This window comes from Sorghum bicolor, chromosome 7 (genome assembly GCF_000003195.3).
Source record: "Sorghum bicolor cultivar BTx623 chromosome 7, Sorghum_bicolor_NCBIv3, whole genome shotgun sequence".
NCBI lineage: Eukaryota > Viridiplantae > Streptophyta > Magnoliopsida > Poales > Poaceae > Sorghum > Sorghum bicolor.
Window position 1 is genome coordinate 2160943 of NC_012876.2, and position 70261 is coordinate 2231203.

At 41.9% G+C, this 70261-nt stretch overlaps 7 protein-coding genes, 2 long non-coding RNA genes and 1 pseudogene across 18 annotated transcripts; 5 read left to right on the plus strand and 5 right to left on the minus strand.

Moving 5' to 3' along the window:
* On the minus strand, positions 7311-8012 carry LOC110436777. Its single transcript, XR_002454615.1, has 2 exons — positions 7894-8012; positions 7311-7721 (listed from the first exon to the last, which is right to left on the minus strand). It is a non-coding gene; the product is annotated as an uncharacterized LOC110436777 (long non-coding RNA).
* On the plus strand, positions 22645-24597 carry LOC8066124 (30S ribosomal protein S21, chloroplastic). Its single transcript, XM_002443746.2, has 2 exons — positions 22645-23056; positions 23990-24597. The coding sequence occupies exons 1-2, from the start codon at positions 22698-22700 to the stop codon at positions 24105-24107; spliced, it is 477 nt and encodes a 158-aa protein (XP_002443791.1). The 5' UTR covers positions 22645-22697; the 3' UTR covers positions 24108-24597.
* Positions 26278-26934, minus strand: LOC8066125 (BTB/POZ and MATH domain-containing protein 1). The gene has a single exon (XM_021464906.1). The coding sequence runs from the start codon at positions 26932-26934 to the stop codon at positions 26278-26280; it is 657 nt and encodes a 218-aa protein (XP_021320581.1).
* Positions 27225-30794, minus strand: LOC110437366 (BTB/POZ and MATH domain-containing protein 5-like). 2 transcript variants are annotated; one of them, XM_021465818.1, is made up of 2 exons: positions 30698-30794; positions 27225-28058 (listed from the first exon to the last, which is right to left on the minus strand). In XM_021465818.1, exon 2 carries the CDS (start codon positions 27991-27993, stop codon positions 27451-27453), a length of 543 nt encoding a protein of 180 aa, XP_021321493.1. In that variant the 5' UTR covers positions 27994-28058; positions 30698-30794; the 3' UTR covers positions 27225-27450. The 2 variants fall into 2 exon arrangements, with proteins under 2 accessions (XP_021321493.1, XP_021321492.1); XM_021465817.1 differs by having other exon boundaries at positions 27225-28121; positions 30698-30790.
* On the plus strand, positions 32750-38032 carry LOC8074048. Of its 3 annotated transcripts, XM_021464630.1 has the most exons (3): positions 32750-33456; positions 37387-37578; positions 37883-38032. In XM_021464630.1, exons 1-2 carry the CDS (start codon positions 33053-33055, stop codon positions 37511-37513), a joined length of 531 nt encoding a protein of 176 aa, XP_021320305.1. In that variant the 5' UTR covers positions 32750-33052; the 3' UTR covers positions 37514-37578; positions 37883-38032. The 3 variants fall into 3 exon arrangements, with proteins under 3 accessions (XP_021320305.1, XP_021320306.1, XP_002443792.2); XM_021464631.1 differs by lacking the exons at positions 37387-37578; positions 37883-38032 and adding an exon at positions 36151-36810; XM_002443747.2 differs by lacking the exons at positions 37387-37578; positions 37883-38032 and adding an exon at positions 34486-35289.
* On the plus strand, positions 38152-40157 carry LOC110437341. 3 transcript variants are annotated; one of them, XR_002455430.1, is made up of 3 exons: positions 38152-39488; positions 39564-39639; positions 39831-40157. It is a non-coding gene; the product is annotated as an uncharacterized LOC110437341 (long non-coding RNA). The 3 variants fall into 3 exon arrangements; XR_002455429.1 differs by having other exon boundaries at positions 38152-38969; positions 39127-39639; XR_002455428.1 differs by having other exon boundaries at positions 38152-39639.
* On the minus strand, positions 40037-42840 carry LOC8066126 (glycosyltransferase family 92 protein Os08g0121900). The gene is made up of 2 exons (XM_002444926.2): positions 42387-42840; positions 40037-41822 (listed from the first exon to the last, which is right to left on the minus strand). The coding sequence occupies exons 1-2, from the start codon at positions 42592-42594 to the stop codon at positions 40264-40266; spliced, it is 1767 nt and encodes a 588-aa protein (XP_002444971.1). The 5' UTR covers positions 42595-42840; the 3' UTR covers positions 40037-40263.
* On the minus strand, positions 47971-52148 carry LOC8074049 (serine/threonine protein phosphatase 2A 57 kDa regulatory subunit B' theta isoform). 3 transcript variants are annotated; one of them, XM_021465042.1, is made up of 4 exons: positions 51643-52145; positions 50250-51544; positions 49183-49242; positions 47971-49055 (listed from the first exon to the last, which is right to left on the minus strand). In XM_021465042.1, exons 2-4 carry the CDS (start codon positions 51468-51470, stop codon positions 48747-48749), a joined length of 1590 nt encoding a protein of 529 aa, XP_021320717.1. In that variant the 5' UTR covers positions 51471-51544; positions 51643-52145; the 3' UTR covers positions 47971-48746. The 3 variants fall into 3 exon arrangements, with proteins under 3 accessions (XP_021320717.1, XP_002444972.1, XP_021320718.1); XM_002444927.2 differs by lacking the exon at positions 49183-49242 and having other exon boundaries at positions 51643-52136; XM_021465043.1 differs by lacking the exon at positions 47971-49055 and having other exon boundaries at positions 49200-49332; positions 51643-52148.
* On the plus strand, positions 59530-61673 carry LOC8074051. Of its 3 annotated transcripts, XM_021464516.1 has the most exons (4): positions 59530-59722; positions 59844-59968; positions 60740-60764; positions 61375-61673. In XM_021464516.1, exons 1-3 carry the CDS (start codon positions 59601-59603, stop codon positions 60757-60759), a joined length of 267 nt encoding a protein of 88 aa, XP_021320191.1. In that variant the 5' UTR covers positions 59530-59600; the 3' UTR covers positions 60760-60764; positions 61375-61673. The 3 variants fall into 3 exon arrangements, with proteins under 3 accessions (XP_021320191.1, XP_021320190.1, XP_002443793.1); XM_021464515.1 differs by lacking the exon at positions 60740-60764; XM_002443748.2 differs by lacking the exon at positions 61375-61673 and having other exon boundaries at positions 60740-61106.
* On the plus strand, positions 64900-68484 carry LOC8066127 (annotated as a pseudogene).

Below are 70261 nucleotides of genomic sequence, written 5' to 3' on the forward strand. Positions count from 1 at the left end.
GTTTCGGGTTGGATATCCGCGGGCCGAGTTTGAGTTTGGGGATGATTTCTTACCCATAGTTTTCAGGTTCAAAGCCCAAAACCTATCAAGTTTGGTTTTAGGTTTGGGTTTTTCCACCCATGGATATCCAAAAAAATCATTTGAAATTAAAACTCATGTTTTATAAATGCTAATAATAACTATTTTTACTTAGATTATCAAATTTATTTTAAGTTGACTCATAAAAACATTTATTATTTGTTATCTCTTGTTTATACATGTGAATATGTGTATATATATCATGCATATGTTTATAGGAAGTCCTTGTTACTCTTACTATGTTGCCATACAAAGCGAGTTTCGGGTATCCATTCGGGTTTTGGGTATTTGCGGGTTTGGTTTTAGGATGGATTCGGTGCTGTTTTGCGTTTTGGTTTTGGGTTTCAGGTTACATGTTTGGGTGTACAAAGACTCCACCCGATCCAAATCGCAACGGTGCCAATTGCCATCCCTACTCCGGTTTCTCTATCTGCTAGCTAATTGGCTCGACTTGTCATGGCTGAGCATGTGCACACTCGGCTCCAAGCTCTCATGCAAGCTGGGCCTTCATCACGGTTCTTTTGGATTGGAGAGATTTGGGTCACGAACTTCGCCATCACACAACAACTAGGGTATCATGGCGCCGCTGTCACACATCAACGTGGGAGCACGACCGGAGGCGCCTATCACGAAGAGGAGATCGAGAAGCATCATCACACGGCAGCCTGCAGGTAGGTTTCCAACTGTGCGGCCATCAATTGCACTATCAGGCACCATGGAGGGTTAACCCTGCCCTCAATGGTGATGCTATTGTCGATGCTCCAAACAGTGACAACCCCAAAACCGAAGTGAATTCCTCAGACACGCTGCGGCTATGTAGGCCTCGTTTAGTTCCAAAAATTTTTAGGAAATGGTCACTGTAGCACTTTCGTTTGTATGTGATAAATATTGTCTAATTATAGACTAATTAGGCTTAAAAGATTCGTTTCGCAAATTACAAATCAACTGTATAATTAGTTTTTATTTTCATCTATATTTAATGCTTCATACATGTGTCCAAAGATTCGATGTGACAAAGAATCTTGAAAAAATTTGGTTTTCTGAAAGGAACTAAATAAGGCCTAAATCTATAAATCTGTATGCATATGAACAGTCATATTGCTTTGTGTCAGATTTTTTTTTCATTGGTACAGTTGTCAGAACGTGTAACAAGATATTTTTTTTTTGAGGGAAACATCAATGAAATTGCCATACCATGTTGCCGTCCACTGTGATTGAATCGCCATCCACTACATCTGCTCTGGAGTTACCGAAACCAGTGGCCCAACAAGCAGCTGAGGTATGGGATGCGACTTTATTTGATGGGCATTAAAAAAAATTGCATTATGAATTCAGTATTATAGGCATGAAAAGAATCACATTATGAATTCAGTGTTACGTAACTTTAATATATATTGCATTGTACAATAGGTGGTTGATAAAATTGGACAAGCTTTGATCGTTCCTGAAGTTGGTATGGCTTTTGATTCTTATGCCGGTAAGATTGGATTCAGTATTAGGAAGAATCATTCAAACCTCCAAGAAGACAAAACTATTTATCAGAATTTGGAAAAAGTAGAAGGTTATACTTGATTATAATTATTATCTTGCAAGCCCAAATAAAGCTGCACAAGCTGAAGCCACAACGGCGTGTCATCAGTTGATGCTAGTCCAAATAATGCTACAGAGTTTCAAAAAAAATGCTATAGAAAATAAAGATGAAAGTGCCTATCCGAACTAATAATCATAAGTCATCAATTTGACTCATTATTCTTTTTTCCTATTTTATTTATGAAAGCATCTAGGCTCCTAATGAGTTTCGGTGATTAATGATAATGTTGATTACTATGACTAACGTGTGTTTTTGTAGAGGCAAAGTCATTTATGTTAGGTCATGGTAATGGTGATCGATGGACTAGATCACTCATGTCGACTTAATGGTGGAAATCGTTTCGGTTTTCAAAGGATGGTTGGACATCGTTGGGACTAGACTAGGTCTAAGTGCCATATGGTGAAGAAGGGCACTTAGAGTAGTATAGGACTTTGTTTTTCCTTTGACCGTACTATTAAGGGGGGCATTGAGTGGGTAGCTTGACCTAGGTAAGGCTTTAGGTTTAGGTGTGGTGCACACTTGGTAAACCTAGCACTAGTTAGCTCTGAGAAAGTCCTTAAATCGACAGGAACAAACTTCGTTTTAGAAAGATCGCCTTTCGACGAAGTTTGGGTGCCTAAATAGGCACCGGACGCTGCACCGGATGCTCTGTGAGCGCGTCCGGTGGTGCTGACTTGGGTCAGCGTGCCTAGGTGCCTAGGGTTAGGCACCGGACACACGCACTGGACTCGCCGGGGTGCGTCCGGTAACTTACCTAGGGAGGTCTGCAAATTGACTGGGCACCGGATGCACGCACCGGACCCACTAGGGTGCGTCCGGTCCCGTACCCAGAGAGGGTTGCGGTTCACCCTCACACCGGACGCGGTCACCGGACCCACTGTCCGGTGTATTGTCAGAAGAAGTATAGTTAGCCATGAATGGGGCACCGAATGCTCTGTGCAGCACATCCGGTGCAACATCAAGCGCGTTCGATGCTCCCATTTTCTGTGAAATTCGGGTGGCCGGCCCTTGGACTTGATGGGGAGTATTTATACTCCTCCACCTCGTCCATGGGAGGTCTCTTGCCCATTTGATCAGCTGAGAAACACCTTGTGGTGCAAGAGAGAAGCAAGAGCCTAGAGAGGATTGAGAATTGAGTGATTTCTTGAGTGAATCCTTCTCTAGTTGAGTTCCAAGAGTTCAAGTGTGCATTCACTACTCTCTAGAGCTTTGTTTGGGTCAAGTGAGAGTTCTTCGCTTGTTACTCTTGGTGATCGCTATCACCTAGACGGTTCGGTGGTGATTGGAGGCACGAAGACCACCTAGAGTTCTTGTGGGTGGCTTGTGTCAAGCTTGTGAGTGTTTTTGGGCGATTCACCGCGACGGAGTGTCAAAGAATCAGCCCGTAGGGGAGCAAGACCCTTGCATGGGTGCTTCAATGAGGACTAGTGGGGAGTGGCGACTCTCCGATACCTCGGCAAAACATCGCCGCGTTCTTCTTGCTCTCCTCCTTTACTTTCTAGCATTTCCTTTGAGCATTTACATTCCTAGAATTGCCATGATAGAATAGGATTGGAATTAGGTTGCAAAACTTTTATCCGGTAGCTATCTAGAACACACTAGGCACAAGGGGTTGAATTGGAGCTTATAGGTTGCTTAAATTTTTAGAGAAGCCCAATTCACCCCCCCTCTTGTGCATCTTGATCCTTTCAATTTACTTAGAGGAATTTTTATGAAGAAGTATTTATATATGACACAGGTATGTGATGCTAGTGATAGTGGTGGAACTAGTGCTATGTCAAACTTTACAAATGCTTCAACCATGACTTTCGCACTAGATGGATATGCTTCTACCACAATGCCAAACATTACAAATCCTTTGATTCAGCAATCTTTTGTCATATCTGCACCTTATATCCAAGGAGGATTTATAGATCTTTTACTTTGAGTTCAACAAGATGCTACAATGTCGTTGTCTGCTAGAAAGTTTTTTGAAAAAAACGAATTAGGCAGGAGGACTGGAGGAGAGTTATCGATTATATTAAAAAGCATGTGAAGCCCAGACTAGGCAAAACAAACAAGTACCACTCTAGCCAGTTGGATTAGGACATCAACATGCACCAAACTCACACTCAAGAAAAATAAAGAAACAACTCTAGTCGGTCAGAATGGGACATTGACACGAGCCACACTGCCTCCAAATCATCACCAGCCGGTCACCACACTGCCTCGCAAACCCCCTAGACAATAAAGACATCAGGACGAAAGCATCATCGTCGCTGCTGCACTGTCATTGCCGACAATGTCCCACACTGAGCAAGCCTATTGACATGTGGTGCTAGCGCTATACTCCGCTACAAGCCATATAGACCTCCCGCAATTGGATCTGCTTGTGACTCCTCTTAAAGACATTATCCCACACTAGAGTAGCCGCCATAGTTTGCTGCAAGCAGCCAAACCAAAAGCATGAGCAGCCTCTGGTGCTCACCATGTTGAACCCGTCGACTAGGATCCATCCAAGCACACCATAGCTTCCAGCAGCCTAGCCGCCTTGTCAAAGGTAAAAGTGTGTCTAGCGTCCTCTAGGCTAGGAAAAATGCCTCCTAGCATCGGAGCGGTCGCCACTAAGCGAGACCACCTGCCACCAAACCATGTAGGTCCCATCTGCATTGCAAAATTGCCAGCCACCACCTCCCATGTTGGCCAACTTTCCAACTTCATGGGCGCCTCCCATGTCGGGCTCCTCACCAACTTCATGGGCACAACTGGCGCATTGCACCACAAAAACCATCACTCTCATTTCCCAAGCAAATGGAAAGTGCTCCAATTGCTGCACCAACATTGTCTTCATAGCCACCTTCTCACGTTGTTGACACCGTTACCCAACTCCTCGACTAGGTCTCTACCTTCACACTTGTAGGACTATGAGGTTGCTACGCTAGCCAGAAAACAAAATTTTCATCCTCATAAAATAGTATCTACCGCTAGTTATAGATCACGAGATTACCACTAGACTCGTAAGTGTAGCCGGAAGTGACTCAATGTAGTCGTGCACATCGCAGCAGTGTTGTGTAGTTGTGGGGTCGTCCGTCCATACATCCATCTCGTGCGGTTCGTCCTTGTGCTCCAGATGCAGCACCTCTGAGGTATCCACACATACAGAGAGGAAGTGTCATGCCTCTGGACTGCTAGGTCCACGAGGAGCAACAGGCGCGGGCGTGAGTGAGCGGCGGTGGCTGCCAAAAGGCATGGGATTAATTCTAGCCACACCCCAACCTCTCTTTATATAGGCATCCCTATTGTGCTTCCAAGTTGGAGGTCCATTAGTAACCCTAAGCCCTGTCTAATTTGGGTCCAATTCGAATTAGTCTTCTAGCCCCCTTAAGCATGCGACCCTATGGGTTCACGCACATATAGACATGGCCTGAGTACTCCTACTCGACCATTAGTTGATAGCGGCCTCTAGCAAGGCATGTCAACTCCTATGCATATGCAAAGATCATATCAGACGAACCACCACAAACCATATACTCATTATTCGCTTGCCACACAATATTTGGTCCCACTCATAGGTTAACACTTAATCTAAGCACGGTCGTGCATTTCTTGATCTAATCATTAGAGTGATCCAGTGATATCTCTCTCACATAGAGAGGGGCAAGTTCCATCTTGATTGTCTATGTCTCACAGCATATTTCCTGATAAACCTAAAAAGCACCTTTATAACTACCCAATTATGGAGTAGCGTTTGATAGTCCCTGAGTAGGTTGTTTCACATCTTGAATACATACAACAATCTCAGGTCTAAGGATATAACATACACGATATGAATAAAGATAATAATAACATCTCATGTCATGTCAGTCTAGCCCTATGTTATACATGTGCCCACATTATTAGTTCGACATCTCTATGTCTATGACTTGTGAAACATAGTCATCAACTAATACATGTGCTGATCTAATATTCATGTGTTTCCTCACACGAACTCCGAACAAGGACAATTTAAGAATAACCATACAAGTTAAAGAGTTTCACAAATAATTCACATAATTGTCAATCGATACAAGTTTATCTTTAATGGATATTTATGAACATATAATATATGTCATGGATACAATCACAATATCATCATCGCTATGATTACCTCTAGAGCATATTCCCAACAACATCTGCCTCTACAGACTGGTATAGCATGAACTTCCAAAGTGATGCCTCTTAGGAGGGGTGAGATGTCATCAGCACGGCCGCTGCCTAAGAAGAAAGTCACGGTTTTTACACTTAGGAAGGTTGCACCATGCAAGGGAAGGGGGCCGATCGATGGACCTCCACTCATCTCCACTCCATACATTGAGCAAGAGAACACTCCCTCCACTCATACATTGAGCTAGAGAACACTCCCTCCACTCATCTCCTCGCTTGATTGCTAATCCTAGTAAGATTGAGTGAGATTCAAGTGCAATGCTTTGAGAGTTGCATCTAGTGGCACTTGATTCTTAAGTTTGCTGCGGATTTCTTGTTACTCTTGGGTGTTTCTCGACGCCCTAGACGGCTTGGAGCAGCGGTGGTGTTGAGCTCGTGATTGGAGATTGTTTCGAGCCTCACCAAGTGTTTTGTGAGGGGTTCTTGAGCCTTCCCCGCGGGAGATCGCAATTGACTACTCTAGTGGATTGCTCGTGGCTTGGAGGATCCCCATCTTGTGAGTGGATGTGCGGCATCCGCTGAGGGTTTGGCTTTGGATTGCCAATTAGCTCGTGATCCATCAAGTGGGTGTATCGCCACAACGAGGACTAACTTGCCGGGAAGCAAGTGAACCTCGGTAAAAAATCTTGTGTCATCTCTTGCCAAGGATTCTCTTGTGATTGTGAGTGATTGGTTGGATATATCTCTACTCTACAACGTTGGTATAACAATCACTCTCCACTCCTTACTTACTTGTATACCTTGCTAGTTGTTTAGCTTGTTTAGTTTAGTCTTCTTGTTTAGAAGTGTAACTAGCCTTCTCTTGTTGTTGTGCTTTAGTGTTTAGCCTTGTACTAGTTTGTATAGGTGGCTTGCATAGCTTAGTTGAGCTAGTGCTAGAATTGCTTCGCCATTTGTTTTACTAACTCACTTGCTTAGTGAAGTTTGTAGAAATTTTAAATAGGCTATTCACCCCCCTCTAGCCATTCGGACCTTTCAGCTCCACGCAGATCCACCCCCAAGAGTGCAGGATCCGATCGTCGGGACGCCAAAACCGCGCTGAGGCTGCTGCCTTCGACGAGCCTCGTGATGCTCGAGCAGCCACAGCAGACTAGAGCTTGGGAATAAGCCTCACCGCTGCATTGCTTGGCTCCTTGCACCCACACGAGCTTCTTGCGTTGCGCTCTGGCAGCAGCAAGGTAGAGGAAGCCGGGGGGAGGTGGTGGCGGCATGAGGCGGTGGTTCCGCCTGTGCCACCCCGAGAGGGATGACGTGGGGAACGAGGGCTCTATGTCTACTAGAAAGTTATATTTCGATGAAAATATGTAATTATGTTGTTGATTAATATTCCACTGGATACTTGTGGTGACCCGTGGTTGACCTCCTTTTGTGAGCACATTTATAGGATAACATGATTTTTTAGCATTCCGAGATGTCTCAATATGTGTACATGTTATGATTCCATAAATCATCCCATAAAGATAAGAACATGTAGGCAATCTCATATTTATTATCACTAGACAAATGGACATTTACTGGTTACATTCATCCATAATGCTAATTAATTATTGATTGCCCTCTCCGATGTTGAAATGTAACAACTTTTCGTCTGCTTCCTCCTTTTTTTGTTTTTTTGGAGGATGCAGTCGATCATACTTTCCATTAGCTAAAAGGACTTATGAGTTATTGCTGGTGTTGGTGCCGGTATTGGTGCCGGTTGCCGGTGCCGGTGCTGTTGCCGTGCAGCAATTTCTGTTACATTGATAGTCTGAGCTATAGCATTGGCTTGGGGTCGGGGCTTTAAGGCCTACACAGCAGAAGTACTTATTGGTAAAATAGCGGGCGTAGCGCATGCAATAGCACGGAGATTCGTCTTGATTTGTGAGTTGAGCTGCACAGTTTAGTTAATTGTTATAAGATGAATAACACATCAAGCGTAGAGAGGGTTATAAATATTTAGAAGAGCTAGCACAAGGATCTCTTTATATATATACTAGAAAAATATATCTTTCAAAAATCAAGAAAATTGGTATAGTTCAACATATTTTATGATGTGCACTTACATTGTGAGAGAACCACGAAACATCCCAGGATAAGCACCACAACTACAGTAGCCATTCTTCCCTCCATCGTCACAGCAATCACGGTGTATATCTGGTGGAGCTTCTGTGTATAGGTATGCCTGTCCTACAATAGCATACAGATCCTACACAATGTTCTATATATAGATGGTGAAGATATTCTATACATAGAAATAATTAATAACTCCTAGGCTTGTGATTAATAATCCTCCAAAGTTACAACAAAATATAGTTCGCATTAATTTTGATGCAGATATCTCTAGTGGAATATAAATGACTACATCTAGTAGATGCTATAGGTTTAGTCCTAATCAATATATAGATGGTGAAGATATTCCATATATTAGCAATAATTAATAACTCCTAGGTTTGTGATTAATAATGCACCAAAATTACAAAATAGTCCACATTAATTTTGATATAGATATTTCTAGTGGAATATAAATGACTACATCTAGTAGATGCTACGAGTTTAGTCCTAATCAATTTTATGTTGATGGCCATTGATGACTTCCATATATATTTTCCAAATTTTATATCCAATAATAATTATGGCATCTACTTATAACGAGTCAATGACAACCACATTACCAAGTAGTATAAATTTATATCATAAATAATGTCTCTGTATACTGCGATAACCCGAGCTGTAGAGCTGCAGATTTATGTTGCGATGGGCTAATCCGTGGGCTAAAGAAAGAGATAGTGCATAGCCTGATGAAGAAACCTCAAGCCCATTAGGCCCACCAACTAGGGCCTTCTATAAACATGACAAGTTCACAAACTCTAGTGCATGCTAGGTCACACTTTGTTAGGATCGAGTGATGTGGGCTGGTGAAAGGTCCTAATATGGCTAGAGGGGGGGGTGAATAGCCTATTTAAAAATTCTACAAACTCACTAGAGCAAGAGGTTGGTAAATAATAAAACGAAGCTTTTTGCTCTAGCTCTAATGGGGTGTTTGCAAGCCACCTATCCAACAATTCTAGTTGATATAATCACTAGGCACACAAGAGCTATGTCACTACTTACACTAGAAAGCTACCTAAAGTTTCTATACAAGTAAGTAAGCTACTCTAGTTTGCGGGAATGTAAAAGAGTGGATGAGATAATTATACCGCCGTGTAGGGGATGAACCAATCACCAATATAACACAATCAAGCACCGGGAGAATGCCAATCAAACACAATTGAGACACCAATTTTTCTCCCAAGGTTCACGTGCTTGCCGGCACGCTACGTCCCCGTTGTGTCGACCAACACTTGGTGGTTCGGTGGCTAAGAGGTGTAGCATGAACCTCATCCTCTCTAGGACACCACAAGAACCTACCCACAAGTGAGATAGCTCAATGACACGAGCACTTTACTAGAGTTACCTTTTGGCTCTCCGCCGGGGAAGGTACAAGACCCCTCACAATCACCGAGAGATGGCCATGAACAATCACCAACTCGTGCCAATCCTCCTCCGCTGCTCCAAGCCGTCTAGGTGGCGGCAACCACCAAGAGTAACAAGAAAACCACAGCCAAATCGATCCCCAAGCGCCACTAGATGCAATCACTCAAGCAAATGCACTTGGAATCACTCCCAATCTCACAAAGATGTATAATCTATGAAGGAGATGAGTGGGAGGAGTTTGCTTAGGCTCACAAGGATGTCAAGTATGTTAGAATGCCAAGAGTGTAAGCCCTAAGCCGGCCAAACACGTATTTATAGCCCCTCAAACAAATAGAGCCGTTGGCTCTTTCACTGGGCGAAATACGGGGTCACCGGACGCTCTTAAAGGGGCACCGGACGCTCAACACCAGCGTCCGGTGCTCCAACGTCAGCCGCGTGTCAGAGTCTAACGGTAACCTGCAGAGCACCGGACGCTGAGCAAGTTAGCACCGGACGCGTCCGGTGCACACCGGACTCATGCGCAGAGAGCTCCGCAAACTTGCAGGGTCACCGGACGCGAGCCACCAGACGCACCCTGAGCGTCCGGTGCTCACCGGACTCATGCGCAGAGAGGTTTGCAAAACCTCCTCACACCGGACGCACACCACCGGACGCTCCAAGCTGCGTCCAGTGCCTATCGTCCGGTGCCTAACCCTAACCGAGTCAGGCTGCCTGCTCACCGGACGCACAGGAACAGCGTCCGGTGCTTCTGAGTCAGCGTCCGGTGAGTGTTCCTTAGCGAGAAACACTCCCGCGACTTGTCCAACTTTCCCACCGGCGCAATAGAAAATATGCACTTCATTTTCTCGAAAAACGCCGAATCCCGCCAAGCTTGTGAGGTGGGAGGGAGAGAGGAACCCATCCTCTCTCTACCTTTCAAAGTCCACCTCCTTCTCAAAGTGTGCCAACACCACAAAGTGTGTACCAACAAGTGCACATGTGTTAGCATTTTCACAACCATTTTCTTCGAAGGAGTTAAGTTAGCTCACTAGGTTCTAAATGCATGCACAAGAATAATGACACCTAGTGGCACTTGATAACCGCTTAGCCAAAGAATTCCCCTCTTTATAGTACGGCTATCTATCCTAAATGTGATCACACCCTCTATGGTGTCTTGATCACCAAAACCAAAACCCTAAGCAATACCTTTGCCTTGATCTCCATAGGGTTTTGTTTTTCTCTTTCTTCTTTTCCAAGTTGAGCACTTGATCATCTTGTGGTCATCACCATCATCACCATGATCATCACTTGCTCCAACACTTGGCATGTACCAACCTCATTAAGTCTACACATACTTAGCATAGAGGTTAGTACTAGGGTTTCATCAATTATCCAAAACCAAACTAGGGCTTTCAGCTGGTCCATGCACGCACGTCCCCGTGGACTAGTTCCAGCGACTGTTCTGGCGACCAGAGATGAAGAAGACAACGTCAGCCTCTCTCTCTCTAGCCTCTTCCTTTCTTCTACTCCATCGTTGGTGATCACACCTTCTCTTCTGCTCCATCATTGGTGATCGCGCCTTCTCTTCTTTTCCATCTCTGATGGCACAGAAGGGGGTTCGACGGGAGGTGGACCGGCCAAACAGTGGGGACGATAGGACGGCAGCCTTCAGGTCCTGGAGGCGGCGCATGCGGCCGAGCCAAGTTGGGCGGGGGCACCCATGCATGGCCAGACCTTGCCACAGAAGGGGGTGGGGAAGAAGGTGGCCGCCACAAGCGCTCTAGGGTTTTGACGGACCTCCACCATGACCGTAGTGCTCTGGTGAAACCTTAGGATGCCACGGCGGAGTGATGGACAGCGACGGGGCAGAGGACAAGGAGGGTGACTTAGAGGCGTAGGGGCGAGAGAGGTGGATGGCTCGGCCCGTGGCGTGGTACCTAGTGGCTGGGGACAGCAGGGAGTAGGTGAGTATTGGTATTTCTAACATCACCTTAGATACTAGGTTGTCATCCATGTAATGTTAAAAACACACGAGGGTGGTATTTAATAAACTGAACTCTTGAATGATGATATATACTATAAAAGGTAATCTGCAAGCGCATAGATCAAATACCATTGCAGCACTTCATCGGGAGTATTCCATGTATCATATTTATATTTTAGCTTAGAGAGGAGCTAACTAGTAGGCTCAGAGATGGATTTGTCAAATATGATTACTAATGAGGAAATCAATCACCCAGTCACTTGCTAAGGCAGGGGTAAGCCAATAATCTACAGATAATAATGATAATGATAATAATGATAATCCAAAGATTAGAGATAGACTAGTCATCATATTGGTAAGCAAACAAGAGACTAGTCAGGAGATTGAACTCCTAGGTAGCAACTAAGTTGCTAAGTCTTTTCATCTACTCTAGCATATATACAATCATGTATAGCATAATGACTCTAAATTCATGCATAAGGAACATTAGCAAGGAAGATCACGAATAGAGTAAGACAATCCTTGTAATATTGTTCTATTATCGTTATTGACGGGGTGTGAACTATACAAGACTCAACAGTAATGTCACATCCGTGATCTACCACAAGGCCCGCCCAATAGGATGCATTCATAGGTAAATGTCATCTAAGCACCACGCTTAAACTTAGTCTACCACGTAATTCCCTCACGATGAGAACTAAACGCTTTGGGAACAGATAAATGCACTCATTATCAATCATGACTATATCAAATATATAACTAGAGCAAACTAGAAACATAATAAATAACAACATAATCAATTAGAATAAAGTCTTAGAGAAAGATACAAGATAATACCCGACTCTTGAGACGAACGATCCAGAATCCTGAGTGTAGCGCCCGAACTCTTCTTAAATCTACTTGCTAATCCTATATGAAATCAAGGAATTAGAGTATATAGTCTAACTCTCTGGTGGAAGAGGCGGCTAAGGCTTCATTCTTCTTCTCTTCTCCCCCCTCTCTCTCTCTCCAAACCCTAAGGTCTACCTCTCCTTATATAGGCTGGTGGGATGAACCGCGACCCTTGGATCAAACCGACTTAATGGACGAAGATCTTTGCTCCTCAAAGGCGATTGGGACAGAATCCACGAGGTTGCTCTTGATTGGGCTAGCAGAGGGGGCAGGCGCCCTCATTGGCCACCCTGACCCTAGGCTCCCTCGGCTTCTCCTTCGTTCTGGTGGATTCCTAATCCTTTTAGATGCTTCTTTTTCATACCTGGCCTCAATATTTCATTTTCTCTTTATGTAATCATGACATGTGGGCCTCCTTGGATCAATTTATGATAACCCCTTGTAGAAATAGATATTTACCAAAACTCATGGAAATTTGTGAGATAAAAGCATATACTTCTATTGATTGTTGATATAAATATGATGGTTATCTGCCATCAACAGCGAGGGGAGGGAAGAGCACTATCATCAACAGAGAAGAAGACATGGTGAGTGAGCGCGCTATGGTAAGATAGGTTGTGCTCGAGTGTTCCCCAACCAGATGATCCTTGAGTCAGATTACCAAATGGTAATTTCCAAGCTCCATGCCACGGGCTGTGATCATTCCATCGTGTGGCATGTCATCGATGAGACATGTGCTATGAGTGGCTAGTTATCCAAGCTAGAGACAATTAAGATCAATATGGATCAGAAAAATTTGATGCATGAATTAGCGTAGTTTTCTATTAGTTTTTTTAAGACGTTTTTTTTTCTTGTTTTTCAGAGTGGATATATCTCTCTCTTGTAAGGATATTACTTAATTTTTGGCAAAGCTTTTTTCACAAGGCGCACAACCCATCGCACAATAATTGATGTGGGTTTGTTCTGTCATGTCTATAGACTACTCTATTTCTACTCATCTTCACTAGCTGGCACCACCGGTTTGAAGTACCACAACATGAAGGTGGACACAGACAACGACGATGACGTGAATAGGGAGGAGCTCTAGCGGTGGTTCAATTGGCAAGTGTCCCTGTGCGGGCGTCATGGAGGAGATCAAGCGGTAGTGGAGGCGTGGGACAAACACAAGAACAAGTGTCGAGGATGTACTGCTACAGGCATTCTTGATCAATATGTTTTGTTAATTCGTGTGTGTATCGAATCGACTTCCTCCTTTTGTTACGCCACAGCTACCACAGGTTCTACGCTAACCTCTAGCCATGGCAACGCCAAACGGGGGCAACCCTGTTGCCGCTAGTCAACCTCTCAGAGGCCAACTTGGTGAGGGCATGACCCGGATGGGGATGGCTTGTGGTGCCGGTGGACAAGGGGGTCCTAGGTTCAATCCTGGGTTTCAGCCGGGATACAATCCAGGGTATGTCGATAGGGATGGAGGTTACTATGGATGGGATCATCCCTGGGGTCGCGACCAAGGTCATCGTGGTGGTCATGGTGGTTTTAATGGTGGCCACGGAAGGGGCTACTATAATAACTAGTTCCATGGCTATGGCGGCTATGGTTGTGGCAACTATGGTAGCCATGGCAATTCCAGGGGCCATGCTTTCGGTGGCCGTCACTTGGAGGCAAGGGTGTTTCACCCTGCCAACCAAGGCCAGCAAGCCCAGTCCACAACTGGGGGCTTGCCGCAAGTAGGGACTAGCGCTGTGCCTGTAGCTCCTGCTACGACAATGGAGATGGGCAAATCTTTAGCGGTCATTGCCACTGCTGCGACAGTGAATGTAGGGGCTATGCTGGAGGCTCCCAAACCCAGCAACTTCGGGACTTCTACCACCATACGGTCAGCAATGACTCCTATTGGTGGTCCGGTGATAGGAGGTCCATTGGCTTTGGAGGCACACGGTCATGTCGAAGCCCAACCCATGCAAGGTGTGGAGTCGACTGCTGGAACTCTCTATGGTGGCAGCTTAGAAGTGGGTGCTGCAACCCAAGAGCCTGAAACATCTTTACAGGGTGCAAACAAAAGTAAAAACATACCTTACTGCTATAGATGTCACACAATGGGTCATGTTTATGCAATGTGTACTGCTGTTATTAGTTGTGATATCTGTGAATTTGATGCACATGTTAGTAAGATTTGCCCGCTTTTGAAAGGTGATAAACCAATGGCTATACCATGTGGTTATGCTGTTGAGAACCTTGGCTTCTATTACATTCCGCACACGGGGGTTCGGAAAGCAAGAACTGAAAATAAAGGGGCTTTGGTTAGGGTGCTCGAGGGATCCATTACCACAGCTCAGCTTGTGGTGGAACTCGAACGTCTTATTCCAGGATCTAAGTGGGAAATTGAGGAGAAAGGAAAGGATATGTTTACCACCACATTCCCATCGGCTATAGAGTTACAGAGGATGGTGTTGTGGGGTCACATGGAAACAAAAACTATAAAGGGCAAGATCGAATTTCAAAAAAGCTACTGACAATGAGATTTACAAGTATGAGATCCCAAAATCATGGGTGGAGTTTAGGGGTCTCCCAAAGGAGTTGAGAAACTTTGCCATTATCTGGGCAATTGGGTCCATTTTGGGTGTTACTAAAATGGTTGATATGAAGTTTACAAGAGAATTTGACCGTTCGAGACTTAAAGTGGTCGTGCTGGACCCAGACCTTATCCCTGACCTTGTGGATGTGGTTTATTGGGGATTTTGTTTACGAGCTACAATTTAGAGTGGAAGATTAGGAAAATAATGATGACCCCAAACCAATTGATATGGATACACCTGTAGATCCTAAGGATGAAAACAAAGGGGGTGATGTGATTATGGATGATGATCCGGCTAATAAGAACATAGATAATCATCTAGACGAGGATCTAGCTGTGGATGGCTCAGGCACAAATAAAACGAAGGCTGCAGCCCCGCATAGCAACACTAAGTTTTAAGCACCGTTGGGTCAGAAAGGGGAAACAACAAGACCGACCATTGCCTTAACACCTACTGGTGCAGCAGCACCTACAGTTTAGTGGCGAGCTGATTTGATGACAGAAGGAAATCCCAAAGGGAGCCAGTCTGCGCCGGCAAACACTCTTGCCACTCCTTTAAGGGCTAGCAAGAGATTGGTGGTTTCTGATCAGGATTCTCTGGAGAAGGCGACTTTGCTAAAGGCAAAGAAAAATCTGGATGGTACTCCTAACAAAGGTAACAACTTGACAACCTCTTTCTTTATTGATTTGGAGGATCCAGATTTAGCTTCTAAAGTTGTTAGCTTAGGAGTTTCTCTAGGTATAGCTCAGGTGAACAAGTTAGTGAGGCTGTAAAAAGGCTTAAAACCATAGAAAAGGGTAGGTTGCTTGAAAGGGTACAGTTGGAGCAGCAAATTACTCAAGAGGATGAGGCTAGTGCCGATGGAGACATCGATTTGCATGCTCTGAGTTCTCTTTGTAATGATCTCATGGATTGTGTTGGTGATGGGGAGTGTGATTTTAATGATCTACTGTTCCCCACATCACCGACAAAGAAAAAGGGGTCTAGGGGTAGAAGGAAGAAAAATAATAATTAATTAAGTAATCAATGGAAGGAATTTTCTAGAATTGTAATGGACTAGAGGACTTAAAGAAACATCGTTTTTTGTCTGACGGCTGACCTGACAAAGGAGCATGACCTTGATTTTATTGCCTTATCCGAGACAGGGAGGGATTCATTTACACAATCATCACTCAATATTTTTTGCGCTCGTAAAGATTTTTTTCTGGCATGTAAAACCTCGGCGCTCGTAAAGATTTTTTGTGAATCTTTTAGTTTTTGATATAGGCGAGATCGAAGGAGATTTCTTTGTGTGTTTTAAAATTAGGAACAAAGAGGATGATTTTATTTGGAACCTAGTTTCTGTATATGGGGCTGCACAAGAGGAATTCAAAGCAAATTTTCTCACTGAGTTGACCTAGTTATGTTCAAAAGAAACTATACCTATCATGATAGGTGGGGACTTCAACATAATACGGGGACCGGGGAAAAGAATAATAACAATTATAATGATAGATGGCTGTTTTTATTTAATGCAATCATAGATGCGTTTAATTTAAGAGAATTAGATTCTTCAGGTAGACATGGGGCCAATAATTTGCCAAATCAAACTTTTGAGAAGTTGGATAGAATATTGGTGTGCACAGAATTAGAAGATAAATACCCACATATGTCGGTCCAACTACTCTCCAGGGAAATCTTGGATCATACTCCCTTGCTTTTGGGCACTGGCCAGCGATTTACGAACTGCCATTACCAGTTCAAATTTGAACTCGGTTGGTTACTTTGTGATGGTTTTCAGGAGATGATTTGTGATATTTGGCAGAGTGTGCAACAAGGCTCCAACCCTTTAGAAACCTGGCAAAAGAAAATAAGGCGTCTGCAACAATTCCTCTGGGGTTGGGCCAAAAACACAAGCGGAACTTACAAGAAAGAGAAACAACAATTATTGGATAAACTTGATGTGCTAGATAAAAAAGCAGAAAAGCAAAACCTTGAGCAAGCCGAAATATATTCGAAACACGTTCTAAATGATCGACTAGCTGAACTGTTAAGAGAAGAAGAATTGAAATGGTACCAAAGAGCAAAATTAAAACATTTGTTAGAAGAAGATGCCAATACAAAATATTATCATTTAGTTGCAAATAGAAAACATAGAAAGACTCGTATTTTCCAGTTAGAGCAGGAGGGGACGATTTGTGGGGAAGTGAAACTAAAAAAATACATTACTAAGTATTACAAGACTCTCTTTGGGCCATCAGAGAGGTCGACGGTATCTATGGATGAGTCCACCATAAATGATATTCCTCAGGTCTCTTTATTAGAAAATGATATGTTAACTGACATATTCTCTGAAACTGAGGTGAAGGAGGCAATTTTTCAAATGGAGCATAATAAGACTCCAGGTCCAGATGGGTTTCCTCTAGAGTTTTACCAAATATTTTGGTTTCTTTTAAAATATGACTTGATGGCTCTGTTCGAGGATTTCATACAGGGACCTTGCCAATAGTCTTAATTTTGGGAATATCATCCTTCTACCAAAAACAAATGATGCAAAGAGAATACAACAATACAGGCCCATTTGCTTACTAAATGTTAGTTTCAAAATTTTTACTAAGGCTCTCACAAATAGAATTACAAAAATGGCCAATACAATTGTCGGCCCTACTCAATCAGCTTTTATACCAAATAGAAATATAATGGAGGGGGCAGTCATTCTCCATGAGACAATCCATGAACTGCATACCAAAAAAACAAAATGGTATTATTTTTAAAATTGACTTTGAAAAAGCATATGATAAGGTGAGATGGTCTTTTTTACAGCAAACTCTGAGAATGAAAGGTTTCTTTGAAAAGTGGCAACAATAGATTTCGATGATCACAAAGGGTGGAAATGTGGGAATAAAAAGTTAATGATCAACTGGAAGATTATTTTCAAACTAGAAAAGGGTTAAGACAAGGGGATCCTCTATCTCCAATTTTATTTAATCTAGTTGTGGACATGTTAGTAGTAATGATTACTAGAGCCAAGGATATTGACCAGGTTATAGGGGTTGTACCTCATTTAGTGGAAGACGAGTTGTAATTTTACAATACGCAGATGATACTGTCATTTTTATGGACCACGACTTTCAAAAGGCTACAAATATGAAACACTTTCAAAAGGCTACAAATATGAAACTTATTCTTTGTGTCTTTGAACAATTGTCCGGTCTTAAAATTAATTTCCACAAGAGTGAATTATTCTGTTTTGAAGTGGCTAAGCAGTGTGAACAACAATATGCACAGCTGTTTGGGTGCGGTATAGGCATGTACCCCTTTAGATACTTGGGAATTCCAATGCACACAAGAAAATTAGGGAACAAAGATTGGCAATATGTAGAAGAACGTTTTGAAAAGAAACAGAGTGATTCGAAAGGAAAATTACTCTCAGTAGGAGGACATCTAGTCTTAATTAATTTGGTGCTTTGAAGCTTACCGATGTTCATGATGTCCTTCTTTGAGGTACCTAAGGGTGTATTATAGAGAATTGAGTTCTTTAGATCGAGATTCTTCTGGCAGAATGACCAACAAAAGAGAAAATATTGATTAGTAAAGTGGACTGTGATATGCCAACCGAAAGAACAGGGTGGTTTGGGAGTCACCAATTTAGAAATATAGAATAAATGCCTACTTAGTAAATGGTTGGTTAAATTGTGTAATGAAGATGGCTTATGACAACAGTTGATTAGAAATAAATACTTAAGAAACAAAATACTTTTGGAAAGGTATTTTAAATGTCAAACATCAAGTTATGCAACTTGGAAAGTTTAAGGTACAAAGTGGAAAACAAACGAGGTTCTGGGAAGATATTTGGATTGGGAATTGGTCTCTCCAAACAAAATTCCCAAGACTGTACAATATAGCACGCAGGAAAAAGGATATTGTGTCAAATGTGTTGTCGTCTATTCCACTTAATGTTTCATTTCAAAGAGCATTAGTGGGAAACAACTTGAGGGACTGGAATAGGATTGTCCCATCAGTAGCGAATTTACAGCTACATGATGAAAGAGATGTCTTTGTTTGGTCTCTGAACTGGAATGATTTGTTTACAATATGATCAATGTATGCATATTTAGTCAATAGTGGTGTACGGGTCTCACAAGAAATTTGGCGTGCTAAGTTACCCATGAAAATAAATTTTTTATGTGGTACTTAAAAAAGGAAGTTATCTTAACAAAGGACAACTTAGCAAAAAGAAATTGGGAGGGTAATAAAGGTTGTCCCTTTTGTAATACTCCAGAATCAATTCAACACTTATTTTTTTAGTTGTGTCTTTGCTAAGTTTGTGTGGACAGCAATACATATGGTTTCTGAGCATTGCTCAACCCACTGATGTTAATGATCTTTTTAATCATTGGTCAAAAGGGGGGGAACCAATCACAATTTGAACTTATTGATGGCAGCCGCCGCATTATGTTGGTCACTGTGGGTATCAAGAAATGAAATTGTTTTTGATAATCGTAGACCTAAAACTTTTTTTCGAGTACTATTCAGAGGGACTCACTAGCTCCGTCAATGGGTCTTGTTATAGCGTCATGAAGACCACCAGCAGGAGTTAGTCGACGCGTGTCGTGTTCTCGAAACTTTATGTCTTCAGCTATTTTCATTCTTTGGATGGTCATCTGCTTTTAGAGTTTCTTTATATTGATATTTGAGAGAATTTTTCTGCAGTTAGTCTTTGTGTCTTTGATTTGTTCACGACTACAATCATGTTGATTCATGGCACTTGCCATATCTTGGTTAAAACTTTGTAATAATTTGATCTGAGTTCATCCGGTTTAGGGTGAATAAAGCAGGATAGACTTTCTATCATTTATCTAAAAAATATAGTTTTTGTGTTGAGAGGAACCATGCGTATACTGTAGTTGGGAACTTGGGATGAATGATGTGGTCTCTCATTCTGTGTTCTTTGTCTTAGAATTTTACTTATTTTATTTATGTGAAATTTTATGATGTTTGGAAGTAGTGGGAGCCCTCCGTTTTTTTTAGATCGGATGGTTTAAAAATAGGAGTTGAGGAACTTAAATTGTGGGCCGGAACTAAAAGAAAATACGTAGACTTGGAACTAAAAAATACGTGGACCTAGAACTAGTATCTAAATAAATTTGGAGAGTATAATAGTATTTTGACATCTCCGGGCGTGCTTGGCCCTCGGCGAGGTGCTGTGGTCGGGGCAGATATACTTAGTGCTCCCAGCGGCCATGCTCAACAGGCCGGTCTCGACCGCCGACATGGCCACGTTGACCGTGCGGCCGGCGACCACGACGCTCGCGTCCAGCTAGCAACAAGCCGAGGTGCCCATAGTGGCAGCACGAAGATGACCGTCGTTTGTGTCATGCCTATGCGCGAGGAAATGGAGGACGGCGGCGTAGTGAACGCCGTGAAGAAGGACGAGAAGCTTGCAGCCACCGTGGCGACGTCGAGGCTCAATCGGGCGATGAGCAAATTCTTTTGTCCTCTCCAGAAACTTAATCATTCAAGAAGACGCAGGCAGTGAGCGACTCCCGTTCGTGGATGTTTCGGCGAGTTAGGCCAGTCTGAGTGGGGGGTTTTACCAGGATGTCATGCACATTTTATTAGAGCATCATGTCAGTAAAATTGCACTTTTTGCATGAAACAAAGAGGAAAGAGAAGGAAATAGTTTCACCATAGTGAAACCCCGCGGACTTTGTTTCCCACGCGGTGAAACGGGATGAAATCCCCACTGAGGGCTAAATCGTTTCACCATCTTGCATGTGATCCAATCATTTTACAGTAATTAAATGTTTTGCCCAGCCTAGGAAACGTCAAGATGAAACTCATGCATTGTGGAGGTTGTTTCATTATTCGTTTCATTGATGCCCTGTCAGCGGATTTGTTTTGGAAACAATGCATTGAAACGGGCCACTGAGACTGGCCTTAGAGATTCTATTAATAGGAGAGGATAAGTACTAAACTACCCTTAAGCATAATTAATTAATTTTCATAGTTAAATAGCTACGGTAAATAGTTTTCCAGCGAGGAACAGGTGGTTCCTCCCAAGCACCATAACAAAGCTCTTTATTTTATGATAGTTTAGCTTAGATTTAGACCACGAACTGGTCATAGATTAGCTGGTTGGGTTCCTTATAGTGAAACTTACTCATCCGGGATCAAATTCCCGACTTCACGTGAGTGCTCATATTTTCCTAGATTTATTCCATGATTTAACGGTGTCTCGCAAAAAAATAAACTTAGTTTCAGATCAAATTAAGTTTTAGCGACTGATTTAGGCCTTATTTGGCAATAACTTCACCAATGATTTTATAGGCTGTTGTAAGCTATTTATTTTCTGCTAAACATCCTTCTTCAAAAGAAGATAGGTGAATCTCTTTTTTTTAATGCTCCCACAAAAGAACGGATAGAGGTGAAGTTGAGAAAAGTAGCTTTTCATATCTCTCTTTCTCATTTCTCTCTCTCAGTCATGCATAAAGTTGTTGGTAAAGTTATTTTTGCTAAACATGTTTTTTTTAAAAAAAACACAGCTCAGAATTATTGAGAAAACAGAGATGCACAAGGATGCGCTGGATAAAGCGCAAGGTGCGGTCAGCGGCGAGGGGGTGCCCAGAGAGGTGCATTCTTGATGGATATGTTTTGTCTACTCGTATGGAGTATAATATAGATATGATGCTCAGCTTGAAGAGCTCCACCAATCTATGGATTTGGCCACTGAATTTGCAGGTTTCACAGGTCTAGAGAGTTTCTACTGCGTGGATTTTGAAGCTGAATTTGGTGGAGCTGAGACGAGTCCCAAATAGCTCACAGAGCAGAGAAGCATAAATTATTCAACCTGTTGGTGATCCTTTATTTTTTTATTATTACTAGAATACTAGGCAATGGACGATTTACTGCTCATATCCATCCCTAATATTACTAGCTAATCGTCCTTGCACATAACAAGAGGCCGGCGTGCCCTTCTCATGCTCAGCAGCAATAATTTTTGCACCCAGTCATTGTCTCGAAGCATAGCGTCTTACGGTTGCCACCATGGTACCAACAGCAGAAGCAAGTACTGAACTTGCACCACACCGTATTGGGTAGCAGCTTGATGCAACCGCAATCTACCCTCCTGTCGCTCCCAACTGGATTTGTGTGTTGACCTGCACATTAGTTAATTAATTAATTGTTATAGTATATAAGATGCTTGAATAACGCATAAGTGTAAGTTTTAGAAGAGCACAAGGGGTCTCCTCGCGCTCCTATATGTTGTACAATACTATTACTCACATTGTGAGAGAACTGCGAAACATCCAAGGGTAAGCATAAGCATCACAACTATAGTAGCCATTCTTCCCTCCATCACAGCAATCACAGTGTATGTCCGACAAACATACACATCCCGCACAATGTTCTATTTATAGATGATGAAAATAGCAAAATGGATATACTAAAAAAAAGTCAAAGCAATAATTAATAACTTAAATAGCAAAATGGATATACTAAAAAAAGTCAAAGCAATAATTAATAACTTTTAGGCTTGTGACTAATCCTCCGAGATTTAAGAATATATAGCATTAATTTCAACAAAGATGATATCTTTATTTGCAATTCCATGGCTAATAATGGCATTCTACTAGTTTGCATGTACAATTTAGCCGCTATATTTCGCTATAGCCTAATTTAACTCCGCTATTAGCCATTCTAAACATAAACCGCTAAACACCTTACCCGCTATTTTAAACATAGATTCTACTACTTTGCATTGCATTATCACCAAACCATAATGAGAAGATAATGAAGCCTTTGCAAACTGGTTTGGATCCATGGGCCGATCTGTGTGGGCTAAAGAAAGAGAAAGCACATGGCCTAATGAACCTCAGGCCCATTAGGCCCATCAACCAAGGACTTCTCTCGTGCAGTGCAGACTGCAGAGGCCTCTATTTCGATCCGTCTTCACAGGCCGGCCGCCGGCACCACCACCACCATGGCCGCCGCCGCCGCCGCCGCCGTAGCCGTCTCGTCGTCGCGTCCGCCTCTCCTTCTCCAATCCACCTCCAACGCCACCTTCGTTTCCTTCCCGAGGCGGACGCTCCCCGCCACCACCCTCGCCCTCTCCGCCCCCTCCCAGCTGTCGCTGGTGCCGGCGGCCAACCCCAAGTACCACAACGCGAAGGTGGACGCGGGCGACGAGGACGTGGAAGGGGAGGAGCTCCTGCGGCGGTTCAACTGGCAGGTGTCCCGCGCGGGCGTCATGGAGGAGATCAGGCGGCGGCGGAGGCACGAGGACGCTCGGGACAAGCGCAAGCGCAAGGCGCGATCGGCGGCGCGGAGGTTCCGCCGGAGGTGCGTTCTTGATCGATATATTTTGTCTATTTTTGCGAATAGTATAGTTGCTTGGTTAGTAGTTTCAAAAAACGTTGCTTCGATAGTTGGGATGAATGAATGATATATGTTCTCTCATTTGCTGCTATAATAAATGATATGATTGCTGGTTCTATGACAGTTGAGCTTAATTTTAGACCAAACTGCAAGTGTTAGCGACTGATTCCGTGTGCATGTCCTATGTTCAAGTTGTTGTATATCTGACAGCAATAGTTTGATTGCCAATTTCATTAGACAATTAGCATGCCAAGTTGCCAACCATTCTACTGCTGACATTCATGATCCTGAAGGTTGGACAGCTAGTTTTACAGACATTAGCATGTTAACACAGATCATTTCCTGAATGGAAATAGCTGTGCATGTGGAATGGTCCATTCAAGATCCTGTTTTCGTCTTTAGTATTTATGCTGTTTTGTGTACCAGCATCATCATCATATTTTACACCGGCGGTATAATTCTTGTTCACCTTTTGAAAAGTGAGGTGTTATTCTTCATCATGAATACATGAGTGTGCATTCCCTGCCATTTTCAAGTGCAAGTTAAATGCCTAATCAAATACCCATTGTTTGCAACATTCAGCAAGCTTCATGCTGAATTTTGCAAAATCTAACATCAAGGGCATCTCCCCTTTCTGATGACACGTTTGTTTTTTGCCATTCCAAAGTTTCAGCAAGTTTTATGCTGAATTTTCCAAAATCTACCATCAAGGGCATCTCCCCCTTTCTGAAGACATGTTTGTTTTTGGCCATTCCAAAGTTTCAGCATGTTTTATGTTGAATTTTGCAAAATCTAGCTTCAAGGGCATCTCCAAACCTCATTTAGTTCATTTGAGTTGTAGTAACAATATAAGAAACTCCTGATTCCTCCTAACTGAGTCCAGTCACTCTGGTACAGGCGATTCAAGGGCCCATACCCTTTCAGTGATGATCAGGGGGCGAAGGAGCAGGCTACTGATGACGAGGAGAATGACAACTGGGAGCTCCCTGCAGGAGAGTTGCCTTCTTACAGGTAGAGATAGTCGAGAAGTTGAAGCATGATTTTATCTGCAGAAGAGTTTCAACACCTCCAGCTTCAGTTATTCCTGTCAGTCGGAGGAAATTGAGTAGGTGTTGACAAATCGATTCTAGCGGATTGGCGGCCAATGCACGGTAAACTGATGTTGTCTGCAGAAGAGTTTCAACTCCTCCAGCTTCAGTTCTTCCTGTCAGTTGGAGGAAATTGAGTAGGTGTTGCCCAATCGATTCTAGCTGATTAGCGGCCAAAGCACAGTAAACTGATGTAAAGCATTTTGTGGAAATGCCAGTTATGTCTCGACAGCAGACCCTCCTGGCTGTGCTGCAAATACGTCATCTGTATTGAGTTCTTGTGGATGGATTTACAATGGCTGGTGTGTTCTCACAAGAATTCTAATGCTAACTTTTTTCTGGTGGGAAAAAGATGAAATCTGATGCAGTAGACACTTGCTTTGGTGACCTAGTACTCAGTAAAATTGTTCTTTTGCAGCTACAAAATTGCCATGCTGGTCCTGGTCCAATCATGTTGCGAATTTAGTTTTGGATACGTTGCTATGAGGAATTAATCAACATGTCCCAGAAGTGACCAAAAACGATGTGAAGAAAACGATGAGGATTGACGAGATTTCAGGGGAAAAAAGGACAAGAGCGAGGAAAGCTCATGTCACCTTTCCTTGTCCGCATATTAATTTGCATCAGCACTATTTTTCAGTCATAAAACAATGTTTTTTTTTTCATAACAAATCAGCATTAGCATTAGCATTAGCATTAGCATTAGCATCAGCATCAGCTGTAGCCAAGGATTCCTGGGCTCCGGCTTTATGCGTCGTGCGATTGCCTGATTGGGGCTTTGCTTTCCTCTGCGTTTTGTTTTTCAGAGAGAGCTCGAAAGCTAAAAAGCACAGCAACGGAAAGTGCAAGGTGTTTCCGGAAGCGACGCAGGATCCGGCTATCTCTGGACCAACCTGCCTACCTGAGTTTTTCTCTTTTGTTTCCTCTATGTCAAATTGTAAGATACATATTACACACCTAAATATGTATTATATCTAGATATAAAAATAAAAGGTATGTATCTAAAAAAAATAACCTGAACGACTTGCAATACGAAAGAGTAAATACTACTTCCTCCATTTCAAATCATAAGTCGCTTTGACTTGTTTGGTTCATCTATTTTACTATGTAAACAAAATGGATATATCAAAAAAATCAAAGTGACTTATAATTTGGAACGTAGGAAATACGTTTTAATGAAAATCTGATAAAACTTCTCAAACTTTGAGCATTAGTGTCTACTAGTTTTCAAATATTTGTTTTACAAAAGAAATGGGTGTAGATTTATTTTGAAAGCTACTTGCATAATATCATGTTTATTTGATATTATAACTACATTGAAATAAGAAATAAATAATGATAAAAATCAAACACCCAAAGGCAGTAATGATAAAACTACTTTGGATGGAACCAAAGCCGGTGGGGGAAAAATGGCTTTATCGGCTTTTGGTTGTTTGAGGAAAAGATAGAGAAAAAGAGCTAATGTATACAGTGCAGAAGCTGGACGAGGCAGAACTGCTGGGAGCCCTCTCAAATGAACCGTGGCAGTGGCTAAAACTATCATATGGCCGTCGAAAGTATAACTCTAAAAAACATGAAATCAACAAGATTGAGACAAAAAGTTACCACTAATAATAACTTGTAGAAATTGATCAAGTTTGATTCAACTGCTGATATTTGGCTTAAAGTTAACATGTACTCCTTCCATCCTAAATTATAAGACGTTTGGCTTTTCTGACCTCAAATTTAACCACTCGTCTTATTCAAAATATTTGTACAAACGTAGTCAAATTTAAGTCATTCTTGAAGAACTTTTACTAATAAACCAAGCCACGACAATAAAAAGTGATGTTTTGCACAAATTTTTGAATACGACAGTGGTCAAATTTGGTGTCAAAAAAGTCAAACGACTAATAATTTGGGATGGATTGATACTACGTTAATGCTTTATTACCTTATCTGATCACCCATTTACTAATAATTTATTATGTTAATAACATTTGTTAACTATCATATAGTATCTGGAGACATGGACATATATGTATGGCCATCAATTGGATGAGAAGCTAGCCTAGACAGTCGTCGTCGTCGCTACGGTAGCAACACATACACGGCTAGCTACTGGGCTGCAGCAAGCTTGGCAATCATGTCCTTTAAAACAGACGGGCAGCTCTTGCTCAGATGCTCCAAGCCGTCGGTCTTGACGACCTCTCTGAGATTTTCTGGATCCTCGAGGAATCTCAGGCACGCCTCCTTAAGCCCTAGGCAATGGTGGTCGACGGCGAACGCCAGGATGACCGCCACGGTTGTCACATCCACAAACTCACACAGCTTCTCTTCACAAACCAGCCTCAGCCTCTCCATCTGATACCTATTCGCCGCTGCGACCAGGTCCGGGAGCATCGCCGCCGCCGCTGATCCCTTCGACTCCGGCGGCAGCGAGTCGGTGTACACGTAATGGAGAAACGCCTCGAAGTCCTGCGCTTCCATGTCTTCAATCTGTACGACGACGGCTGCGCCGCCGCTGTCGTTGGTCGTCGTCGTCGTCGGGCAGGTGGAGAGGGAGAGCTCGGCGTGGAACACCGGTGACCGGGCCATGAGCACACACCTGTGCGCGGCGAAAGTCCTGTTGTCCACCATGAACGTCACGTCCGCGCCGTCCCCGGTCGCGAGGAGGCCGCCGAGGTGACGGTGCAGGTCCGACGGCGGTGGCACCACCACCACCGCTGCATCTACTAGAGGTGACGACGGGTGTGGGACGTCGACGATGTCCATCGCTTAGCAGCCGGGGTACGGGAACATGGGCACGTTCCCCGTTCCGGGAACTTCGTCCCGAAACGTGGAACGGGAACATCATGGAACATCGTTCCCAAATGCGGTGGAACACGAATCATATATAAGAGCAATCATAGGAACGTCAGTCCCAAGCGACTATGGAACTTCGTGGTGTGTGTGCATACTGCGCCGTGCCCGTCCGTGAGCGGTCGGTGAAAAATCTAGATGGTGATTGACTCATTGGCCTAGACCTGCAATGAGCCTTAAGGTTGGAGTTGGACAGCCCTAAATGAAACAAAAATACAATAGTAAATTATATCACGCTAGGAATCGAACTCATTTGGTTCAAAGCAACACGTAAAACTACCTGAGCCAACCACTACGTCACAAAACACGTTCCTTTAGAAAGTGGAACGCGTTCCGCAACTTAAAGGAACGAGACGAAGCTATATACCCCCTACGTTCCATAGTTTATGAGAATGTCGTACCGCGTACCACGTTCCCGTACCACGTACCCTATGTTCCGGGAACTTGGCTGCTAAGGTCCATCGTCTGAATCTCCCCCGTGGCGGCGACCGTCAAATCACACCTGATCGTGAAGCGGTCGTGCTTGAGATGCTCGGATTTCTCCAGCTCGTCCCTCCTGATGAAAGTCCGGAATCCACGGTCGTCGTCACGGAAGGTATGCTCGGCACTGAAGGTGTAGTGTGGCACTGGCTTCTTCTCTCCATAGTCAAGCAAGCTGAAGGTGAACCGTGCTCTGACGCCATGGCCATGGGCGACATTGACATTGTGGTCGTCGAGGTCGAGCTTGAGGAAGATGGATATGAAGTCGGAGCAAGTGGAGTTGCAGCCGTTGGGGTAATAGCAGATGTGCCAGCGGTGGCCGCCGACGCGGAACGATCGGGACTTGATGTGGCTGCCGGTCGGGACATCCTTGGTGCCGGAGTAGCCGTCGATCTTCAGCAGGTGCTGCCCGCTCTCGGTGCTGGCGGCGACGATGGCTGACGCGGACCGCGACGGCTCGCGCTCGCCCCTGCCGCCACCGATGATCGGCATGGGTACCACGGTCTGTGGTGTGGAGATCACGGCGTTTGCTGCTTCAGCGCTTCTCTTCTTGCACGCTGCATTATGTCGAGTGCTGAATTTTACTCGCTCCATCCCAAATTATAAGTCATTCCAAGAACCTTGGAGAGTTAAAGCATTTTTAAGTTTGATTAAAATTATAGAAAAAAATACTAAGATTTGTAACGTAAAATAAGTATACTATGCAAATATAATTAAGAAAGAATCTAATCATACTTAGTTAGTACCATAATAATTATTATTTTATAATATAAATTTAGTCAAACTTAGAAAAGTTTGACTCTCCAAGATTTTTGGAATGACTTACAATTTGGGATGGAGGGAGTAGATAGATACGACGGATCTCATCTCTCTATATATCCTTCGTAATTGCTAGAAATAGAGATTTGATAATTCAAAAAATACACTCCAATAGCTTCTTTATTTGTTTATTTAAATATAAGTATCTTATATTCTGAATTTTCGCTGGCACAAGATAGAAAACATACAAGATACAGAAAAACTATTACATGAAAGAATATAAAAAAGGGTTTTTATGCAAATAACTGTCTAAATCATTGTTTAGAGAGTAAGCTTTACAAAAAAAACTCTTAAAGATGCTCTGCAGAGTAAAGTCCATTCTTTTTTTGAAGAAAAAAGAGAAGAGGCCTCATAGAGAAAGGCTCCACGTTCTTATCTACTCTCTTTTCCTAAAAAACCACCCACCTCCGCTATTGTTATGTAAAATGCATAAAAAACCTCTTTAAATTTGCATCTAATTTACCTACTCTATGATTATGAATGATAATTTAAAATGAACTCAATTTGCATCTAAATACCCAACTATGCCATTATAAAAGATAATTTAAAAATAATTTCCATGCAATTTACCCTTCTACGATTACTAAAGGTAATGGAAGGTAACATCGAAGTTTCTTTTAAGTTGCCTATATCTACTATTATGAAAGATATATGATAAAGTAACCCCCTTTAATTGTAACTAAATTGCCTAAATCTACCACCCAAAAGAATAAACTAAAATATCCCTCCAATCTATGTTTAAATACCAATATAAGATGATATGAAAACTAACTCCATAAGCATAAAGTTATTTTTTTAAAATTAAACACTTACCACCATTGGATTGAAAGTAAGCATAAATGTTATGTAATAGTCCCTTCTTCTAAATTGTAAGTTGTTTTAACATTTCAAGACACATTGCTTCAGCAATGTATTTAGACATAGGGTATAACTAAGTACATAGCAAAATCTATGTACCTAGAAAAGTCAAAACAAATGATAATTTGGAATAGAGGAAGTACTATACATTCATGTTAGGAATAGATATATCAATCTATAAAATTCCTTAACAAGCAAATCACATACCAATGACACTAACAACTAATTTTAAGTTATATTGGTACTCTGTCGATAAATTTTGTAAGTTGTTACTTTAGGTAAGTTTATATATTTTGATTGAAAACATATTCTCTTCCAAGCAGGCTTATAAACAACTTATTGGGCATCGTCGGATTGATACTTCTTACATGTGGCTTTGGACATCTTCTTGTCAGAACAAAAGGAAAAAAAAATCTGGTTAATCTTAAGTGACAGGTTGAGCACTAGAGCTTTGATTAAAAGAAAAGGAATCCATCTTGAAGATTATAATTGTGTTTTCTATTCACTCGACATGAAGAAGATCTTCTCCATATGCATTTTCACTGTCCTTTCACGATGGCTTGTTGGTACAGTTTGCAACTCTTTATACCAAATTTAGAAGATATTCCAAACCATCTTGGAAAGCCTCAGGGCTCGACTAAGGGTACCTTTTTTATGGAAGTCATCATCACGACGTGCTAGGCTATTTTGATGATGTGGAATGATATTATTTCCAGAGACTTGGTGCATTTAGTTCAGGGATGCATGGCGGTTTTCAGGAATGAGTTTGCTCTAGTTATTATAAGAGCAAAGGCACGCAATCACCCCTTCATTGTTTAATGGCTAGACAGCTTTGTGTAATCTTAGCTATTTTTTCCTTACCATTTTGTGTCTTGAGGTTACTTGTGTAAGACTTTGCTTGTTTTTTATTAATAAATTTTCAGTAGGGGTGGAGCCCCTCGTGTTTCCTCAAACACAAAATCTAACCACTCTATGTTAACAACAACAATACACATAACTTTTTGATATAATAAATTCAACATCTTTAGTGTCATGGAACAGGCCAAAATACTGTTTTTTTGCTATTGTAGTAATTAAGATTGTACCTTACGGCCTAAAAATGCTTTAAATAAAATCTAAAAGGAAAACTTTAAATAAAATATACAATAGACACTAAAGTTTCAACTTGATACGACGTGGATAAAAGTGATGCAATAACTAATACAATTAAAGTTTAAAAAACCCAAATATAGATTTACGATGTCAGAAAGGAATATAAGAGATTATGTAACTTAAACTTTGGTTTCAATTGATTTGGTGCATGTCGCGCGTGATTAGATGCAAGATTCTCATAGTGATGTTAGAGTCTTTTAGCGTCCACGTTAGTCTTCTTGACAACTTCTAGGACGATATCTTTTAATTTAGGACCGAGGGAGTAATTACCAACCTTGCCATTATGAATGATAATTGAAAATAACATCAATTTGCTTTAAATTATCTTCCTCTATCAGTATATATGAGCAAGAGAGACCGAACGCACCTGAGTCACCGAATTAGCTTAGAGAGGTTTGATGATGCAGTCATGCAGATCATTTTTGTTGAATTTGGAGATGATTTGGCGTGTGGTTTATCGTGGCAAGCATGGTTGCGAGATAGGTAGCGACACATCCATATTTATAACCGAGTCAGGTAAAATAATTAAACAAGGCGTGTAAAAGAGCTACGTACGTAACATCACCTATGCAAGCTTCCTAAACAACAGAACCTCGGCAATCCTTTATTCCTGGCTTCCATCGATAGCCACACTACGGGTTCTCGTTATGCCAACTTGGGAATTCAGCAAAGACGGATGCCTTCTTACCAGTGGTTCAAGCAAGGCATTGTACTAAATAGCGTTCGTAGCGACCACAATAACAGTTACTGCTCTTGTCGCTACCAGTACGACGTAGCGGCTTGGATATAGCTGATTAAAACTTAGCGTCCGCTAGCTATTTGGCGGAGCAAGTCGCTATAGTGGCCATTATTTGACATAGCAATCTGTTATAGCAGTCTAATTCTTAATTTAAGATATATTTGATGAGAATCACTCTTGGAATACAATTAAATATCTATTTATACTATTTAAGATATATGTTATTTTTCAAAATATACATGTATTAGCAGATAATGTTATTAGAACTTAAGCGTCCGCTAACCGCAATCTGCTAACCTCTTTGGGAGGTTTGTTTTTTTTTTCAAAGGCACTTTTGTTTCCTCCCCTCTAAAATAGCCTGGACCATTGATCTAGAAGGGGTAAAAACATGTTCCCCTCCATCGTCTTCTATTATCTCATTTGCCAAGCGGGTGAAAAAATACGGGCTCAAAGTCCGATTGAGGAAAAAAAAAAACAAGCGGATGAAATCGTCAGGCGCAGTGCGCAAGGGCTTGCCGCTTGCCTGACGCCCTTCCAATCCGGCCAAACAGTGGATTGGCCAAATTGTTTGCAAACGTTAGATCTCCAAGAGATTAGCCAAAAACATTAGTCAAATTTACTAATTTAACTACTCTCTAAAATAGATTTGATAAAAAAAATATTAGAGTGCTCCAACATACTCTATAAATGATGGCTAGTGAGGTAGGCTATCCAAAATTAGAGAGCGAATAAGAGCATCTCCAAGAGATTAGCCAAAAATACTAGCCAAATTTACTGATTTAGCTACTCTCTAAAATAGATTTGACAAAAAGATATTAGAGTATTCCAACAGACTCTGCAAAAGGATGGCTAGTGAGGTAGACTATCCAAAAGTAGAGAGCAAATATGGTGGGATGAAGAGCTACTAAATTTGAAGAGTCATTTACAGAGTCTGTTGGAGACGTTTTTCCTTCAATAATAGCCAAATATATCTTTAGAAAATGATTTGGCTAGTCTCTTTGAGATGCTCTAAGGTTAGATAGAGAGCTTATAAATTTGAAGAGTCATTTATAGAGTCTGTTGGAATCGTTTTTTCTTCAACAATAACTAAATTTACCTTTAGAAAATGATTTAGCTAATCTCTTGGAGATGCTTGGTGACGCACAAATTTGGTGATAGCAGTGGATTAGCCAAATTATTTGGAGCTAAGCTCGCCTTGTTCGCTTGAGCTTTTCGGCTGAATCTGCTAGTTATTTAGCAGTTTTTTTTCTCTCGTAACAAATCAACAAATAGTACTTTCAGTCATGACTTTAGTCAAGCGAACATGCTCCTAGTGGCAAAGCTAGAACAAATTCGAGAGGGGTGTGCTTGCCTTGTGAGTGTGTAGATTTTAATTATGAGAATGTGAATATGGTAAAAATTTAGTCATAATCACTATTTTACATTTTTGTGTGGGTGCAGCCACACCCACTAATCACAATGTAATCTGCCCATATTACTTCCTTCGTCCCGAAGTAACTGACGTGCATAAGATACGTGTTGATCAAACTTTCTCAATCTTAACTAAATTTAGAGAAAATACTCAATTTTAACTAGGTTTATAGAAAATACTACCACTATTTGTATATTAAAGTGAGTTTATTATATATTCAACAATTCATCTAAGAATAGTAATTATGCACTGTAGATATTAATATTTTCTTATATATATTTTGATATAAAATGTTTGACTTTTCGTGAGAATTACAGTTGACATCTATCACAGCCCATTTCGGTACACAAAGTGATATCCTAATGGGCTTGTTCGGAATACATGAATTGTTCAGAATTTCACATAAATCAGTTTAATTTCACATGAAAATATTTGGATTTAGAAGGAAAAAAAATCTCTCGTGCTAAACCAGGCCTAATTCTAGCTTCTCAGCCCTGTGGAACCTCAAGCCCATACGGCCCACCAACTAGGGCCTTTTACAAACATCCCATCCCTCTTCGCCGGCGGGCACCATGACCACCACCATGGCCATGGCCGCCGCCACCTCCGCGGCAGCAGCTGTCTCCACGTCGCATCCGTATCCTCTCCTCCAACCCACCTCCAATCGCACCTTCGTTTCCTTCCCGCGGCGACAGCTTCCAGCTACCTCCCTCTCCCTTGCCCTGCCCTTGCCCTCCCAGCTGTCGTTGCGGGGCTTGCCGCTGGCGCCGGCGCCGGCGGCAAACCCGAAGTACCACAACGCGAAGGTGGACGCGGGAGACGAGGACGTGGCCGGTGAGGAGCTCCTGCGGCGGTTCAATTGGCAGGTGTCCCGCGCGGGCGTCACGGAAGAGGTCAGGCGGCGGCGCAGGCACGAGGACGCCCGGGACAAGCGCAAGCGCAAGGCTCGGTCGGCGGCGCGGCGGTACCGCCGGAGGTGCGTCCCCCCACTGCACTATCAATCGCTCTCCTGATTAGTAAACTTGATCGACATGTTCTTGCGCTATGTGCGTATATTAGTTGCTTGGATTGTTGCTTCGAATTTGAGGTGCTTCAAATGACATGATTGCTGATTTATGGCCGTTTTGCTTAATTGTAGTTGTAGGCCAAATTGAAAGTGTTAGCGACTGATTTGACCACCATGTGTGTGCGCGAGTTGTTGTACATTAAGATGCTATGTGATCATACATCTGACAAAAATAGTAGTTTGATTGCCAAATTCATTAGGATGCCAACCAGTCTACTACTAATAGTCATGATCCTGAAGGTGGGACAGCTAGATTATATCACCACAGATCATTTCTGAATGGAAGTACGTGCGCATGTGAAATGGTACTATTTTTTTTTTCTTAACCAAAAACTTTTCAAGATTCCCGTCACATTGAATCTTGTAGCAATACATGGAGCATTAAATATAGATAAAAACAAAAACTAATTGTACAGTTTTCTGTAAATCGCGAGATGAATCTTTTAAGTCTACTTACTTCATGATTGGACAATGTTTGTCAAATAAAAACGAAAGTGCTACGGTGTCAAAATCCAAAAAAAAAATTAGATCAAAACAAGGCCATATATAGTCGCTTTGACAGACCATCATCATAATATTGTGGTCATCTGTATAATTCTTTGATTGCTTTTTTGAAAAGCGGGGTATTATCCTTGATCATGAATACATGAGTGTGCATCCCTGGCGTGTCCAAGTGCAAGGAAATGCCTAATCAAATACCCCATTGTGGGAAAGTTCATCAAGCTTTATACTGAATTACTATTATATTATTATGAGAAAACGATGAGGGCATGGATTTCAGACGAAGAAAGGAGAAGAACGGAGGAAAAGCTCCTGTCGTGTCACCCTCCGTGTCTGCATGCCCCATTTAATTTGCCACGTTATATTCCGGGTTCCGGCGTTATTCGGCGTATGATGATTGGGGCTTGCTCGTCTCTTTTTTCTCTCTTTTTTTTTCAGAGAGACGAGCTATACAGCACAGCAACAGAAAGCGCAATGTGTTCCCTCTGGAAGCAACGCAGCATCGGCTGTCTCTAGAGTCTAGAACTCTAGACCCACCGTCCCACCGAGTTGTTTTTAAAAAATCTAGTTAAAGTTGAGATTAATTGATTCCTTGTACTGCTACATGAAGACTTATTTCGGACGAAGGGAATATTAGTTTCAAAATAATTATATTTATTTTTTTTAAAAAAACATGTGTGGTTTTATCTTGAAAGCTACTTGCATAATGTTGCATTCTTTTTGCAAAGAAGGGGAATTATATAAAAATATCGACATGTACCTTTCCAAATTACACGTGACATAATAAAGATAAAATATTTGATTCAGATACTTCCATCGACCTCTTTCTTAGTGGCTTAATACTGAAGACAGAGTGAAATCCTTATGCCAGATTCAACAATCAGATTGGACATGTGACAAGATCTAACATTCTAGAACCAATTCAAAACGCATCTGAAGCAATAAAAGAACATCAGCAATTAAATGGTTGGGTACAGTATATCATCACTTCCAACCCTTTGATTTATCTTGTTGCATGTCTGATTTTCTCTTTGCAACCATCAACAATGAGATTGATGACCTGGAGTTACTATCCTCATAAGATTACAAGAAGCACCCTTCCCCGTAAAATAAATTGACCTTTTGCCGATGAAATTGACGTCTACAACAATAATGTTGCCATACCCATCCTTGAAGTCATAGTAGGTAGCAAGCTCCTGACCAAAATCATCTGTTACATGTAGATTTATTGACCAAATCTAAGCAAACTAGATCCAGTAAACAAGGGATAGGTCATAGGTGCTCTCTCTTTGTCACCATCTGCCAGAGAGGAAGATGAGAGGTCCTAAGGCTAGTCTCAATGTAGTTTTATTAGAGTTTTATGGACATTAAACATACTGATATGGCATCATATTAATGAAGAAAGATATGATAAGAGTTTCATGGGAGTAGAGAGAATTTCATGGGGATGAAACTCATCTTCACTGTTTTTAAAAAATATTGGTTGAAAACTGAGTCATGCTTCCATTGAGAATGGTCTAAGCGACGGCAAGAAGAGCCTAAAAGGTGGCAACGGTTGTGTCCTCAAAGGTGCGGGGGTGAGTCAGTGTCGTATTTATTTGATATTGTAACTACATCCAAATATAAGTATAAATAATGATAAAGAAAAACAAAGTCTAGAGGCCATAAGGGTACTCTCAATGCTAGAAACTACATATAGTTTCTATATCCATTAAATAAAATTTATAGACACTTAGTCTCAATGGATAGTTTTTATAGAATATTTTTATATCCAATCACATTCATTGTCTCTCCATTTCTAGCCAATTATATCACTTTATGTCTTGGATTTTGTGTAGACATAGTTTCTAACTTAGACCCGGTTTCTATGATTTTGCTCTCTCTCTCTCTTCAATAACTCTCCTGCCATATTAGGGCAGTCTCAATGGTAGAAATTACGCACAGTTTCCATAGTGACTATGTCAGCAAAAATTAATCTATGGAAACTATCCCACACAATAGAGATGTGTTCAAAGTAATAAATATTGATCTATTTTCTCTCTCTCTCTCCCTTATCCTCTCCATCCCTCCGATGCTCAATCCGTCCGTTCCAACCAAAAGCAGGAGACAAGCAACACAGGAACACCGGAGTTAGCACACGAGCGAACGAGCGAGCGCGGCATCTGGCACGCAAAATGCTGCAGCAGGGGCAAGCGAATGCGGCTCCGGCGAGCAGACATGGCGGGTGAGCGCGGCAACGCCGACGTGCGCACGCGCGCGGCTCCGGTGGGCGAGCGTGGTGAAGCTGGCAAGAGCGTACGCGGCTCCGGCGAGCGAGCATGGCGACGCGAGAGAGCGGACAGCACCAGCGACATGCATGCCCAGTTGAGCTCACACACTGCGTCCAACGGGCCAGCGCGTTGAGCGGACATGGTGGGCTAGCACTCGCGATGCAGGCAAGAGCCGCGGCAGCCAGCGAGCATGGCGGGCAAGCGCGCACGGCAGTCGGCGGGCGTAGACAGGTGCTTCTGGAGGAGCACACGCGAGGTGTCTTCCCAATGGCGAAAAGAGCGTTTCTTGGTGACGCGATTTCTTCTCTAACAAACGATTTCTTCTTTTTTTACTTCTCTTTCCTCGTTAATCTTACTGCCACATCAGCATTTTGTTTAGCTGGCAAGTTATTAAATAGAGATAGAAACTATTATCAATACGCTATTGGGAGTGCAAAATGATTAGGTGGCATAATCAATGTCCAAAATGAATACCTTGCGTGTCAACCGACTAGTAACATTTATGCTTTTGTCATGGATTGTTAGAAACTAGATTTAGAGAAATTGAGTTGTAAGGGCGTCCGCTAGCTATTTGATCTCTAGGAATAATATATGTTATTGGTTCCCAATGGCAATTTGTAAATAGCTAACTTAAGAAGTCGCTAGCTATTAGGAAGTCACTAGCTATTGTGGAGAGTATTATGAGAGAGTTATTTTTAGAAGATTATGTTAGATTAGGAGTCGCTAGCTATTTGATCTCTCTCCTCGATAGCCAATGAGAGTGCTACTTTTTTATTATTTTTATACATCATCTCGCTAGCTATTTGTAAAGTACTATTGAGAGCCAATAGAATTTTTCCTAACTAGCTATTTGATAAGCATTGTGGATGACCTCATCGTAAAAGCTGAGGTTGCCAATTTTTTTCGAGTAAATTACCACAATGCCCTCACCCTATGCTTTTTCCATGCAACAAAGAGATGGGCGTAATAGTATTTTAATGTCTAGAAGCTAGGATTCCGCATACAAGAACACATGTGTCACATCTCTTTTCTTCTAAAATAGCTATTTAGACCAAGTTGTACAACACAGGTCATTACTCTCTGGATCGAACGTGTGCCTCGGGCCTCGGCACGACTTGCATGCCATCGGCGACTCGGCGTGCGCGTGCTGCTCGATCAGCTGGTCCTCGGTGGTGTGCTATGGGCCTATGGTGTGACCCAACTAACCCACACTGACACAGAAATGCAATTTGCGGTATCGTTTGGAACTTACGATGCCAAGGTAAACTAAACTTTTTATTTTTTTTTCTTTTCCGTATGTATAAAAAAGAATTATTTTTAGGTCTTGTTTAGTTTCCAAAATTTTTCAAGATTCTCTGTCATATCAGATCTTGGAGCACATGCATGTAGTATTAAATATAGATAAAAAATAACTAATTGCACAGTTTAACTGTAATTTACGAGACGAAACTTTTGAGCCTAGTTAGTCTATAATTGGACAATATTTGTCAAATAAAAACAAAAAATGCTACAATAAAAAAAACCTAAAAATTTTTGCGAACTAAACAAGCCTTTAGAAGATTCAGGCCACGAGGTTGTCAGCGACTCGCAGGCCTCGCAGGTTGGCAGCAATCGTCAATCGATGGTACAGAAGGCCTTGTTTGGCGAAATGAAAAGTTTTCGGCCACTGTAGTATTTTCGTTTGTTTGTGGTAAATATTGTCTAAATGTGGACTAATTAGACTCAAATGATTCATTTCACGATTTATGTGTAATTAGTTTTTATTTTTGACTATATTTAGTGCTCCATGTATGTGCCGCAAGATTCGATGTGACTGGGAATCTTGAAAAGTTTTTGAATTTCGGGGTGAACTAAACAAGACCGAAATCGATGTCCACGGAAAAAAATACAAATCTAGCATAGTATCATAGTTCAAAAATTATGATACAAAATAAATATATTAGATTTATTATGAAATGTATTTTTATAATAAAATAATTTGAAACCATAAATATAAATATTTTTCATGAGAAATTTGATCAAATGTGAATTAATTTTGGTGGCTGGTAACTTGCAGTTATATATTCTTTCTAGACAGAGTACCAAAATGCAAAGGATTCGGTCGACTAGTTTTGTCAGACAGAAGAATCCACGCTGCAGATCTGAAGTCCATTCAGCCAGTGTAAGGACACACGGATCTGCAGCAGTTCTGCCTGCCTGCCCTGTATCATGAACACAACAGGTCTGTCCAGTTGTACAATGCCTCATGATGATCCCTCCAACATGCAGTCATGCAGTTGCAAGATTAAAGGGTGCATTATAGTGGAGGAGCATTTTCAGAGATCAATGGTGGCACAGGGCAACAGACTTTTCTTCACAGTAGCTAAGCTAATCAAGCACAGTTGAAAGATTAAGGTTTGCATAGTGGAGGAGCATTTTCAGAGATCAATGGTGGCACAGGGCAACAGACTTTTCTTCACAGTAGCTAAGCTAATCAAGCACAGTTGAAAGATTAAGGTTTGCATAGTGGAGGAGCATTTTCAGAAGTTGTTATAGCATGATGTGCCAGAGGCTGAGGGACAAAGAAAGGTGTGCCAGCCTACGAACCTGCCAGAAATTCAGGCTACCTGTCCAACGCAAGAACCTTCCAAGCCTCCAGGCAAAAGTACCCAGGTTTCATGGCAGCTCATATGTCTACCTCTACATATACATGCATTTTATTGTATCGTATCATTCACCATTATTTTTCATCCATGCATGTGGACGTTATTTTATTTTCAGCCCTAGTATATATATATAAATACTGTTCTGACGTGGTACCAAATTGCAGCTCAGATTTGTAGTTTACTCTACAAGCCACGCTCACCTGTTTCGGAGCTATCTTCAGACAGCAACCTCACGAGAAGGCACCACCAACCCGGTGCACTGCACACACTTGTGCCAGCCTTTGTATTGTGGCCCATACATAGTTTTCCTTGATTACTACAGATAAACTAACATTAGGAACATGTGTGGGTCTCAGAATAGGATACTGCATGCAAAGGCTGTGCCTCTTTGCTTCCCCTTGCTTTTGACTTCAGCATGAGAATCCTGTCCCTGATAAACCTAGGAATATTTCTGTAAAAAAGGAACTGGGACCTTCATCCAGTCCTCCAGGCAATGCCACCCTGTCACCGGACTTTAGATGACAAAGTAAAGATCAATGATGCAGCAAAATAGGTTTTATCTAGCCTCATAGCCTGTGCTTATCTAATATCTATGTGTCAGGTTTTGTGGGCTAACGGTTGAAAGCTCAGTAACCAAAGATGGGGAAGAAAACAATGGTTATGAGAGTGATCTGGAGGTTGGTCTGGTTCTTTCCTTTTCCTTGGAAACATGCTGATTTGATGCAAGAGGATGCTTTCCCAGTGCTACAAGTTTCAGATAAAGATGCTCAACACATAAAGTTGCCATTATGTAAAATCTAAAGTGAAAAAACAGCAAAAGCACAATGTTCTGTGTGGTTTTTCACTGAGGGGACAAATGTTCTTTCAGGATCAGGACCACTACTACAGCAAGGTGCAAGGAAGGTGCACCATCCTTTTCTTCAACACAATCTACCAGTTAACCAAAGCTTGTGCTTACAGAATTTATAGTGTATTCTTATCCAGGCAAAAAAAATGTACACAATCGCAGTGTTGGTGACCATATCTATCGAGGTATGAGCATACTGCAATGTAATAAAATATCAGAGAAGAAAGAAAGTCAAGTAGTCATCCTATTCATTCCCTCTTTCATCAAGAAAACTTACAGTGAACGCGCTACCTATCTGTATCTACAAAGAATCATTTCCCTTAGATATGTAAAAAAATCGATGGTTCTATAAGAACTAAGAACAGGAAAAGAGACTAAATTTACCAAAGAGCAAATCACTCTTCTACCTAACTCTTTTTTGTGTTTCTTTCCCTGTCTGTGTATACCCCATCATCTACCATGGAAGACTTCCAGTGGCTGGATCTGTGAACGCTTTATGCACAAAATCTTTAAGACCGGTATCAAATACTTCACAGAACCGACGCGGCCAATCCTCTGGTTCCACCGGCTTAGTCCCCAATCCTGGTGCCCTGTCCCTGGATCCAACATTCTCCTCGTCCTGCCAATCGGCAACATAGGTCGCGACACGGCCAGAAAACTTATCCTTGAACACCTCCCAAACTTGATACTTGTAATGGTTGATGAGCATCACACCCTGACCAAGGTTCACATACCTCACCCCTTCTTTCAGATGGAAGTGGTGCACCACATTGATGAGTGATGGGTTTAGTGCGTCTGGCCTGACAATTGACTTGTGTCGCTCCGGTGCAGCGAGTCGGCAGGTGTAACCTGTTGTAACGCCTTTCTTGGGAATTTTTGTCCGACCTGAGGGACCAAAGCTGTGGCATGCAGTCCTGAGCTCCCCAATCCGTGGCCTGTTTGAGTAGTTCCGGAGAATATCTTGTAGAGTCTTGTTGCCAGGGAAGTGCAAGAACTCGTCGATGTCGATGAACCCCACCCACTCACAGCTCTCTCGGGCCCTGAGAGCACAATGTGCGAAACCAGCCTCTTGAGACTTCATCCATGGCCACAGATGGCGTGTCACATTGTACCTTGATGGATCCATGGTACCGAGGGCCTGCTCAATGTCATCATCACTGTTGTTGTCATAGATGAACCACCGCTCCACACCGATATGCGAGTGGTAGATGATCCATTCTCGGAGGAACCTTGCCTGGTTGCGAAGCATGGTGCATACACACATTGAATGTGCCTTTTGCCGCCGATGTCTGTTATACCGAGGAAGTGGCTCAGGCTCAGCTATTGATGGCAGCGTAGAGTCCCTCTGGCCTTTCGTCCTGATGGAGACCAACATAGGCTTGTCATCACTGTCTCCATTGCCATTGGGATTAGTTGTCATCCTGAGATACCGGCGAATGCGAACTGGTGTCACACACCGGAAAATCTCTTGTGCAGCAGAAATCACAGGGGATGTGAGCACATGCTTTGGCTTTGACAGGTCACGGCCAAAGACACACTGATACCTCGACGCCACACCCAAACGGCCTGGCCGGAGGTTCATCCCCTTGGCGAACACAATGGTGGAGTTGTCCCTGCTGTCAACAAGAGCAGTGTACACAAGCCTGTCCCACTGTAGCGGCGCCACCGGAGGTGACAGGGACAGTGACAGAGAGACATCCACACCAGATGGTTCGGCAGGGCAATGGACGAGGCTGGGTCCATCCGGCAAGGAGGCGGCCAACAGGGGCTGCCGGCGCAGCTCCGAGGAGTTGGCAGGGGAGTATAAGCACTCAAACCGCTGAGGAGCTGGCAGCGACGACCCGTCCTTGAGGATCAGGAGAACACGGTCCGGGAAGGCAACCGCGTGCTGGATTTGGACTGACGGCAACACGGCATCGGCAGTGCTGCCAGCTTGCTGCGCTCTGGCATCAGAGGAAATGGCGTTCAGGGTCGCCGACGGCCACGCCGTCCTGAGCACCGGCCGGAACGACGCTGCATCAGAGACAAGAACATCAGCACCTCGTGTGGAGAAGAAACAAACCAAGCGGATTTAGCATGCTTGAATTCAGAAACACCAACACACACATTCTTCATGTGATGGCGTGAGCTTTTCCTGTTCTAGTAAAAATCAGTCAAAAGCAAACGCCATCACTAGCATAATGCAGTATTCACTTGCTAACGTTCCAACCCGGAAACCCAGGTGCCACTGGTGCGTTTCCAATGAAATCATTAACAAACGGACAGAATCCAGCGAGATAAATTGCAATTTTCCCGGGAGTGGTAAGACCACATCAGATCTACCGCAACGCCCCCACAAAAAAAAAAAAAAAAAGAAACCGACTTTTTCCTCACCTCCCCAACAACGAACACCAAACACATACCAAAATCGTATCTAAAAATGAGAACTTTCTCGCCCAAATCATTGTTAATCCCACCACGCTCCAAGCACACGGTTCTCGTGACAACACAATTCCGGCGACCCACCTAAACCCCACCTAAGATCCAATAATTCACGCCAGGAGAAGGCACAGAGGCAAATGGGGAAGGAAAGCTCACCTCCAATGACGTGCACGCCGCCGAGGACGACTACGCCGGCGCACAGGAACGCGAAGAGCGCCGCGAAGACACGCCGCTGCGGCGCCGCCGGTGACCGGTGGCCCCTTGCGGCAGGGGAACCCCCGCCGCCGCCACCACTTCCTGCCGCTGAAGTAACCTTACAACTCCCGAGCCTGCTCAGCTTCCTCTCCTTCGCCGACATCGCCATCGCCGGCGCCGGTCACAACCGCCGGAAACTGTCCGGCAGCAGCACCCCAGATCCCCAAGCGGCGGCGGCAGCGTGCCTCACAGGCCACACCATCCGCAAACGCGCTACGGGGAGTCGTGGAGCATCGGCGCCCCGCCAATATCTCCACGTGTAGTTGCCGTGGACGAGGAAGAAGGCGAAGCGAGGCGAAGCGGCGGCCGGCGAATCCGAAGCGGTGGTTGCGTTCGCACGGCTGCTTCCTGCTGCAGCAGTGTCTGCTGGGCAACCGGCGCGTTTATACCCGCGGCCACGCCTCTGACGGGTGGGCCAGCGCGTGCCTCCTGGGCCCACGCGTCAGTAGGGAGAGGCCGGCCGCGAAGCGCGGGGTCGTGCGGCGCGTGGCTGGGAATGACGTGTGGGCCCGTTGGGACAGTAAGCCAGTGACAGGTGGGGTCGGTTCTAACGGCACGGGCACGTCGAGCCAATGGAGGCGGCGGGTTCGCTGGGGTGGTTATTTCATGGAGACGTGCTGTATGACAGTGGGGTCAGCATGTGCGGGCCCAACATGTCAGTTGCTGAGATGGGGAGAGGTGTTGGTGTCTTGTGATTTGGATGGAACAGCAATAATTGGTGTGCACATGGGGGAAAGGTGTTATTCTGTAAATTCTGCCTGTCCATTGGGGGAATTTATCTACCTGAATATAACTATAATATATTTATATTTATCATGTATAATAACAGGAAGATTTTCTTTTCATTCCCATTCACTTTGTTGCTTTGCTTTAATGCTATTAGAGTGTAGAGACAAGAAACAATAATGGAATAATTTAAAAAAGGCAGATTTGGCAGAGCATGGAAAGAGAAGGCCATGAACACCAGATTTAGCAGAGCATGAATATGTATTATATTATATATCTCATTTATGCATCTGAATTATTATATGCAGCATGTCCTAGCTTCACAGCATGTTTTGAACTTTATTTAGATACTCACAAACTTACCTGACACCTATTTTACCATTTAATTTGAGAATGTCAGGTTTAGTTTTGTAGCAGTGTCCTACTTCTGTATCAGTTGATGGCTAATTCGCTTTCATTATATATTTTCGATATATATGCATATACATATGCATGATTTTGTCATGTTTTAAACTTTTTATTTGCTACTAAATCGGAGCAGCATCTCGACGAAGAAACTTGCTACGTGTTAGATTTGTGGTCACAAGAATTCTTCATTCGAACCATATTATGACCCAACTTGATTGAGATGTTTTGGCATTTTTCATATGCACGTGAAACCTTGGTACCTTTTTTCCTCTACATGCTAAAAGCTATCTAATTGTAATTCACATCTCATAGCTAAGGGGTGGAGCTGGGCTATCTGACAACAATGGAATTTTCACATCCAAGAGTTCAGTATTCTTACTCCAAGAGGGAACAAGACAAATGATCATACTTATTACAACACTAATGGCATCAATGCATTTTTATTCTAAATCCACACCAGCATTGCACTCTTTAATATTTTATAATTACAATTTAAAATATAAATATTTCTACCTGTTTTAAAGGAATTGAATAAGCAAATCATCCTACGTCCCTACTCGTACATCAAAGACAGAAATACATACCCTACTTCAAAGGGAAGGGACGTCAAATGTGGTCCGCTAAAAGGTTACATACTGTGATACTGATCTCTGGCTTAATCCCGGTTAACAACTAGTATGAGAGAGAGTAGAAAACCTGCATCCAACCAATCTGGAGGACATACAGAAAAGCTATCATGATGATAGACACTTGTCCTGGTAAGTACTTTATTGACTGTCCTGCTGTTCCTGCCTTTGCCTTTCTGTGCAATTTTCTTCTTCAGCTACTATGAAGCAGCACATAACAACTAAAAAAGGTTTCAGAGAATCCGGTCATTTGGTTGGCTATTGATGCTACGGCTACCACCAGTTCTGTAAAAGTGGTTGTCCGTATGGACTATTGGCATTAACATCTCACGAAGGAAAAAAAATACAGATTAGATAGCAGCAGTTTAAGATTTGGTTTATGTTTACCTTCAGCATTGACACCATTTAAATGGATCATGCCGTGTAGCTGAAAAGTTTATCTAAGGGCCTGAGTTGCAGGAAGCAGAATGCCTGAAATACAAAAGGGACGGCAAGGATATTTCTAGTCAGAGTTTGTTAGAAAGCATAACTGTTCTTCAAAACCCTTTTTTCTGGACATGCACTACTCATGAATCATGATAGAGAATATCAGAGCAGAGCAGCACATTATCTTCCGGTTGAGCTGTGTGTATAAAAGGGCAGCAGCAGCATACGCTCGAAGCATCTTAGCCCAAACATTTCATTAGATAGCTCTGAAGGTAAGAGTTGTAGGAAACTGAACTCTGCCTGCTGTCTTCAGTCCCTTGACTGACAGTTTCAGGAGTTCAGTTTTCTCCAACATCTTATCTCCAGCGCCTCTATCAGTAGCCATTGCAAAATTAAGTACATGTGTGTGATGAGTTTGCTTGTGTAGGGTGACAACTCTGAGCTGAAACTTTGGCAACTGAATTTGAGAATTGGATGGAACCAAATCTGATTGCGGAAGCAAGACATGACTTGGTTTCCTCCAATATCTCATGTTCAGTTGATCAAATCATGTGTAGGTGCACTGGTGCAGTACAGCTAGACGAGACTTGTCTGAAGAATTTGGAAGCTGAAGGTGAGTGTTGGCGGGAACCAAATCTCCAGCTGCATGCACAGCACAAGATTTGGTTTCCTCCAATGTCTCATCTTCAACTGTCCCAAATGCAACTTTGGAGACGCTTTCAGGATTATTTATATATCCTTCATGAGTGACCATAATCAACATTTCCAGTTAACCAAATAGTCAGCTCTTTGCATTTATTTGGGATCTTGGGGAAGGGATTTCAGGTTGGACTGAAAATCTGAACATTTCCAAAATCATTACTGACATGTTATATGTGTGGTTTCAGATTGGACTGAACCCTCTGAAACTGAAACCAATTTGATCAGTGTCGCTCTTATTTTCCCTAGCCTGCTAAAATACTACACAGAAAACGTGTCCTCTACCAAAACCTACTTCTCACAGTGAAGGTTCAGTCAAGGGGCCATCATTTATTTTGTAATTTGAAACTGTGCAATAAACTTGGTATAAAAGTGCAATTATCTACAAGGATGCTTACAGTAGAACCCAACATCTGAATGTGACTGCTGGGATCATTTCAAGATCATTCATGACATGAATATAGTACCAATGAAAGAATTCACATGTAGCTCAAATAGTTGTATATACAAAGCATTTCGCAGAGAGCCTAGCTATGATCACAATGTCTCTCTTAGTACCGATTTTCGTGGTTCTCTCCCTCAGCTTCACCGTCGTCGCCGACAAAAATACACAGAGAGACTAACCAGGCTACGCAGGCCCAACAACATTAGTAATCAATTTGAGTCCAACCGAACCTGGATAATCCATGAGACCCAACTACATGCATTGTCCAACCAAATTGTGCGTCATCCTTTTTTTTCTGTAAGTATACGTCAAGTTGTGACCATGTGGCCCATATCCCTATTTTGTTTTCTCTTTCCTTTTTCTTCTTTTTTTTTCATTTCTCTTATTTTATTTTATTTCATGTTTTTCTTTTATAAGCCTCTTGCTTATTGTTTTTCTCAGGTACATAATATCCATTTCATTGATATCTATTTCTTATAATTGAATATAAATAAGCATGTAATTGATAGCTCCATTGACGAAAATATACTTTTCATATTTTTCATATCTCATCTTCACATTTCTTTTTAGATTTGTGATATTCAAGGTTTCTTCATAATTGTGCCTAAAAACTAAAGTATGCATCCAAGTTTAGAGTAATGCAACCACGTACAAGCTCTCTTTGGCAGAGCTTCTTAAGAAGTTTGAGCTTTGATTTTTTCTGTTTTTTAGGTAACGTCCTACCAAATTAAATACTATTACATCCATTTGAAATTATAAAATATTTTGGATTTTCTAGATATGTAGTTTTTTCTATACACTTAGTTTTATGTTATGTCTAGATACATAATAAAAAATTTAAAACAATCTATATAGAAAAGTCAAATGTCTTGTATCTTGAAACGAAAGGAGTAGCTTAGAGCAACTCCAGCAGTAGCCCCCAAAACTAAGCTCCTATTTTTAATTTGGGTGCTCCCCCTACTTCTTGGGGCTCTACTTTTTTGCTTCAGCTCCAACAGTAGCACCCAAATTTGAGCCCCCAAACCTATTCCAGAGAGAATGACAGAAGGGACCCACTCGTCAGTGTCTTTTTCTTCTTCCTCTTTCTTCTTCCTTTGGACATGGACACAACTAGAGCATCGAGCCGGTTACCGTAGGGTGTCATGCACATGCAAGGGTAAAGAGAGAGGGAGCATGCGCTGGGGCTAGAACACACGATGGAGGATGGGGGCTGCCCTGTTGGGCCAACAGGAATGAGGTCTGGGAGAGAAATATGGGTGCCCAGCCAAATATGGGGTCTGGAGTAGGGGCCCTGCTGGAGTAATGTTTTTAGCATGGGCACCCATATTTAGCTATTGGGGCTTGAGTAGGGGCCCTGCTGGAGTTGCTCTTATAAAACAGCTCTTCGAGAGAAGCTGCAAATGGAAGAACTGTTTTTTTCATTTTAGTAAAGTGTCTCTTGGAGATGGCAACACTGTCGTCAGTAAGTATTCGCCGAACATGTGTGATATGTTTTGAGGACTTGTTTAGTTCACCCAAAAAATAAAAACTTTTCAGGATTCCCTATCACATCAAATCTTGCTGTATATGCATGGAGTATTAAATATAGACAAAAACAGAAACTAATTGCACAGTTTGCCTGTAAATCATGAGATGAATATTTTGAGCCTAGTTAGTCCATGATTGGACAATATTTGTCAAATAAAAACGAAAATGCTACAGTACCGAAATACAAATATTGTGTCCATAGAAACGAAAACCGCTCATAACCAGGTCAGGATGTAATGTGCATGGTTTTAAAAGTTGAGACATGTATTCTATCTGATTTTAGAGTTCAGATGAAAAAGATCTACTCATATGAAGTCCAACAAAATTAGATTGTCCTTTTTTATGATTTTTATGTGATTTACTATGATTTCTCAAAAATTCTATCGAAATAAATAAAAAGAAAAGGACAAAACCGCTCATAACTAGCTCAGGATATAATGTGCATGGTTTTAAAGTTGAGACATGTATTCCATCCGATTTTAGAGTTTTAGATAAGCATATTAATCTTTCTAAAAAAAAGATGAGCATATTTATAGGTAAAAGTTATGGTAATAAAACGTATAGGCCAATTGAAACGTACCAATGAAAATATATCACTATTCATTTGCATTTTTAGGCAACACTGCAGTTTGCAAATATATCACTCTTTTATTCTTGTATTTTTAGCTAACATTACAGTTCTCCCAAACGAAACCCATCATGATGCAAGCTCAACATTCAGTTCATGATACCGAACTTCGCATACGCATCCATGGTCTTGCATCTATTCTGCAGCCCCTGCCCCCGGTGACCCTAAAAAAATGATACCAAACTTCCATAAAACAGTCTTCAATCAGCCGCTTCATTCCAAATTTCTGTATACATCGAAGGAAAAGACATGTACACCAGGATTACATATTATCACAAGACATGGCTTCAAGTTACCATTCATCATACATAAAGCATATTACATTTCAGCAAAATCACCATCAGCAAGCAAGAGCAAGTGCTACCCGACTCCCTGCTCGTCTTTCAAGTGCTCCTAACAGTCCTTGGATCAAGACATTGACCCACAGACTACATGTTAAGATGTGGCATGCTCATCTCAGGAAAGCAGAAAAAGACCATTTTACCTCCTTTCCTTCTGTCCTCTGATGATGAATCCGATACTGTCATCAGTGGATCACACAGCAGAGAAAACCCGAGGCTCTGTTGAAGCTTCACAGCCCATCATGTACCCCGTATTTACATGTCAGCCTGTAAAATGTTTGGTAACAAGTAACTCGAGGCAAGCAGCCATTCATGGGGCACCTACATCAGCATTTACTTGATCCTGCCCAAAAGAGCTGCTCATATGTAGTCACCAAGGCTAGATAGCTAGAGGAACTCTGCTGATGAACTACAGCCTCAAGAAGACATGCTACTTCACTGAGGAGACTTTGACAAGGCAATTTCTTCTAGGCGCTTCCATCTAGCCTCACGTTTTGACCTCACGCCAGCTTCTTGAGCTTCCTCTTCCTCAAACTTCTTGCGACACTCCTCAAACAGTGTGGGGTCATGGTCCATGAATATTTTCCGAACATTTAGACTCAAGCTTTGAACTGCCTGATTCCAGTGGCCTTTCGTATTTCGTTCTAATGCTGGAAAGATTATGGGCAGTATAACCTTACTGTTCTGTTTGATCAAACTCTCAATATGATCGTTGTTCCATAGAAACAGAGCCCTCTCTGCCACCTGTGGAACAAAAGAAGAAATTATATAATGTTAGCTTCTGTGGAAAACAGTTGGACGGAATCACAAGACATATCTTGTTTTATGACTGATTCTGGGAAAGCACCAAATATGTCATCAGGTAAAATACCATCGGACATATGGTCGTTTTCAACCGTGAGAAAACGCTCCATGAGTTGAACATGATTTTCTGCGGTCAAAGAATCAACTGTTCATGCCTTCTGGAAACTCTTGAAACAAGGAAACTAGGCCATGACTACTTATTTCCTCAACTGCCTCACTGTCACTCAGGAAACAAAAGTCATTTATTTGGAAGACGTGAATTGGCATGCTCCATAACAGCCATGCGGTATCATCAACCTAACAATTGGGTGCACTGAGATGATATGGAATGAAATGAAGTTTGATGTGCTGTGTTTGGAATCCAACTTGGAAACCATATAATGCTACCGAACAGTAAAAATGAGAAGCACGTAAGCCATCATTTAAAATAGGCTGAGCAAATTGTTTGACACTAACAGGGTCTTACAGAGATGCGATATAATGGTACGAAATTGAATTATGACATAACAATAGTATTGGCTTTCATATAGCAAACTGGACTTAGTTCAGCAGGACGCATTTTTTACAGTATTTTCTTATCACTAACATTTCCCATGCTTCTTCTAATAACTATAATTCTCAAGATACTTGAAGAGAGACTAATTTTGTGATTATGGTATGGAATCCAAATAAATACAAAAGCAGTTTCAAATACCAGTTAGAATTAACACGCTAAGGCAACAAGGAAGAAGGAACAGATAGAAGAATAAATAGGTCCAATTATGAGTTGGTTAGAATTATATATAAAAAAAATTGTCCAGTTTCTGGAGTGGAAATAAAAAAATAAATGAAATGGGCACTGGACAAAGTTCCCATACTACTAACATTCCATCATGTGGAAGTAGCAGCTACTAAGAGGCTCAAGGTCAATATGACTATTTATGTATCAACATCATCAAAATAGTATGCACTTTACACGTATCACTTGCTACAGCTTAGTTGACTTACACTATAAATGAATAGGTGATAGAGTCATGTCCCAAGCAATATGCCAGAAATGAATGATAATTTGAAGATGAGAGCTTCCATGAGCTATTAACAAGTGCATATTCTATGTTTATGGTGTATAATTGGCAGTCTGCTATCCCTTCTTACCTGAAAGTGAGAACTGCTTAAGCAGCGGGCGATCTGACGAAAAAGTTGCACCATACACCTCTGGAACTCTGCTGGCTGTGTAGCTTCCAGCACCTCCTCTAACTCACCCAAAAACATCACCTCCTTTGAGCTATTTGTGATGGGCCAATACTTGAGTAAACCCCTTATGACGGTATCAGCAAGCTTGCAATCTTTCTCAACAAACTGGGTGACACAGTATGACAGTTGCTGATGGTACATGGCAACACATTTTGGTTTGTGGAGCGGAATCAGTGCTCGGACCAAAAACAATTTGTGCTCTTCCTTGAGCGGCAAAGCAAAGCCATTAATTATACTCCCCAAGATCTCTAACAGCTCTGCGATACCATTATGCTTCTCTGTCTCAAATATAAACCTGTAGAAGATATTATTAATCGCCTTCCTGATGAACGGACGGTGCACCATGAACTTGCCATATATTCTGTGAAGGATCGTCTTCAGGTACTCCCTCTCCCTAGGATCCTCCGAGTCAAAGAGATCAAGAAGCCTGACAATGAAGCCGTGGTCAATGTATCTCTTGGCCAGCTTCGCATCCGTCTCAGGAGACTGGATAAACCTCAAGAACAGCTCATACACAATCTGCAGGTGCGGCCACGCCGGGTCCATGACGGGCTCTTCCTCTTCCATATCGAACGACTCAAGTGCCTTGTTCTCTCTCGCGGCAGGGGCCGGCACCCTGAACAGATTCACAGACACCATCCTGATGACCTCCTGCACGACGTGCTCCGGGAACTTGCCTGTGGCGGAGGTGATGTAATCCACCAGCTCAAGCAGCGTCTGCCTCTTGACCTCTTTCTCCCGCACGTCCTTGGTCGGGTCCGCGAAGTCAAACACCACGCAGCACATGGCCAGCTTCCTGAGGAACAGGCCGGGCTTCTCGGACGCCGGCACGTCCCTGAAGCTCGGCAGCGCCTCGTACCCTGCTGACAAGGCCGCGAACCCGTTGCTGACGCCGCCGGCACCGAGGCCGGCGCCCCTGGCCCCGTAGCTCTGGCCTGGATTTGGCGCCGCGGAGGCGTAATTGCTGGGATTAACGAGCCTGCTGGACATGGTCAAATCGGTGGTGGTCCTTGCATCGGACGTCGGGCTGGGCACCGACGGGCCCGCTCCGGCCAGCTCCTTCTCGCCGGACTTGGCCGACTTCTCCTTCTTGGGAAGCCGGCCGAGGATTTGCTTAATCATGACGGATTGCAATAAGCGTCCCCGATCAAAACCGCGCTAAAGAAATCTCCCCAAATCCATAATCCCTTCGCCACCTGAACAAATCGAACACCGTGAGAAACCGAACCGAAAATCTGCCCGCACACACACACACACACAAGCAAAATTGGGGGGAAGAAAAAAAAAACCGCACCTGGGGACCAAATCGACGCCTCCGGAGGCGAATCCGCGATCGCCGCCGTCGAAAACCCGCGCCTTCCGATGAGAAAACACGATCAGACGCAGCAATAAAAGGGGGGCAGACCGCGGCGGAGTCAAAAAGGAAAAAGGGGGGGGGGGCGGCCGGGGGAGCGAAAGCAAAAGGGCGAAAAAGAAAAAAAATCGCAGCTTTGGCACGAATTTCCGCCGGAAGTGGCCCGGGGGCGCCCGCGAATTGGGCGGATTTGTTGGTGCGGGAAGAAGCTGTGGGGCGGATACTCGCGGAGGCGCGCTGGTGCGGCGGGTCTCTGTTCCCGGCAGCCGCCGGTGCAGGCGCAGTGGAGGAAGGGGGAGGAGACACAGTAGGTGGTGGGCGAGAGCCAAATCGGGCGAGGAAATTAAAGACGACGGCGAGGTCCTTTTTGGACCAAATCCAACAACAAATTTTCGTGTCGTGAGAGCGGATAGGCTCCGTCGGCCCCGGCCGTAAATATTCTTGGCGTACGTGTGTTTGCGATGCGCCCCGCGCTGAAGAATTCCGCCGCCACGTTCATTGGTGCCACGAAATTTATTCTCCTGTATCATTGTTCGTATCTTCTTCTTTTTTTTTGTTCTTGTTTTTATTGTTGCAGTCTTCTTCTTAATCAAATCAAAGTATCGATACGAGGTGGCAGCAGAGTTTATACGCCCTTTACGCCTTGTTTGGATGTTGTCGTATTTACTTCAATCCATGTGTTGGTGTGGATTGAAGTGGAATTTAGTTCAAGTTCCACTCCAATCCACCTCAACACATGTAGATTGATGTGAATACGACTACATCCAAACAAGGCCTTAAAGATGTTTTATTACGAGTATTAATCTACCGAGATTTATTCTGACATAGATGCTTAGGTCCTACCTACAGCGGGCTTAGTTAACTATCATATGTGTTAATCAGCTAACAGCGGATTTTTAGCTTGGTGCCAGATAAGATATTAACTAGCTTATTAACTATTAGTTGTATAAGCTAATTGTTAGCTCGGAGGTAGGTAAAACATCAGCTTTAGGATACAAATGACAACTAATTTTAGCAGCTAACTATCGATCAAAAGATGCCTATAATATTCTTTCAAAAAAAATGCTCATAATACCCAGAGCATATCATCGTATTCCTGGTGTTCTAAAAAGAACATAATTCTCACGTTCGAGTCAAACAATTTTAAAATTAACTAAAAATATATAAAGACTATTGACATTTATTATATCATTAGATTACCATATAATATGTTTGTATGGCAACTTTATTTGTAGTTATAAATATTAATATTTTTTTCTACAAATGTAGTCAAACTTAAGAAAACATTGATGGTTCATATCTAAAACTCCACTATTAATTTGTGGATAGAGGGAGTAATGTTTTTTTACATGATAAGATGGCAAGATCTTGTTCAACATACATGCCTTAGGCCTTGTTTAGTTAGCAAAATTTTTTGGTTCTGGCTACTGTAACATTTTCGTTTGTATTTGATAATTATCGTTCAATCATGGACTAACTATACTCAAAAGATTCGTCTCACAAATTACAGACGAATTGTGTAATTATTTACTTTTTATTTATATTTAATGTTTCATGCATGTGCCGCAAAATTCAATGTGATGGAGAATCTTTAAAAAGTTTTAGAACTAAACCAGACCTTAATTTGGTGAACTTTTTAGCATGTAAAAACTTGCATTCAAAGACAAGCTTAATTTTACCAACAGACACTTGTAAAATTAAACTAAACCAGTAGTCAGGGCTGGTACATAGTCTCTTATGATTAAAAAAAGAGAGGGAGAGACTCATTCATCGAATCATACCTACTATGATCTAAAACCGAGATGGGGTTGCATAAAGAAATAATACCATGTGTCTTTGATTGTGGTACCCTCAGTGGCTTGTTTAGATGCAAAAACTTTTTGGATTTTGGCACTGTAACACTTTCGTTTTTATTTGACAAACATTGTCCAATCATGGAATAACTAGGCTTAAAAGATTCGTCTCGCGATTTACAGACAAACTGTGTAATTAGTTTTTATTTTTATCTATATTTAATACTCCATGCATGTGACGCAAGATTCGATGTGATGGGGAATCTTGTAAAGTTTTGGGTTTTTTGTTGCATCTAAACAAGGCCTAATGGAAACGTAGAGAATCATAGTTGGATTAATAAATTAAAAAAAAAAGAGACAAAAGAAAGAAACCAATAGTGGTGCCCCACTGAGACCAACCGAGCCGACGCGGTCACGCGGGCGGTGGACTCGTGGCAGGTCCAACTCGCACCAGTGCAGCACGGAATTGACCGGCAGGCGAAGGCAGTCACGCGTACTGGTCCGGTCAGTCACCCCTCACCCGTTCGTTCGTCTCAGGATTTGTCAAATCCTCAAATCAAAATCCGTGGTCTTCGCCACGAGCTCGAGACCACCAAATGATGAGCAACAATTCTTACGAAAAAAATTCGGTCACGAGAATTCTCTCCCGGTCGGTCAAAGGAACGAACACTGTCTGTTAGTTCCTGAAGATTTGTCAGCCAGTCAGTCAGGCATGCTTTATTTGACATAATTCATTCATCATCATCATCATCAGTTCATCAAAAAAACAAGAACAGGACACAAAAGGAAAATGTAGTGGATAATAATGGACGGGTGGCGAACGGGCAGTGGTTAGCACAGCGAGACAGACAGCGAGTGCGGGAAATTGTGAAAAAGGTGGGTGAAAGGGGTTAGCCCCAGCTGCAGGCGCGTTCCGGAAAAAATATGAGTCCCAATTCAAAACAACAAATGTAGTTCTAGCATTTATTATTAAAATTAAATAAATAATAGAATTATCAATATATTACAAAGACAATATATAAAGATTATTTGTGAAATTGAAAACACAGTTAGAGAGCAATTTGCGAGACGAATCTTTTGAGCCTAATTAGTTCATGATTGGACACTAATTGTTAAATAAAACAAAAATATTACAGTGTTAAACTTTAACAACTCCAACCAAACACCCCTTACATGAAGAAGAATGGTTGATCACAAATTTTTCTAACTCACTATCATGGGCTAAATGTGCGGTGCTTTTCTCCCGAAGTAGCAGGCCATGTTTATTGAGCCTATGACTGAATATTAATTAAAACAAGCCAAAAATTATTATATATATTTAGGACATTTAGTAAAATTTGAGGCCTATAAATTTTGGGGGCCCAGTTCCGTCGCACGGGCCGCACGGCCCTGAGGCCGCCCCTGCCGGCTGAGCTGAGCTGCCTTTGCTGCATGTCTCGAGATAACAACGGGTACTCCAAATCCAAAACCCGATAGGTTTTCACTCTATTAGATCAAAGATATGGATCAATTTTTTTACCTATGAATTTGTTAATAGAAAAAATCCCAGACCCAACGGGTTTATGGGCGTGGGTCTAGGGATGTAATACCCAAACCCATAAACTTATGAACTCTTTTTAAAACCCGATCCATCGTAGTGAAGCAATCATATCAGTCCATAATATCATAAATTTTTCTACTAAACTACTATATTCAGAGACATATATAAGATTATATGTCCATTTAAGTGAAAAATGAGAAAAATGAATACAATTTCATGTTCTGAAACATAATTTTTATATTTTGTTTTTTTTTTCTTTCTTGCTATGTGGATGTGCCCATGGGCAATTCGATGAGTTACTCATGACCCGATGGACACAGATCTGGCGTCACGAGTCATGAGTTTTTTTAGTGGACAAATTTTATGTTCATAGAAATAAGTTTAGACTAACAAAACCCAACAAATTTGTACCCGTTGCCACCTAGCTGTCATTGTTGACTTGAGAGCCCAGAAACGATCAAGCGAGTACTCCAGGCCTCCAGCCAACCAATTACAAATGGGATGGAGGAACAGACGTCGGGTTCAGCTTCAGCTCTGGGTCTTGCTCTCGCTAAATTTTAGCCAACTAAACTTTAATTATTTTAGTAATTAAACTTCTAAACATACTGACTAAAAAGGTGCTAAAATAATTTAGTTTTACTAGTCACCTAAAAGTAGCTAAAATAATTTTAGCTGTCTAACATTTAGCACGGTGAATCAAACGGGGCCATAAGGGCGCTCCCAATACTTATTAATTTTTATAGACACTATATATAGAAACTATGGTCCCAATGAATAGTTTCTATAGAATATTTTTTTTATCCAATCATATTCATTATCTCTCCATTCTTAACCAATCATATCACTTCATGTCTTGGATTTTGTGTAGACATGGTTTCTAACTTAGATCCAATTTCTATAATTTTTGCTCTCTCTCTTCAATAATTATTTTGCCACATCAGCAAAATGCTTAGGTAGCACTGTAATTAATATCTATAAAAACCACGATGGTTTCTGCGAGTGCTCTAAAAGGCTAAAGCAAAGGCGTACTAGTAGGCTGCTGTGTCCAACTGCTTGTGCAAGCAACACTTACCTAATCCATCTCGCTTTACTCTATCTCTACTACTACTAGCAAATTTCAATCGAACTTGGTCGCTGCGAACTGAAACAAAGGTGCTGTCGAAAATGAAACGACAGGGAAAGTTAGTGAGCACGCATCGGAGTTCTTGCAAAGCGTGTTTGTTTTCTCTCTCTTACAAAAGTTGTTTTTTTTGTCGTAGATGTTTGTTCAGAACTTTGTATTTGTTTTGGCTCGATGAGTTTCCATGAAGGGTGTCTATATGTCTACCTATGCAAAGTTTTTTTTTTTGAAAAGTCTGCACTTTATTATATCTGGAGAGAATCATTTACATCATAAGACACCAGTTCTTGTACAAACTCTGGGAGGGGATCAATCCAAACATGCGACCGATCCGGGTCCCAATTCAACCCAATTCGAGCAAGCTCATGTGCACACCTATTGCTAGAGCGTGGCACATGAACAACATCAGCTCGAATAAAATTCATAGACATCAGAAACTTTGCTTCTCTAAACAACACGCCACAAGCTGAGAAATCATAAGAGCGGGATTGTAGAGCATCAACAAGAGTTGTCGAATCAGTCTCCAAGAAGATCTGGGACAAACCATGATCTATTGCTACATACAAGGCAGCAAGACAAGCCTGGGACTCAGCACTCAATGCATCATGTACCACATTGATTCTACCTGCTCCAGCCACCACTGAAGCACCTGTGTGATCCCTCACAATAAAACCCCAAGCACCTTTCTTCTCAGCCTTTAAAAAGGCTCCATCAAAATTAATCTTTAGAACATCAGTTGTAGGGGGAACCTAACAAGAAATCCCACTTTTCCTCTTAATTGGTCTGTCCTGTGTATGAAGAGTATCAACATATTTCATAGAAAGCACCTTGTGAACCATCTCCTCAGTAGATATGGTTTTATCCCCAGCATTCGCCTTATTACGAGCATCCCACCAAAGCCAAAGAAAACCAATCACTAACAATGTTTTATCCTCCTCGAGAGAAAGAATTTTGGTGGCAACCTGTTTTGCAGAGTTAAGATCAATCAAAGTTAGACGAAGCTCCTCTAAGTTTAAAGCTCTCCAACATTTCTTGACAAATTTGCATCTAAGAAAACAATGTCCACCATCCTCATTTAGCCTCCAACAGACAGGACAACGTGTATCAATATCCATTCCCCGACGAAGAATATTCATGCGAAGGGGCAAGCTATTATGTGTAAACCTCCAGAAAAAAAGTTTCACCTTCGGTGGACAATGAAGCTTCCAGATCTTGTGCCAATTGTTGTTACAGGGAGAAATCAAGCTAGCACTAGCTTCTCCAATTTGCCTTCTTTTTGATAGTTCTTTCATATCTGTAAGAACATGATATGCAGATTTGACTGAGAAGTCTCCCTTAGGATCATAATGCCAGGCCAAAGTATCCTCCATTTCATTTTTCAGCGGTATAGAAAGAATGTTTTTTACATCTGCTTCCCAGAAAATATCAGTTACCAGATTTCTGTCCCATTCACCAGAAATTGGATCAATTAGTTCAGAGACCTTATTTAAAATTGTTTGTCCCCTAGGCGTACAAGGTCTTCTAGTAACACCCTGTGGGATCCAAGGATCTGTCCAAATATTGATTTGAGTGCCATCACCAACCCTCCAAATAAGTCCATCTTTTAGTGCTTGTACCCCCCGAACAATGCTTCTCCATGCATAAGAAATTCCCGGCTTCTCCACTACTGACAAGAGATCACCATCTGAAAAATATTTAGATCTCAGAACCCGAGCACATAGAGAATCAGGATTTAGAAGAAGGCGCCACCCTTGTCTTGCGAGCATAGCTAAATTGAAAAGGTGCAGGTCCCTATAACCCAAACCACCTTTTTCCTTCCTGCAACATAGTAATTCCCAAGATAACCAATGCATTTTATTTTCCTTATCCTGCTGAGCCCACCAAAATCTACTTATCATGTTACTGATTTCATCACATAGAGACTTATGCAAAGTTGAGAACAGACAAAAAAAAGAAGGAAACTTTGAGAACGAAATGCTTTTTGGACGCGTTACCAGTAACCCTGGGCTTAGTCGAGTTGGGCTGAAGTATCATGGGCCTTTGAGAACTTGGTCTTCGTTTTTTTCTTATGGTTTCGCTTTTTCCTGACCGATGGGCCTTTGACCGAAACCCACTCGAAGACCTCAAAAACTTTTCAAGATTTTCCGTCACATTAAATTTTATGACACATACATAGAGTATTAAATATAGATAAAAATAAAAATTAATTACACAGTTTGTCTGTAATTTACGAGATAAATCTTTTGAGCCTAGTTAGTCTATAGTTGTATAATAATTATTAAATACAAACGAAAGTGCTACAGTGTCAAAATCCAAAAACTTTTCACAACTAATTATCTAATAGTTCATTTGACTGATAAGCCATGACAGAAAGTACTGTTGACTAATTTATTGTGAGAGAAAAAAATTGCTGAATAGCTGGCAGATTCGGCTGATAAGCCTAAACGAACAAAAGTAAGTGTGATGACCTTTCTTGGATTTCAAGTAGCATTCGATCTATTACTTGCTGGCAGTAAGTTAGGAATCTGGAATAACATGTCTGTCGCTCTATGTACGATTTCTACTTGCAAAACCGATAGTGTCTGACAATGTTTAGCCAACAATGTTTTTTCTCTCACAATAAATCAGCGAACAATTTTTTCAGTCATGGTTTTTTAGACCAGCGAACAGGATTCCCAAGATGACGCATAGCCTTCAAGAGCTAGTATTTCATCATTACCATGTAGGGAAGTCAAGAATGGAAAATTGTTGTCATGTTTTATTCTGAACATGTGTGATTTAGTCTCTACATATTTAATTGTAAACAAGTTTTTCTCCTATGCATCACAAGGAGAATGGTTTGTTTTTAGCAAAACCATTCTTTTTAACAAGCATACAATAATTAGCCCAACATAAAAAATTCACTACAATTGGACCATAGGAACTGCAACTATGAATTAGTTATAGAAAAACATAGATCTAAAGTTACAACAAAAAATTATACTAAAGCATACTATATTATATGTTCACTACTCATTGGAGTCCAACAATTTTGAATTTCCCATTTTATGATTTTTCTATAATTTAATATAATTTTTTAAATATTCAGCTGAAATAAGTAAAAAAGAAAAGAATAAAACTGTCTTTGAAACCCACTTATAACTGATCAGGGAGGTAAAACGAACGATTTTAAAAGTTTAGAGAGGCGGTTTATTCAGTTGTAGAGTGCATAGAGGAAAAATAGACTTTTGTAAAAATGAGGGATCTAATATATAGACTTTTTTCTAAATATTTTTGGCTAAAATCTTGGTTAATCTTTCACCATGGGCTTGATAGAGTTGGACAAAAGTGTTATATGGGCCGCTGACAAATTGGGTTCAGCCCAGACTTCCTCCAAACTACAGCAGAGCCTCAGCCGTCAGCTCCCTTTCGGCCGTCACCGTCCTGTCCTCCATCGCAAGAAACCATGGCGTCCTTGTGCCGCTCCGCCGCCGCCGCCGCGAGGTCAGCGGCGGTCCGGTCGAGATCCTCGATGGCGAGGCCGTTCCTGGCCGCGACGTCTCCTGTCTCTCCGCCACGCATCCGCAGGTCGCGCACAACGCCCCCCTGAATCCCCTGTCTGTTCTCGCATTTAGCTGTGTCTTCGCTCCAAGCGAAGCGACCCTGGAAGCCTGAAAATGTGAGCTTTTGTTCATCCTTCCTGTCTCAGGCCCCTTATAGCAGCGGCGCTGGCGAGTCTAGAGTCGCTCATGCCGCTGCACAGCGCGGTGGCCGCCGCGCGGCTGCGGTCCTGCATCGCCGTCGACTCCGCGTGCTGGAGCTGCCTCTCACAAGGTGAACCACTGAACCCTTTAACGTCCTTCTTTCTCTGTATTTTTGCAATTGGATGGGAAAATCTTCGTTAGTTAGTGGTATTTCTGTTGCTGGTTCTATGATTAACGATGCTGATGTAGTCCGACTTTGTTCGCATGAGAATTGAAATGTGGTGCATCTGTTGTCTGACATGTTCATGAGATGGGGTATTGCATTTCTGAACGGATTTTGTAAATTGAATTTATTCCATGTATCTAGGGATGTATAATTTAGGCATCACATTCCTCTGGTCTCAGAGGCGTGTATACGAAATCACTGGATTTAGTGAATCGTCTAATTTACTTTGTTAGCCTTGAAGAGCATCATGTTGTTTGTTGGCTAGTAATAAATTAAAAGTTTAAAAGAACCTATGCTCATCTATGTGTGATTGTACACCTAGCTTACTCAAAGAAACAACAGCAACTTGTGTTTATCTACTAGTAGGGAGTTGAAGAATGAAATATATAGTACTGATGCCTATAGCAATTACCTTATTGTATTAATTGTTTTTCTCTTTATAAGACATTGTTTCGTTTAAAACTCTGTGCATATTCTAAAAATTCTTACGGCTGTACTGCTTCAATTGTACTTTAGGTAGTGCGTTCCTGCATCGATAGACTATATTTAGGTTGGACAATTGATGTAGGGGGACTGCTGTGGAAAAAATGTTGTATCACATACAGAGTAGTTGGTATCTTGTATTGTCAACAAACCAACAACATTCTAATTACTGTTTTGCTATCACCCTGGTAGGTTTGACCAAGCGCATCTGAGCATGGTAGGGACAAAATTCTAAAGAGAATGGCTCATGTGCTACTGCATCATGATTTAGTCTTTCAATACCTTCATGTTATCCTGTAAGGATTAGCTGACAGCATTTAAATATGGGTCCATCATTCGATGGGGTAACAGAGATGTGTTTCAGATCCTTAAAACTTTTTCTGGTTATGTATTGGTTATCTTTGTTGCAATCTTATGTCATTGATTTTTTTATCTGGGATTGTTCTTAACTGTGCTATTGGTACCAAATCTATTGTCAAATAAATATGACAAACTGCATTTTAGATGAACTGATGCACATGTATACTTTATGTCAGATATTGTCATTTGCTGTTGAGTTTTTTTTTCGTCTATAACCTAAATTCCTGTATTTCTTCCCATCATGCCAATGCTTATTACGTTCTGCCCTGCTGTATTCTTAAGTTGAGGCATTTAACAAACAGTGACTGCCTTTTGCGCTTCATTTTTGCCCGCTGTACCAATGTGCTTATAGTTTCAGATATTTGAAACTAAAGTATCCTTTGCCAATATCTGATTATGACCAAGGCGCCACATCTTGCACATTTTCTGATCGAGCTTTCTTCTTTTGTTTGCAAACAATACAATAGATTTTGCTCTACCTCGGTAATGAAGGCTGAAGAAGGCGACCTGTTCAAATAGCACCGCAAAGTTCTAATTCATCCCTAATTTGATGCGCCAAAGTTCTACTTGGCTGTCAGCAGTTCTAAATGACGTTGTATTTCTGGTGCGATGATGGTTCTACGCATGGTTCTTGTAGATTTAAATATTTTGACCTTGGTACTTATCACAAGCCTTCTAGATACCTTTACAAACTATTGGGATAGATGATCCTGCTGATTTTCACCATTTTAATGAACAATCAAATGCATTATCAGACTAGGAACAATCAGTTGCAATTGTAGTGCTGATCCTTGAATCTGTTGGAGCTGTTAGGGTGCTAGAGTTGGGGTACCTATTTGGCAGAGCTCTGGCAGACTAGGAACAATCAGTTAGAACTAGTTTCTCCTTATTTCCTTTTTGCACACGATCACTTCATCTAAGTGGTTTACCCTAGAGAATCACTTTTAGCTACACAATGGCTTACAAAGAATCGAACATGGAGGAGCTCTCACTTGAGGAACGGGATGTGTCTTGTGTAGGACATCATCCATTCAGACAAAAAGCAGAGTTCAAGTGTTCAATACTGATGCAATTCCTGCATACCTAGGAGCTCTCTCATGCAATTGGTAAATCTCCTCCTCAACTCACAGATATGCACTTGCACTCCGTGCTTGCTATCTGTCCAAGCACTCCTGCCCGGTTATCGAATTTTAGGAAGCTATACAGGGAACTATTGGAGAAAGACAAAATTAGAGCTCCCATTTGATTTTATCAACTTGGTATTACCATTATTGGTTTACTAAGTGTTTTTAAGGAGCTTTTGGAGACCAAGGCCCTGTTTGGTTGGGACTGACTTTTTTGTTATCACACATTACATCGAATCTTTGGACACATGCATAGAGTACTAAATATATAGATTATTGGGAAATACGGCTGTTCAGCGCGTTGATTACACCCGATCCTGGGCAGTAATCGCTTACACACTGCATCTACTTCAAAACAGACTTGCTTGTTGGTGCCCTCATTCCCACCAGTTGGTGCTCTCATTCCCACCGTGTACCTGTTCCTTTTACGTTGGCGTTGCCATTATCGAAACAAACAGCACCTAACTTCAAGCTTTACCGCCACGCGATCCTAAGTGCCATGGTGCAAGCGTAAACATTTGTTATGTTTTCATATATTAGCTAAAACGGTAATGCTCCTTCTAGGACGTCTGGACGGACCTGCATAACTTGCCGCACCCCTGGCTCTTTATCTGTTCCCATCTTGTCCTGTGACCCCGCGCCCACTCTTTCTCTCGCTCCGCTCGTCCACTCCCCCACTTGTCTTATCCTCTTCTACTTCTCCTTTTCCATCTTCGTTCTCTCCACTCGTTCGCTCTCGCACTTGCTGCCCCGCCGCTCTTGCTGCCAGCGCCCACATGTCTGCCCTTCTATCGTGTCGCCGGCGAGCTGCCCCTCACTCCCTCCCTCCCTCCCTCCCCCGCGACGTCCATGACCACTGGAGTGGGGCGATGGCGGGCAGCTTCCGGTGAGCCCACGCGCCTCCCCTCCCTCCCTGCTCTCTCATCCTCGCGCGCTCTGACCTCCATGCATATGGAGACGAGGACGACGGTGTGGCTCTGACGAGGTTGGTGGGGAGGGATCTAGATCTAAGGACTCTCTCCCCTCCTTCCTCCCACTGGATCTTAGATCTGCTCCCACCTCGTGCACCACCTCCTCCTCCTCCTCCTCCTCCTCTTCCCCTTCTGGATCTAAGGGTTTGGTGGTAGCTAAGGTTCCGGCGAGTCAGATCTCGTCGTTGTTTTGCAACGATTTATTTTCAATGTTGCAACAGATGATGTGGAATGTTGCAACGGTACCTTTTTTTGGTGTTGCAACAGACGTTTCTCTGATGTCACAGAGCAGTTCTTGAGACGTTTCAAATATTTTTTCGTTGTTGCAACAATTTTCTCGTGACGTTGCAGTAGAATATTTTTTGGACATCAAAATGTTCTCAAATAAAAAATTGTCAATTGCAAAGATGTAGATCATGTTGAGCTATATAATTTTGATATGATTTCATACAAAAATGTTGTGAATTTTTTATAGATCCTGCTGTCACACATCAAAAGTTCAAAACCATGTCAGAAACCACCTTTATGGTGCAGTTGGAAAGTTGGAGGACGTATGATTTCAGATATTTGGATCTAAGGGTTTTTTCTAGACTAAGTGATAAATTTAGGGTTTAATTAAATAGTCTTTAGTCATAGTATTCGGTACCGAAATATTCAACATGCCAGCCAAACTAAACTCCTAATTCTATAACCTAAAACTCTCACCCATGACCAAAAAAAAAGAAATGAAGCCCGAGTAGTGTTTCACTACTGCTCAAAGATGGTAAGACAGACCCTGACCTGATGGGCCAGCATAGGCCTACCCTTAAAAAGCACGACATGTGCCTAAAATTCACTAAGCCTCTAGTGCCTATGCTTGGATGGCATAGTCGTAGTGTCATGCTTGGCCACGTTCTCTGCCCACAGTCCGACGACTAAATGGGTTGGCACTATGCTGGCCTCCTCCCTCCTCAACCCTAAGTATAAAGCAAAAATCAACAATTTCTTGGAGTTCAATGAATCCTGCAGCCATTTCCTTTCGATACCTCTTTCCATGGTTGGACACACTCCTCCGGACACCCCTTCCTTAAGTCTACTCTAAATCCAACGCTCCTCCCACTCGGTCCACCTTGCTCTAGTCTTAGACTACTGCAGTCCTACCTCATCTGCCCTTCCCCTCCATCCTAGCCAACCCACCACCACTTTCTCTGCTCGAGTGCCCTCTCCGCTCCTTAGGTCGATGGTCGCCACTCTCGGCCTCTTGCAGTGGGGGTGGCGTTGTGGGAGTGACGAGCGATGGTGGTATGGCGTGACCACATGACGCAAGCACGCGTGGCACTATGACGATGACGACACGAGCAACAACAACCATGGCGACTCCTATAGTGCTTGGGCTGCCATGCTCATCGTGCCATCATGACACGAGGGCCTGTTTAGTTATTGGTTTGCTCTCTATCGGAGCTGTCTGGCTTAGAAAGTGCTCTAAGACATCTAGGGTCACGATTGGATGCATGACAAGCATCTCTGCTGTGCAGTGACATGACACAACATGTATGGTTAGAGCATCGTGTCTAATAGCGCCAAATCGTGTTAGGACCGGACCACCCGTTTGACCATTCTATACAACCACCTACTGTTCAGCAGCAGAGCCGCCAGCTGCATGCTTCTCCTTAATTAACAAGAAAGGGTCAGATGGCCAGCAAAGACATAGACACGTATGCTTCAAACAACAGAGAAACTAACTGAACTACCGGCAGTGAGTTGAGGGGAAGGTGATCATGCATGCACGATTACCGGCGGAATTGACTGCCAGTGCCACACCTACTAGCCGTTTGGCGGCAATGCATGCAAGCGCTGACTTCTGATGCAGACATTAGTTTTTCGATGATGAGTCATAGGTTGAATGGCCAGATCAGAGATGCGCCTCATCAACAACCACGGTCAGAAGTTCAGGTGGCTTGACAATGTTTATGTTGCTATATATCATCGAAAAAAGCATGGCGACTCCTATAGTGCTCGGTTACTTGCCGGAGTGACAACAGCCGCTGTGTTAGCGCTACCAATAACGCTCCCGGGTACCTCTGCAAGTGCAAGGATGGTTTCGATGGTAACCCATACATAGCCGATGGATGCCAAGGTAACTACATGTACATGCATGAGCCACAAAATAATTGCAGTCTAATATAATTCATCATATTTATAAAAAACATAGCAGATTTGATCACATAAAATTTGTCGACAATGCAAGTAACCGGACACTCCTTATAATAATTCAATTTCTGAGACAGTACAAAGTACAAACCCCATTGTATGTAATGTACTCCCTTCCTCCCAAAATAAATGCATGTCTCACTTTACAAGGAGTCAAACTTTATTAAGTTTGACTAAAAATATAGAAAACATTATTAACATTTGTATCTCTAAATAAGTATATTATGAAAGTATATTCTATCTATAATTTAATGATACTTAGTATACATTATAAATATTAGTGTATTTTTGTATAAATTTAGTCAAACTTTAAGAAGTTTGACTTCTGAGTTCGAAAGTACTGCAAATATACACATGACATATTTCCCCGTAGTTGTCCATCGTGCATCATGAGAAAATAGGATCTCAACTAATTTGTAAGATATGTATTCCCTACTTGGTTTACTGCTTGTTTGGTAGAGCTTCGCTAGTAGCTTTTTCAAAACAGATTTCATATCAAAAGGCTAAAACATAATTATTGGATTCTAGTGGAGAGCTGAAAAAGATTACTTCTCCATTTATGCTAGCATGGAGAAAAACACACTCTGCATTCAATCTCTATCATAATCTCTTCTCAACTATTCTCTATCTTGCTCCCTTACCAGATTCATCAAGAATCAAGGAGTAGAACTGCTCTTAGGATTTTTGAAACCATTTTCAGTGAGACATTTGGACTTGCAGTTTTTTAATAGTAAATTATTTTAATAAACCCATAAAATTATGTAATATGAAAAAGTATTTCCATGATATACTATATGACATCAACCATATGCATCATCTATCTATCTATTTAACTTTTTCATATATTGCTTGATCAAGTTTAACAAGTTTTACTGACTAGCTTTATTACTCACCCACGTCCATAACAACTACTAGTATACTGATGAATGATTTAAGAGTGTACGCGATTCAGTTGGAATCCGCATTTCATATCATTAACTAATTAAACTACTTACAGATATTGATGAGTGTTTGCTTCGAGATAAACATCCCGAGCTACGAGATTTGTATCCTTGCCACGGGATATGCAAGAACAAGATATAGGAGGTTATGATTGTCCCTGCAAATTTGGAACCAAAGGTGATGGCAAAAATGAAGCATGCACGACAGTGTTTCCTCTTGTAGCTGTTGCAACACTTGGTAAGGAGCTTCAACCTTTATGTTTCGGTCAAGTCTATTGAATTTTAATTTAACTTAATGACACAACAACATTTAAACGTGACGTCATTAGCTAATTCATAAGCTTGCTTACACTACACTTTTGCTCATGCACATGATTTCTGTCACTATAAAGCTCTTCGAGCATGAGGCAAATGTTTTTGGGCGCTACTGAGATAGTAAACTATATTGAAAATATCAGTGCTAAAAACTTCAAAAATCACGTTTGTAGCTAGCATTGAGTTCCAACTCTTTCCTCGTCTGCTATGTGAGGATGTCTAGCCCCTTTTTCGGTTTATAATACTCTCATTTTTCGCTCTACTAACACCTAGCCAATTGTCTTATAGTTAGTAACACATACGAACATGCTAATAAGGGTAGTTTGTGCCATTAATTAGTGTGGAGCCTTAGTAATATCCAACCTTTCACTACACCCTCATTTTGCGGCCAAAGCTCCAAAATTTAGCTGTTGATTCTGATATCAATTGAAGGGACCATGATGCTCTACGAGGGTTGCATTAGGAGTTTCTGCAAACTAAGTCTCAACTTGCACATACAAAAACTTACACATAATCTATCTAAATATGTACTTGTTTTTTTCTATGTTTTTGCTACTTTCTATCTCACAAAAGGATTTTGCACCCTATGTACAAACCTAAAAACTGAGTAAATAAATTCTAGGAAAGGTGAGTTGAGGAGAGTTAAGATATACAAAAATGCAAACTCTTAGTGTGGAATCATTTACCGACATCGAAAAGTTCAAGTTTTCCACCATTGCTTGTTGAAGTCCTTTAATTTGGAAGGGTCAAGCTCCTAATAATTGGATAACTCTTTGAATAGCCTTACCACTTTACACACAAATGAGTCTCTGATTCAGCCTCTCCTAGATACCTTTTTTCGTGCGTTGTCTCCACTTGTTAATAAGCTTCATTCAAATCTTAAAACGGCATCATATTACCACATATTATTTTAAACTAACTTGTACAACACATGCACCACATATTATTTTAACTGTTGTGAATGATATGTCAAAATTTTTAACATGTATTACATTTTGACAATTGTTTATGTAGGTGTAATTGGTACAACGTTCATAGTGATCATTGTAGTGTTGTTTATGCTTCTCTCGCATCAGAAAAGGAAGACAAAAGAATTTTTCGTAAAGAATGGTGGTCCCATACTTGAAAAGGTTAACAACATTAAATTATTCAAAAAAGAGGAGCTCAAGCCAATTATACAACACATGTCCAATGTTATTGGAAAAGGAGGATTCGGGGAGGTTTACAAAGGAATTCTTGATAACCAGGTTGTTGCAATTAAGAAATCTATCAATGTGGACAAGACACAAGAGAAGCAGTTTGCAAATGAGATCATCATCCAATCACGAGTCATCCACAAAAATATCACCAGGCTTATTGGCTGTTGTCTCGAGGTGGATGTCCCAATGTTAGTCTATGAGTTTGTTCCATGTGGAAGCCTCCATGATATTCTACATGGCAACAATAGGTGAGCCTAAGCTTAGAAAAACGTCTAAACATTGCTGCAGGAGCAGCAGAAGGATTGGCTTATATGCATTCAAAAACATCAACAACTATATTGCATGGTGATATTAAACCCAGCAATATACTTCTGGATGACAACTTTAATCCGAAAATCTCAGATTTTGGCATCTCGAGGTTGATTGCAATAGAGAAAACACACACAAACTTTGTGGTAGGGGACATGTGCTATATGGACCCAATATATCTCCAATCTGGCTTGTTAACTAAGCAGAGCGATGTGTACAGTTTTGGACTTACGCTCTTGGAACTCCTAACTAGACAAAAACAAAAGGATGATTTTGGTGGACATGGCAGATTGGCTAAAGCTTTTCTTGACGCCTATACAGAGAAGGGAGGAATTGAGCTATTTGAGAGTGAAGTTTTAGTGGAAAATTAATATTGAAGTAGTTCATAAACTTGCCAGGCTAATTGTAGAGTGTCTAAAGCTTGAAGTGGAAAGAAGGCCAGAGATGACAAATGTAGCAGAAATACTTGAAACCATGAGGAGATCGCACAAGGACAAATCTGACGCATGTGCCAGTACCAATACATAGCCATCAATATTTGGGCCTTGTTTAGTTTCGAAAAGTGAAAAGTTTTCGGTACTGTAGCACTTTCGTTTGTTTGTGACAAATATTATCCAATTATGGACTAACTAGGATCAAAAGATTCGTCTTGTGATTTACAGCTAAACTGTGTAATTAGTTTTTGTTTTCGTCTATATTTAATGTTTCATGCATGTGCCACAAGATTCGATGTGACGGGAAATCTTGAAAACTTTTTGGTTTTCAGGGTGAACTAAACAAGGCCTTGATTGAGAATTGTAGTTCTAACACTACCAAAATGGTGGAGTTCTCCTAGTGTTTTTAGTTAGTAATAAAACACTACAACTAGTCAAAACACTAGGGAATCCTAACTAGGAGGCATTTACTAGGGAAAGTTCATACTAAATTTTGAATGCTAAAACACTAGGAGAACCCCACATCACTAGGAGAAATTGTAAAATCTGGTTGTGTAAGCTTGCACGCAGATCGAGGTGGACCTGTTTGTGATCTCTATTTATATTCCAGAATCATGACCCAGTCTTGTTGGACAAGAAACTTTCAATGAAAATATGTAATGTTTTTTTAACCTGAAAATATATAATGTGGAAACCACTTTCCAGTTGCTTGTGTGGTGCAATGATAGTTTCTAGTTTAAAATCTTGTTGATGGTGAAATGATGACATTATGGGATTCTATATTTATTTTGCCTTAGCAAATCACAAGCGCTTAACTATTGGACTAGAAAATAATTTATACATTTGTTCGTGTGTGTAGAAGAATCAAAGGCGCTTAGGACATTTTGGCTAGGCATGACCTAGTGACGTGATGGCAAGTGTTGGTGCAAATCCATTCACTGGTTATGTTGAGGTACCATTCTCGGTTTAGTCGCATTTGATGGCATAGGCAGAAGCAATCTCATACTGTCACTGTCGTTTGTGGCAACGTCAATTGTGGCATTACCCAAGTTGAATAATGGTGCAGATAACGTGTTAAGTAACAGTACATGCCATCAAACATTGGATCCTTTTTGTGACGAATTAGACGTTTGCGTAGGTACCTGCAATCTTAATATCTATAGTCCCTGAGCCGCGCTGCTCACTCAGGTTAGGTGCTAGTGTCTTCAGTTGTGGCATGCGTATCTCCCTCCTTATCCGTGCCTACCAACTCATCTGCTGCTATGGCTTCTTGAAGCTCCCATCGCACAGAAGGCTGACTCCCCTACTGCTTCCTTTGATGGAACTCATGTGTGCCAGCCGTCGTCCTCGACATTACTACTCTGCCCAAGAGGCCAAGACCATCCATTACTACTCTCTAGATGCATGGTCAACATTCACTCATGTGTGCCGGCCGTCGTCCTGCTCGACGTTACCAAGCTGAACCACGCACAGTGGCGTTGCTTCTTGAACTAAGTGATCAGCAAGTTCGGACTCGACTCCCACCTCGCCTCTTTGCCAATGTCTGCTCAGTGCCATGACCCATACTAGTCCATGATCATATCATCAGTCGGTTCTACAGCTCTGTCTCCCTAGAAAGTCCTTGAAATTGTGTGCGCTCCTAATGCCACTACTCATACAATCTCGACCAGCACTGAAACCCACTTCTCCAGAGGGTGAAGTCTTTTGCCTGACGCTCATGCGAGAAGATGTGGAGGTTTCACGACAACCTTCAGCTATGACTACTTCGACTACATCAGCTACAACAATTATGGAAATTCGTGAAGAGAAGGTGTGTCTCCAAGTGAAGCCTCAAACGAGAAGATCCCGGAGGTGAAGATCTACACATCAAG

Bases quoted from the DNA above. Each gene is read 5' to 3' on its own strand.
- LOC8066124 (XM_002443746.2), top strand. From the start codon at position 22,698: ATGGCCGCCGCCGCCGCCGCCGCCGTAGCCGTCTCGTCGTCGCGTCCG. The intron at 23,057-23,989 runs GTGCGTTCTTGA...ACTCTGGTACAG, and splicing joins GCGCGGAGGTTCCGCCGGAG to GCGATTCAAGGGCCCATACC.
- LOC8066125 (XM_021464906.1), bottom strand. From the start codon at position 26,934: ATGGACATCGTCGACGTCCCACACCCGTCGTCACCTCTAGTAGATGCA.
- LOC110437366 (XM_021465817.1), bottom strand. From the start codon at position 28,095: ATGGAGCGAGTAAAATTCAGCACTCGACATAATGCAGCGTGCAAGAAG.
- LOC8074048 (XM_021464630.1), top strand. From the start codon at position 33,053: ATGACCACCACCATGGCCATGGCCGCCGCCACCTCCGCGGCAGCAGCT. The intron at 33,457-37,386 runs GTGCGTCCCCCC...TGTACAACACAG, and splicing joins GCGCGGCGGTACCGCCGGAG to GTCATTACTCTCTGGATCGA.
- LOC8066126 (XM_002444926.2), bottom strand. From the start codon at position 42,594: ATGGCGATGTCGGCGAAGGAGAGGAAGCTGAGCAGGCTCGGGAGTTGT. The intron at 41,823-42,386 runs GTGAGCTTTCCT...TCTCTGATGCAG, and splicing joins CGGCGTGCACGTCATTGGAG to CGTCGTTCCGGCCGGTGCTC.
- LOC8074049 (XM_021465042.1), bottom strand. From the start codon at position 51,470: ATGATTAAGCAAATCCTCGGCCGGCTTCCCAAGAAGGAGAAGTCGGCC. The intron at 49,243-50,249 runs GTAAGAAGGGAT...CTTTGACCGCAG, and splicing joins TAAGCAGTTCTCACTTTCAG to AAAATCATGTTCAACTCATG. The intron at 49,056-49,182 runs GTATTTTACCTG...TTTGTTCCACAG, and splicing joins AAACGACCATATGTCCGATG to GTGGCAGAGAGGGCTCTGTT.
- LOC8074051 (XM_021464516.1), top strand. From the start codon at position 59,601: ATGGCGTCCTTGTGCCGCTCCGCCGCCGCCGCCGCGAGGTCAGCGGCG. The intron at 59,723-59,843 runs GTCGCGCACAAC...TTCCTGTCTCAG, and splicing joins TCTCCGCCACGCATCCGCAG to GCCCCTTATAGCAGCGGCGC. The intron at 59,969-60,739 runs GTGAACCACTGA...TCACCCTGGTAG, and splicing joins CTGGAGCTGCCTCTCACAAG to GTTTGACCAAGCGCATCTGA.